General features: G+C 34.4%; 2 protein-coding genes across 2 annotated transcripts; both read right to left on the bottom strand.

The window, feature by feature from the left end:
• Positions 1-15,900: 15,900 nt before the first annotated feature.
• LOC145009021 (uncharacterized) lies at positions 15,901-18,783 on the bottom strand. The gene is made up of 3 exons (XM_078967674.1): positions 18,488-18,783; positions 16,957-17,293; positions 15,901-16,880 (listed from the first exon to the last, which is right to left on the bottom strand). The coding sequence occupies exons 1-3, from the start codon at positions 18,566-18,568 to the stop codon at positions 16,135-16,137; spliced, it is 1,164 nt and encodes a 387-aa protein (XP_078823800.1). The 5' UTR covers positions 18,569-18,783; the 3' UTR covers positions 15,901-16,134.
• A 25,563-nt stretch (positions 18,784-44,346) lies between these two features.
• LOC145008547 (putative BOI-related E3 ubiquitin-protein ligase 3) lies at positions 44,347-46,006 on the bottom strand. The gene is made up of 2 exons (XM_078967140.1): positions 45,267-46,006; positions 44,347-45,105 (listed from the first exon to the last, which is right to left on the bottom strand). Exons 1-2 carry the CDS (start codon positions 45,597-45,599, stop codon positions 44,575-44,577), a joined length of 864 nt encoding a protein of 287 aa, XP_078823266.1. The 5' UTR covers positions 45,600-46,006; the 3' UTR covers positions 44,347-44,574.
• Positions 46,007-72,089: the final 26,083 nt, after the last annotated feature.

Here is a 72,089-nt window from a genome sequence, read left to right as displayed (position 1 = left end):
GGGTTAAATAATTTTAAAGTGAATGATTTGATCCTATGGTGCAACTCTTTTTTGGGTCCAACCATTGTAGAGTTGAATCTTTTAATGAAAAAAATATTTAAGTTATGTTGCATGTGATTGTATTCATACAGTAGTTAACTGGCACCAATGGGGGTCGTTTGGCAGTTGCTGGTAAGGTGAGGTGTGGATCCTAGGAAATCCTAGGGAGTATGTAGTACTCATGAAGCACTTTTTAGCAAGTGTTGGAAGCTCAATGGAAGTTATATGTAAACAGCCGACCAGTTGAGAAATGTCTAGCCTTTCTCTAGGAGTGATAATAGGATGTATGCGTATTCTAGTGTGTGGTGTTAGGGTTTTTGTGAAAGGTAGTATGGGTCCGTACTAATGGAAACATATGACCAGTACGTACAACAGGAAAGTCACAACCCCTAAGGTTTCGTTATTTAGAATAGCAAATATGGTATGAAATGCGCTTTATCTGATATTTTTTGGTTTGTTTTCAGTATGGTGTTCACGAGGGGATACGGATCGGGAGCTTAAGCGAGTGGCCTGGATGAGCCATGGTTGACTGAGGACGATATTAGGGCATTGATATCTACTAAGGTTGTCACTGTCATCTGGTGGGAAGATACCGAAGTTGTTCGGGTCTATCAAGACTGCCATGATTGAGTACTTTCATGATCGTTATGCTGCACTTTTTGGGGCTATTGTTTCTACAGCTACCACTGTCGTTTCGGCCGCTAGGGTTCGTGGAGAGAGAGCCTTCCAGTACCGGTACTTTAACAATACAAAGTCCCTGATGTTTGATGGGGTTCAGGATCCGATCATTGTAATGAGGTGATTGTCCAATGTTGAGGTATGTTCTTTACTTGCTCCTGCCCAGCTGTACAGAAGATCAAGTGTGCCCTAAACCTTCTCCGGATGGGGGCAAAGGATTGGTGGGGGTGGTTATTAGCTCCTACACTCCAGAGCAGAGTGATGTTGTTTCATGGGAGCAGATCTCTAAGATGTTTCACACAAGATATGTTCCATTAGTTGAGAATGAAAGGTTGGCCCAGAAGTATCTGGACTTAAGGTAGGGGACTGAGTTGGTGACAAAGATCAGTACGATGTTTACTGAGAGAGCACTATTTTGTCTTAAGTTTGTTGCTTTTGAGATAGCCTAGATGACCCGGTTTTCAAGCATGCTCAAGACGAACATCCACGAGTTTGTGTCTACTCATCGTTATTGAAACATCCAAAAATATGGTCCTAAAAATTTCGTTCTTATAATAGATAAAATAGTATTTTCAAATATCATCCATACATCTCAACAAAATCAATGTATCAAAATCAGAGTAAATATTAGATGCAGAATCCCCATGGTCTGTATGATACAGTTAGCTCGAGCTCTTCCCCTTGGAATCGGAAGTACCTGAAACATAAACTGAAACCGTAAACACAAAGCTTAGTGAGTTCCCCAAGATACCACATGCCAACATATCAAATAATACTCCATGCCCAAAGAGATACAGGCCCCGCCCACACTCGCGTAACGGGCACCGTCCATTGAGATACGGACCCCACCCACACTTGCATAACTGGCCCCACTTAATGAGATACGACCCCCGCCCACACTCGTAATATGGGCCCTGCCCAATAAGCATACAATACAAGCACATACAAGTATCACACAGACAACGAGTATATCAACATAATCAACAAAGGTCGGCCTTGGCGCCATAGACCCACTAAACCCGATGATGAAAACTTATCTTGAAAAGTTGAATGAAACGAATGATCCCTGACTGCTGGTCCTACAGCTCCCCAAGCTATCAATTACCAAATAAAAGCTAGTTCCCATTGGGATATACATCATTAACCAAAAATACCTACTTGGGGTAAAAAAACTATTTTACCCCTAACATAACTTGGTCCAAGATTGAAAACCTAATTCACAATCCAAAGGCCCAAAAGTTAAACAATCCATCATGGCACGACATATGGCCCGATTTCCAATTGGGCCCAATCCCTTCGCATGTGCCTTAGCCTAAGGCCCAATAATGCTTCCCTATCCTAAATGTTCAATTACAAATGGTCCATTAAGGCCCAATACACAAAGTCCATGAATGTGGACCAATCCGAGGCCTAAATGATGCAAAGCCCAAATCCAATGAGTACACAGGGTGTATTCAACTATATGCTAAGCGTACATGTTGCATGGCTTGTACGCTACGTGTACGAGCTTGTATGCCTAGCATACTTACTCATTAAGTCATAATCCCTTAAATCACTTAATACCTAGGGTTCCAATCACAGATCTGAGTCGTATGAAGTGTCTTAAACCATAAAGTCGACAACTTGGCAGCTTGCATGCCCCCAAATGAACCCAAAAATGAAATATGACAATCAAATTCCATAAAAATGACCAATACTGACGTATGGATAATATAAAGCCTCAAATATGGCAACTTTATGACCCTATTACCCAAATATTACCAAGAGTGGGAACTCTAAGCTTCAGAAACAGCATGGACTAACCAGGTCTCATTAATGGGACCAAAAGGGTCCAAAACTCAACCAAACGAGATCTGGGATATGAAGTATCAAGTTCAAGACTTTGTACCTTGCACAAGCTTGAAATGAAGCAAACAAATCAGATCTATAAGCTTTTCCGTGAACCGCCACCTTGCTCTAAACTTCTTCATTGAAAATGCAATAAAATCACCAAAAATACACTCAAGGGACCTTCCAAGCTCAAGAACACACAACAATGGAGTTAGGGTTTTGTGGAGGCTGATAAAGGACAAGAAGGACGCTGATAAAGGAGGTCCTTAAGGCATAATGTTCTTTAAATATTGCTCAAACCCTAAAATTTGTGGTTTTGGGTCTGGACATGTACGATGCGCGTACTCCTTTTTATGTTGCGCATACGTGCATGGCACTCGCGTCCAACCTTCATTAGTACGCCCACCGTACGTAGGGTGGTATGCCCAGCGTACGAAACCCCCTAAGCCCAAAATGAAATATAAAGCCCAAAGACTTCCAAAAAAAAGACTTCAAAGCTCAAACAAAATATTTAAGTAACCAAAAATTTAAAATAAATACCTTAGGAATCGAGCGTTACAATTCTCCCCCACTTGGATCAGACTTCATTCTCGAAGTCCTCCATCTCAAACAACTCGAGATAATGCTCCCTCATATCTTCCTTAGGCTCCCACGTCCACTCAGACCCCTTGTGGTGCAACCACTGCACCTTTACTAGCTCCACAACCTTGTTCCTCAAGGTTTTTGTCTTTCGATATGAAATTGTCATCGGTCTCACAATGTAATTCAGGCGGTCATCCACCTGAATATCCTCCAAAGGTACAAATGTGGAATCATCCACTAAATACTTCCGTAGCTGAGAGACATCAAAAGTGTTGTGAATCTGACTGTGCTCGGATGGAAGATCAAGACGATAAGCTACCCGGCCCACCCGAGCCAAAACCCTGAAGGGACAAATATACATGGGGACTAACTTGCCCTGCTTCCTGAACCGGATGACATCTTTCCAAGGTGACACGTGTAGGGGAACCATATCTCCCACCTGGAATGCCAAGTCTGACCGGCGCTTATCGGCATAGCTCTTCTGCCGACTTTCAGTTGTCTGAAGCCTGCTCCGAACCTGCTGAATCAACTCAGTGATCTTGAGCACTACCTTGGTACTCCCTTAACTCGCTGACCGAACACGTACCAAAAAATCAGGTCCTACATTTCCTCCCGTAGAGCATCTCAAAAGGAGGTCGATCGATGTTGACATGATAACTGTTGTTATATGAAAATTCCGCCAACGGAGGAAACGTACCACAACTCCCACCGAAATCCAACACGCACGCTCGCAACATGTCCTCAAGAGTCTGAATAGTCCACTCACTCTAACCATCAGTCTACGGATGAAATGTCGTACTGAAATCGAGATGAGTGCCCATCTCGTCATGAAACCGCTTTCCAAAATCTGGAAGTAAAGTGAACATCCCGGTCTGAAACCACTAATACCGGCACCCCATGGGAACCCCATGACGTGCCACCACCTCCCGAAAATAAATCTCGTCTAACTTCTCTGCAGAGATACTCTCCTGGATCGGGATGAAATGTGCACTCTTGGTCAATAGATCCACGAGGATCCAAGATAAAATCCACTCCGCGCACAATCCTCGGAAGCTTTGTGATAAAATCCATGATGATGTCTTCCCATTTCCATAAAGGAATCTCCAATGGTTGCATCTTGCCATGAGGTCATTGGTGCTCGGCCTTGACTTTCCTGCAAGTCAAGCACCGCTCCACAAATGATAAGTCATAACAAACTAATCATAACAGATAGGAAATGAGTGCAATACTATGTCAATAGCCAATTCCTCGTCAAAGTTAACATTAAGCTTTAACAGACGATCCACATAACGTTGCATACGTTGCAAGTGGGTCGTGACAGACTCTCCATCCTTCATCTTGCTTGTTATAAGTGACTTGACTATTCCATACCTTTCTTGACGGGCTCGTTGATGGTACTTCTCCATCAAGTCCTTGCACATATCATAAGTTCAATAGTCCTCATAGAACCTTTGCAGCTCGGAAGTCATAGTAGCCACCATGATGCATGAGACCTTGGTAGCATCGTTGCAGTGTCTCCTATATTCAACAATTTCTTCGGGGGTAGATTTAGTTTCAACATATTCCTTGTCCTCAAACCTCAAGGTCATTCTGATGTTACTATCCAATCATTAAAGTTAGAACCATCAAAGGTGACCTTCGAGCAGATGCTCAAGAGCGAGAAGTGGTTGGAGTTGTCGTTGGAGGAGCCAGAAGCATTGTTTGAAGTTGACATCTGAAAAAGAAAAAGAATAAGATTTGATTAGATAAGAAAATCCTTAATATAACACCCAAATGAAAAATTAAGACTAGGATCCAACTAAATAATTCACAATTTATAAGAGGGATGCCTTAATCTAATTGCAAATTATTTAAATGTAGGTAAATGACGATTTACCAGTTTCACCACCACGAAAACGAAATTTTAAGTGAATTAAGTTTTAAATGAAGTTCCTAGATCTTTGAAGATTCATTGAACTATTTAATGGCATATCTAATCTTGATTATTCACTTACCATTTGTGATTGGGATACCAAGGATCACAAACAATGTGTGAATAACCATACAAATTAGCTTGGTACTCTCGATGTTATTTATCATCTAATTAATGTGTCGGTTAACCACACACGCTCAATTAATCAATGATAATTTACGAGCTTCCCATTGCCACCCTTTATTAGTCCATATTAGTGTATCGGTTAACCACACACACTCCACTAACGACTTTTATAAAGTGCAATGTGCAATTTGATGGATTAGCATCAAATTCACATTTTCTTAAAGTAACTAAGATTGGGAATTGTATAAAAAACATTTATTTACTTTATATATTCCATTATACTTATTAAAGAGATTTAAGTATCCATCAAACCCGTTCGGCTAACGACCCTCCACTAGTCAAGAGAGTGGTGGATAAGAGTGGATACCTAATGGCGGTCATTTTATATGTCACTTCCCTAAACTCCCCTTATAGATCAACATTGTGAATGAGGCCTACTAATGGTAAATCTGACTTTCTCTACTAACAACTCACCCAAGAGGTTTCACTTCCAATGGCGGCCTCCCGATGCCAATTAGGAATAGCCCCTCATGCAGCTTCCTACCTTCGCACGAGGACCAAAAGAGCTTGATTTTCTGGATATTCACTGAAGGCCTAATTTTGGGCCAATCACCTTAACGATGTCCAACGCTTTGGCCACCTCCTCCGAATCTCCAATAAGTGTGCCTCATCAATGTATCATGCATGGAGAAGAAGCTCTCAATTTTCTCTAATATTATGCAAAAGCGAGAGCAACACAAGGGCAAAGAGAAGTGGTCCCAAGGGATCTCTTTGTTGAACCCCGATAGTAGACCAAATATGAGTGTCTCTTAGATATAACCTTTGTTGTTTGACCATATATGAACTCTACCCACAAGGAGATATAAGGACACCTCAACATGACCTCATGAAGTAATGTGGATCTGTTGATAAGTTTAAAGGCATTGAATAAGTCCACGATAATCATGGAAAGAGACTCATCATCGTGACACTCACACGACACCATGTTGGAGCTATGTAATATGGCCTCAGCGCTACATTCATTATCACTAGTGATTTATATCTCCTTAATCTCTCAGTGTAATGTGACTTCATATCAACACCTGTTATATAAATAAACTGAGTGGGTCAGGTTGGGAAACTTGGTGAGTACATAGGGTTTTCAACTCAAAATAATATAATTATTATTTTTAATCTTCAAACAATTAATCAACCCAATTACCCATCCCCATTATCTTCTTTACTCTTAAGGATCTACCCTAAAAATCAGTTATTCCTCATTAATTTATTCCTAAGGATTATCCTAAGGAATTGGAACGAATTCCATCGTCACCGCGTTTAGGCACTAAGTCTACATAATCGCCAGGGTTTATACAACAGACACTAAGTCCGCATAGTTTCCAGGGTTTAGGCACTAAGTCTGCATAGTCACCAGGGTTTAGGCATCAAGTCTGCATGATCGCCAAGGTTTAGGAACTAAGTCTGCATAATCGTCAAGGTATAGAGTACACCGGGTGAACACGTCGATCACAACACCTACATGTTGTGATCCTGCTAGTGTTCCACTGGACTGTCTAGAGTAGTTTGTGGTTGTCATCCATACTCTGCTAGATGACGGGTCCATCATTTGGGTAAAAGGCTTCTCTCATTGTTCACATCTCACCCTTATCTCATGGTCTATATCACCTCTTATCTCATCATCTAACTCATATTTCATCTACCAATGTTTTACCCAACATATTTTGTAGATATAAAATACATATATAGTTTACTTCATTTAAAGCATGTATAAAATCGTTCATCCAGCATAGACAACAAGTATTCAGATAATATGCACACATATCACGTAATTTATATAAAACACTCCGTATCTATGTGTAATATGAAAGAAACTATGCACTCACCTGATAAGGTGGTGACGCGGTTCTCGGACAACACTTCGTTTACTTTAAAACAATTTCCTTCGACAAAACCTAGTACCATTACCACTAGAGTTTAGTCTAACGTTTTACCGAGACTAATTAGTAGTCTAGCTATTACTACTATTATATAAGCGTTAAACAATACTCTTCGCCCACTATGTATAGATAGAAGCCGGACATGAAACACCAGAGGGCATGATCATTTTGGCATATAGCACTTCTAAATCCAGCAACCCAAGCGGCCCTCCAAACCAGATTCCCCGTACCACGAGTGGTTAAAAAGATATTACAACAACACTTATCTAACCCATAATATAATTAACATAAGGTCCTAATAACGTTACTATAATTAATTAAAAGATATATTAAAAATAGCGTAAGCGTAGCTCACTTACAGTGGATTTTCTCAAAAACCGGGCTTCGCTTGGAGCAGCGTTTTCGAACCGAAAGACCATTTTTCTCGGGACTCCGGGAGCCTCGTGGCGTCCTTCGGGTGTTAGAGGTTTACATAGGCTTATTGGGGGTTAGGAGGGTTAGAGACAGAAATTAGAGAGAGAAAGAGATGGTGAAAGGTGTGAGAAATATGAATGATTTACCCTTTATTTATAGGGGTTTTATCGTAGAGTAATCTCTAAGCTTCGTCTGTATCTTCCGCGTACGAGCTCTGTTTTCTACGTTGTTTACATCGATGCGTTGGTATTTACAAGTACTATAACTTTCATTTAGACCTCGTTGGCCAATTCTTATTCTATCTCATATTTACAAATCTGCATCGAATTCGCCACGCTTGAAGAGTACAGACTAAGCTTCGTCCATATTTTTCGCGTACGAGCTCCGTTTTCGACTGTCTTTTTATCGTTTAACTCCTATTAACAATATCTTCATTTCTCATTTAGATTATTTTGGCTAAAAATCGACCGATCTAAAATTCGAATTTCCGGGTTGTGCACTGTTATGCTAAATCTTAGAAAAAAACGTAACTTCCTCATATGAAGACAGATTTGGATGTTCTTTTTATTCACGCTCTCAATTTAACATATACTACGACTTTTGTTTAGATCGCTAAAGCTAGAAAGTATTTTATCGTAAATTCACTTTTTACGATTTTTGGTGTCGTGCCCGTTTTGCCGTAAAACTTCGATGAGTCATAACATCTTCGTTAAAACTCGGATTTCGGCGTTATTTATATGTACGGAACCCTTGTGACATATAATATAACTTGGTTAAGATTATTTATTATAAATATTCTTCTATTAAAAAGTCATTTTTGATACTTATTGTTTCTAAATTGACTAGTATGAATCTGCAGACGTTACAAATAGGTCGTATTCCTTTTCAAGTTTTAAGAAATACATAAGAGGAGCGGAGACAACAAATTTTGTCAAACTCGATGGACATCTTCCTCCTAGCCATAGATCAACCACATAAGTAATAAGCACGTAGGAGGTCTTTGGCTATAGCTGAATAAATCATTAATTTGAAATATATTTCTAGTTTTATCGGTAACGGTATCCATTGTAACAGACCTATCATTTTTTAGTTTTTTCTCAGAGACCAACAAAAATGAACTGTAAAATATTTATACATACACAATTGTAGTTTTGTAGAAAATACATTTTTCCTTAGGAAAATATATAAGAGTGCCACATAGGTAATATATGATTATATATTTTGTATCTCCGATTGCATGAATTTGTGATATTGATTTCTTACATTATCATTAATCTGATTTTGTATAACCAAAGACAATATGTTTGAAATTACAGATTTTGAAATTATTTATACACAATTCCAACTTCATATTGATATTCATTAACTCATTTTCTAACATCATTGTACACTATAATTAAATTTGTATACATTATCCTAAAAATATATAACAACTTCGAGTCCTTATCAACAGTTGTTCATGTTTCAGTTTTGATGGGTTGTTTGGTGTCGAGTATTGTATATAAACTATTGTGAGCTCATATTAAATTATTAATAAAATACAATCCATATATACATTACTAGAACCGAATCCCAAAAGAAAGGTCCACATATCATAATATATTGTGCCCAGAATTAAATGTTCGTCACATCAATAAGCCATAAAACATAGGGGAGTATATGATGCACATATGTTTCCAAACAAATTGGAACCTAACAAGTAGCAAGCAATTAATGCATAACATATATCCTTTTTTTTAATGACAGGAAAAAAAAAATATCAAAAAATTATATGTGGTCCTATGTTTGGCTTACCCACGTTTCCGTGGGTGTCCATACATGTACCCTTGCCTACAGGTCATATATGATATATGTCGTTTAATAATTATTTTATATATAAGGTCACGTACGTAGTGTTGTAATACTTGGGTGAAAAAAGAAGTGTTAAGGTGAGATTTAAGCTTGGATAGTTGTATACATGATCGTGTAATTACCTTCTTACAAATCTATTTGTTTTATATGTATGGAAATCACACCCGTCCGAGAAGGTGAACGATAGGAACAACCGTACATGGTCATTTTTTTAAGGGGTTGGATTTTTTTATGGAAATTGATATATTTATAAGAGAGTACAAAGTAATTTTCTTTCGATTATTGAGTTATTATAAAAAACTTGATACATTTATGTATTTTAAAAGCCTAATTTTTTTTTTCGCTCTAGACATAAAATATGTTTGGAACGGTCCTGATAAGAATTCATACATAATTTCACACATAAATAATTTTAGAGGATAATAGAAGTTTATGTAAGGAATTTTTGTAATGTTTGGGAAAGAGTATAATATAAAGACCAAAAGCTTCTGTAAATAATATAATTGTTTCTGTTATTCTTATTTCTCAAGTTTTTTTTTTAAGGAAAGCAAAGAAGACGAATGAGAAGGAACAAAAAAAGGAAATATAAATTTCCTTTCCTTCTTTTTTCTTCTACTCTTTTCCCTTCAAATCATCCCAAAATAAGAAGGAAATATTTGATGAAAAATAAGTTTTTTGTCAATCCTTTGTTCCTTTTCCTTTGCTTCCTTAAATGAAACCGAAAAACATATTTCTTTTCCTCTCTTTCTTAAAGAAAACTCAAAAACACCATTTCCTCTCATTTCTTTCCCTTCCCCTAAAAAAAACTCAATAACAAACATTTCTTTCCATTTCTTCCTCTTTCCTTCCATTTTATTTCTTAAGAAAACTCGATAACAAAGTGTAAAAGATCGAAAACATTTTTCCCAAAAATAAAGTAAAAAATAATTTCATAAGTCGAATTAGTTAGTTCTACATAAATAAGCCATTTTTAGGCATTTTTTCATTCTGTTTCTAACTCCGAAAGAGGCGCTAGCCCTTGATCGAGTAGGGAGAGAGGGTTTGACACCCTCTCCCCCGTGTATCTTACTAAATATGTGCTTTGTGCCAACCGAACTTGTATTAGATTACACTTTTAATTGCTTCGATATGTATTCATATAAATTTCAATTACATTAAAACAATCATGTGATACAGGGGGCCCAAGTCAAGATGTGTGGGATTGAAAATTTGATGACATCAATACTAATTTTGTAAAAAAGATTTTCTAGTCTCGGATTCTGTCGAAATTTCGGGCCAATTGAGTTTCCTTTCCCCTCCATCTAAATAAAAACTCAAGAACAGATGCAATACTGAGTGGGTGGAGTGGTGTTTCCGGTACCGAATCAAGTCAAAAAGTGTTTCATACAAAGATTTATAAGGCAATACAGTAGATTGACCAGATGTTTTTTGATTTTTCATAATTCACTTTGTCGGAGAAAATCACGAAAATAAAAAAAAAATTAGTTATCAATTGGTTCAATTTTCCTAACTCTATAACTACATAATTAGATAAATACACTTTTATATTGTTTACTTTCTATAAAAAAAATTAAGTATTTTTCTAAAGTTTTTGTCAATTAATTACAATTATACCTAACTCTTGGTTTGTGAGTATTATTCATTATAGCTAAAGTTACATGTCCATACGCATAATGTACAAGTATATTAATGCGTTAATTTCAAATTTTAATCCCTCTAATTTGTATTATCCATCACTTGCAACCTTCTTTTTGTAAAATCATCTTTTCCATCCCATTATTTTTGTAAATATCATTTTCACCCCCTTCGCCTTGAACTTTATAAAATATCATTTTTACCCTTCCGTTTTCTAAACTTTCGTGTTTATCCTTCGTCCCGTGGTATTATGATTTTATCCCTCCACTTCGTAAAATGCATTTTTCACACCTTCTATTTTTTTAAATGTTACTTTGACCCCCCTCAAATTATAACTTTGTAAAATGTCATTGGTGTAATCAAAACATGTAAAACGCAAGCTCGGTTATTAGTTTCTATCAATGTTCTAAAAAACACGTCATGGGTCTGCCATGACACGTTATAGCTCTAAAACTTGTATTTGCCGCCAAACTTTGACAAAATGTCGTCTTAACTCACATATGAATAGGTCTGACAATGAAGCGGGTTTTGACCCTGATCCGATCCATACCCTTAACAATTATATGGGTTTAAAGCGTAGTTTTTGATCTATTTACCCATTAACGACCCGTACTCGCTAACCTTTTATTAAAAGGATCGGGTATGGATCATCACCGATCCGCTCCGTTTATAACCCGCCCCATATAAGATTTAGAAATATAAATTTATATTTTATATTGCCTAAAGTTTACATTAAATTCCAATCAGAAGTTCAAAGAGAAAAGCCCAAAGACTAAATGATTTTTACATAGGACTCGAGGACTCAACTTCTAGACTTCCAGTATTCTCCTAAGAGTCTTGATTTCATTTCATTTATATTTCATCATGTCATCACCAATTTCATTTATAAATCAATAAGGTCATTTATCAACCGGAAGAAAGTTTGTAATTGCTATTTTCTATCAATGCAATCGACGGTCAAAAACCAATCGGAAGAAACTAAAATAATTATTTTAATTCCAATAGAAAGTTCTCGAGTACATAATGTGTTTTCTAAATAAAAACTTAGTTTTATTTAATAAATGTGATTTTATGATTTAAGTAAAATGTGTTTAATTATTCAAAAAACCTACAGGTTACGGGGCGGGTTTGGATATTTGTTGATTCGGTGGATAAGGGTATGGGTTTGATTACTCAAAACCGTGCGGGTTACGAAGCGGGTTTGGATCGGATTTTGAAATTTGTTAAAAGGGTTTGGATCAAGTTCGATTCGCTCCAAACCCGCCTATTGTCAGGTCTACATATGAATATAAAAATCAATAATAATAGAAAATATATATGAAATTATTAATTATATACAAAATTGTCACTTTAAGTCATAGAGTTAGTCCGTTCATTTTGAGAACCATGTGCGAAAAATAAAAGTAGACCTACATTAATAGAAATATATATATATATATATATATATATATATATATATATATATATATATATATATATATATATTTATATGTATGAGCGAAATTTATTAATAGAAATTAAGGTGGGTTAAGATGAGATATAAGAAAAAAAGTGAGAAGAAGAAAAAGAAAAAAGTAGAAACTGATTAATATGTTAAAAATGGGGATGCTAATTGAACCTTGGTGCATTAGATGGAAAGGAGTAAGAAAATATATTAAAAATAGGGAAAATGATTTGCAAAGATAATTATCTTTTGGTTTTGTTCATGTTAGGTAACTTCATTTTTTTTACATATTTGACTATTTAACTTATTAAATGTGTTCACATATTACTATTGTCACCTGACAATGATAATATGTGAATACATTTAACAAGTTAAATGGTCAAATGTGTATAAAAAAAGTTGCCTAAATGTGAACAATTTTTTTTTCTTTTACAAATTTCTTAAATATTTTATAATTTCTTACAACATTTTTATGATATTTTTTCCTATAGGTATTTCTAATACAATTTTTTAAACTTAATTATCATTTTTTTTTTAACTTTTTTATACTTTTATATAATTTTAATACAAGTGCTTTTAAATCAAATATTTTATAAATATTAAAAAAAATCTTATAGGTTTTTAACTTTTTTTTTTACATTTTCATACAGTTTTTTTATAGCTTTCATACATTTATTTCTAAACTTTCTTTTACAACATTTTTAAAGTGTTTTAAAGATTTTGTATGACAATTTAATATTTTTCATAACATTTTAAAATACTTCAGTTAAATATTAGTTTAAAATGTTGTATTAAAAAAGTTAATAGTTCATAAACTTCTAATTAAAAAGTATCAAAAAGTTTGAATAATTTTAAAACATTTACATAATATCGATTTTTGTTTGTTTTTTATTTGATAGGTAATATTTTCTCTTAATTTTTATTAAAAGATCATCCTTACTTATTGTTATATATGCTTAAAAACAAAAGAAAATATTTGTAAGCGGCTATATAAAGTATTTCACAAAACAAAAACATATTTATTAATTAAAAAGTAAAGTTTAAAATTGATCAATATTTAATTAATATTTTATGAAATTATGGATATTTTAAAAATAATGTTTGAAAAAAATAATATAAACAAATATAATAAATAAAACCGCTATTAAAAATGAAGAAAATGACTTATCCGAGTAATTAACTTTTTGTTTTGTTCACATTTTACTAACTTTTTTTTGTACACATTTAACCATTTAACTTATTAATTTACTCACATATTATCATTGCCATTTGTTATATCCGATGATAATGACAATATGTGAACACATATAACAAGTTAAATGGTCAAATGTATACAAAAATAAAGAAGTTATCTAAATATAAACAAAACGATAAAAATAATTATACTGGTAAGGTATTTTCCCTTAAAAATAAGACTATCAGGAATTCAACCTAGATCCTTAGAAAGAAAAAAGAAAAAACCAACGGAAACAACCATTGGCCAAGCGAAGTGCGCACTAATTTTGCATATTTTTTGATAAAACAAAATCATATATAAACAAATTAATAATAAATAAATAAAATCGAGAACTTGAAAGGAATCAAACATTGGTTGTCTTGAAGGGTCTTGTAAAGGGAGGGCAACTTCTTGGCTACATAATCTTGTCATTGCTTGTAATTTGTTGTTACTTTAATTTGTTGTAATTTTCTTTTTCTAGTTTATTGTTAGGTTTTCTTTTAAAAAAAATTCTATAGTTCAAAAAAAAACTTTCTCCAGCTAACTAAAACTCAATTTTGTAATTTTTTACGTAATATATTATATATTAACAAATTAAATATATAATTGGCTCGGACCCTATTTTTTTCGGAAGCACTGTAAAGTTGCACATCTTGCACACAGACACCCTTAGGGCCGACTCTGTAATAATTCACGTATTACGTTATTTAGAATATTGGTTTCTACTAACCATAAAACATAGTCATGCAATATAACCATAGCCAGGGCCGTATCAGATGGTACGACAGCATAGACGATAGTTCAGTGCCTCCAAATTTCCGGGGCCCATTTTTATGTATCTATTTATGTTATTTGAAAATTAAAAAAGCTTTTAGTATTAAGTCGTCGCATGTAGAGGCAAACATTTTTTATTTTGTCAAATACAATGCCCAGTTCAATCTTATTATGGCAAATACAATCATGTTTAGTGTCGTGTATGAAATGTTATCTAAAATATACTGTCACTATCTTTTACAATTTTACCAATATGAAAAATATTTACAAAATGCCCAACTTATATTGAAAATATGTATTTTAGCATTATCCAGTCAACCAACCAGTTCCAAGCTAAAAGTAAAAAATTTGCAGCCAACAAAATAATTTTTCATAAAACGGTCTTATACGATAAAATATATTTCATGCTATAAAATATGTTTTTCTCATGCGAAAATACATAGCATATAGCATAAGTGCATAACCTTCACACCAACCTTAAGTAGAGCGTAGATGTGAACAAGTTGGCTTCCATTTGGTCTTATTTGAAGCCCACTAAGGGGTAAGGGTTTGGTTAAGTTCGGCTTGTTGCGATTATTTAAATACAATTCGCTCGAAATTCACAAAATTGATTTCTAATATTTTTCAGAATTTATCTTTTTGTTGCGATTATTTAAACCGAAAAACAATCCCCGAATTTCAAGAAAAAAAATTCTTTTTTAACTTAAATTTACCAAAAAGATAAAACAAATATGGAAATGCCCAAATATTTTAGATCAATTTATGGTTTAATCTCAGTTTTTATTTTTTTTAATTGAAACGTCTAAATAATTAACGAAACAGTCTTTATTTTTTTCAACATAAAATGACATATTGTTATATAAAATTAGATAATCAAGTGGTTTTTGTTTAAAAATCAATGTTAGGATTAAACCATAAATTAACCTACAATATTGGGATTTTATCCTAAATTTTCCAAACAAATATAGTAAATATAAACATATATGATATTAGTGTATAAAATCACACATTTTATTAAAAAACAGTAATTCCGAAATTTAAAAATCAAACCAAGAACGGAGCATTTTATTTAGAAAAAAAAAAAGTTTGAATTGTGAAGATTAGTCTGGAATGAAATATTTTAGAGATTGTAGTCATTTTTCAAGAACAAAAAAAATGTTCATTTTTTCTAAAAAACTCTCTTTTATATATGCTAGAATTTCCCTTCAAAGAAACACCTATTTAACTGATTTCATGTTTTTATATTCCATAACTCAAAAACAATAAAAATAAGTGCATCCAATTGTTCTTTGCAAACAATTTACAACTTTTATACAAATATTCAGAAAGTGTGAATCTTAATTTCAAGAGGGAACTTAGAAATTATACCACTTGCTCATAAATACAACATATAAATCAAGAGCACAAACTTTGTTTTACAATTTATACACACAAGATAATGCATCCAACTATATTCAACACATTTAATCTAAAAATCATATCCATCAATTATAAAAATGAAGTCAAAAACTACAAACAAATATTTCACCACAAAGCATACCTACCAAACAATAAATTACATAAAGATTACCTTTTTAACTTCTTTTCTTTTATAAAAGAGGTTTCTTCCACTTTAACAAATTACAAAAAATTTCTTTTTTTTTTTTTTGCCACTACCAAAAACTATACACAACTTCACTATAACTAATTAACTATATTAGAAAGGAACAGTATACGGCAATGCATATAAATCTGCCTCCACTAAGAACCTCGCACATGGCTGCCACGTCATCTCCCGACATGTCTCCACATCATCCTTCATCGTTGACCTGGCAACTCTTGTCTCCCTCCTCCCCAACAACCAATCATCACCACCATCATCAGCAACCACCTGAGCTTCAAGAACAGGTGGGACCCAACTCCCTATCAACTTTTCATACTTCAAATGCTTCTTCTGCAACTTCTTCTCAAATCTTGTAGTAGGGCCCACATTCAATGGAATCTCACTGATTGGATCTTTTTTCTTCTGCAATTTGATTTCATCAGTTGACATTCTTCCTGAACTAGACACCATTGATGCATCAAGCTTTCTTGAAACAGATGGAGCAGAAGGTGGAATTGGAGATGGAGATGGAGTTGGAATCACATTTTCCGATGGTTTTCTGTAACCTGGAATTGGAATTGGTTGCTGTTGTCTAGATGAATGAAGCACTGCCACGTCACCCTTTCTTGAATGTAATGAAAGGGGTGCGGATTGTTTTCTATCATAGCTTGTTGATGTAGCAGGGATTCCAGACTTTCGGTTACTTGAAACTGGAACTGGAATTGGAATTGATGTTCTTTGCCCATTAACGGAATTGGAATTAGATTGTTGATCAAATCTCCCAGAAATAGAACATGAAGTTTCTTTGATGGAATCAGGTCCTTTCTGCTTCTTGAATAATCGAATCTTGATTGGTTTCACTATTGAAAGACGCCTTTCAAGATTAGTCAAAAGAGAACACAAAAGGGTATTTTCGTCAAAGAGAATCAAACTAACCATGATTAGAGTCATCGGGAACAACAGGATCATCTCTTTTCCTTTTGTTACTGTTCTGAGTGCTGTCTGATGAGTAACTTGGCTTGTGAGAGTCAACGGGTTGACTATGTTCTTCAGTTAAATCACTCTTTTCCAACTGCTCAATTGTATCCTCTTTTCTCTTGATGTTTAATGGTGGGAACTGTTTAGAATAGGAATCTTGTTGACTTTCATTTGGGTTCTTTTGTAGCTTTGACTTCTCTGAGTCTTTTCTTTTTTCTTTTTTTTCTTTCTTCTCTTTCTTTGCCCTCTTCTCCTTCTTCCTTTCTGATTTGGCCTTATCGGTTTCCTTCTGGAGCTTTAATTAAAGCACCAGAGCAACAAGTTTAGAACCATTGCTAACAAGGGACAACATTGGAACAAAAAGAGACCTCGATAGCAACATAATATGTTGTACAAACAAAACTTGTGACGATGCTTTTCTACATACAAGACCAAAATCTTTACAAGACATACCCACAATTCGCCTAGAAACTAGAAAGAAGAAATACTTTTCATTTGTTGACATTTCAATTTCACAAACAAAATCAATCTGAATATAAATTATCTTTTAAAGCTTCTCAGAAGTCAAAGTGACTTTAACATAGAAAGCTAACCCCACTACAGTGTGTAGTAAATAAGACAATTGGTAAGAAATGAAATGCTCAGCAAACCAGATGGAGTTTTACAGACAAAAGAGAACATGCAATTATTATGTTTTCTTAGTAAAATTAACAGCATGCTTGAAACCATTTAGTTAAATGCTTCTTTGGTAAATGTTCTACAAGCTATTAACACGGGTAGTGCTACATACCACTGGAATACAGATTTTGTTTTTCAAAGTGTCCTAAAACAAACCCTTAAAGCTGTATTATAACAAATATAGCCTAAAGACCACTAGTAATTAACAATGTAATCAATGCTACTCACTCACAATTGGGGAATATAAACATCCCCAGTATCCTTAAGACTTGCAATTTCATTTCCCAGAAAGAATTCAAGGGTTGCTTACATTACTCAGTTCTAACATCTGGTATCCAATCTTTCTTAATCATAACCTTAAAGGGCGAACTCTCACTCCTATTGTAAGGCAACATCATGTCAACGCCGACAAAGGGATACTAGACTGTGTACAATACTTGGGTCAAAACCTAGTTCAATTACCAAATTCACTTACAAAATCAATAAGTACCCCGTTTTCACCGTAGGCAGAACCTTAACTCCTCTAAGAAATCACTAAAACTAACCGACAATAATCCATCAATTAAACCATGATACTATTCTATTAGATAACCTATTATCATCTTCCTCAACCGACGAAATGATTCAATCAACTTTTGATAAACACATATTCACATCCTAAAACACATACTCTTCTGGTTCCTCATAGAGTAATAACATGTACAACATACACATCGACTCAGTTCAGATGTACATAAAGAGACACGACCCTTTTTTTTCGCATGTATATCATAGAAATACAACAGATCTCAAAAGTTCATTCTGAACAAACCTTAATCGATTCGATCAAGGCCTCATATGTAGCTCCGTTCCTACTATAACCAGGAGGAGGGTACGGAAAGCACCGAGACATCCTCGATTGATTCCTCAAAGATCGAATCGAAAGGATATAAGACACAAAAATCCTCCTAAAACCAAGAATAGAGATCAAATCGATGGGTTTATTAGACGTAGTAACGATCTAAAGAACCCGAGTGGAGAGATCTCTCGCGCCCCAATTGTATTTTGAAACTAGGGTTAGGGTTTCGACGGCGAGAGCTTCCAGAGGGGATCTGGAGATTGAAAGTTTGCGTAATGGGATTGTTCTAAAGGGTGAGGCGCTATTTATATGGGCAGATCCACCGACCTTTTAGAGGCTTAGACGCGTAATTTCCACCTTGGGCCTTCTTTTGTGGGCCTGATTATTTTGAGGGCCCACTTTCTTTGTGTAATATGTACGCAATGTTAAACTTAAAATCAATTATTACCATCTTATTTTCAAGTTTAATAAAATTTGTATAATATGATGTAACTTTTAGAAATTAATAATATGTCAAAATGAATGAAAAAACATGTTTATTTATTTATTAGTGTTCAGAAATGTTATAAGTGTACTTTATGGTCTGTATGGTTGAACGAGATGAAATAATCATGAAATTGACCAAGTAATGGATTTGCAAAAAATAATGGAATGTATCATTGTCATTCCTTCGTTTTGTTTACCTTGTTGTAATGGAATGAATCATTAATCTGTGTTGTTTGGAGTGGCGGATCTAATGTAGAGCCCGGGGTATCCCGGGATACCCCTCAATTTTTATCCAGTAATGTAATTTTTTTTTGGAAAATTTTGCTTTACATGTTAAGCGATAAAATAATCTGAAAATCATGGATAAAATCGAAAGAATCATTGACAAAATCAAAACCGCATGACATTTGGAAACTAATTAAGTTAAGAAACTATCTCTTAAATTCTAAAAAGTAAACCAAAAATCTAATTAGAGATGCAAATTTCTTAACCCAAAGATGGATGAAAGCTTCAATTAAGGCTTCAATTAAGCTTATTAATCCCAAGACGGTTATTAGAGAAAAACCTATGGTTTACTGTGTCTCATCGAAGTAACGTTGCCGCCTGTCGTCCAACTGTGTCTTCCCCACCGGTCACTGTCACCAATCGCCGTATCACTCCGTGGTCGGACCGTGGTTTTTCCGCGTGACTCTGTTTTCTTCGTGTTCGCCAGCCCTTACCGATAATCTGATATCCTCTTCACCCTTCGGTCTCCACAAAAAATTAATAATAGTCTGGTATTGTTTTTCTTGTTTCGTTTCTCTCTCTTTACTATGTTTCTCTTTCTTTTTACTGTCTATCTCTTTCTTTTATGTTTGATAGAGTGTAAGATTAGATATAGTCATATAGATGCTGACAAGTTACTTTATCAATGATAACATTTGTATATATTTAAAAGTAACTTCATTTCTATGAAGAAAGAAAATGAAAAGAAAACTATTTTTTTCTAATAGATTACCAATGATATTAAAATAAAAAACAGAAATACAATTTATATTGACGATTATAAAAGTTATGATAATCTAATTGATACATTTTAACTAAATCAGAAGAAAAAAAATATTCGTATTTTACGGTTTTACTTTTTTGTTTGTAAACCATAACCCTAAAGACTAGATTGCACTTCACAACCTCCTATTGATATTATTTATTTATTTTTAGACTTGTAGTAATGTACTGTGCAATAGACATATGTAAGCAATTAAACACTAAAATAAATATACTTGTATATTAGTATATAATGGAATTATATACTGTGCATGTGAGCTTCACACTAAATGACGTGTCATATTTTGAAATGTCATAAAATATTTATTATTAGTTTAATTTTGTATCTAGGTTTTGAAGTCATAATTTTGAACCAATTTATTTAATATATATGTTTTGTTTTGAACTTTTAATTTCAGCCCCTAGTTATAATGTTTGGGTTCCGTTTTAGATATTTTAAAAAAAAATTGGGATACCCCTATGTTTTTACCCTGGCTCCGCCACTGGTTGTTTGGTTGATAATTACCAAAATGTCCTTATAACACAAATGCATATAATTTTTAATTTTTTATAGCATTATCAAAGTAAATTAAATTTTATCATAGTATAAACTAACTAAAGAAATAAAGAAAATATAATGATCACACTAAATATATTATACACTATGGTATTTGCATATATAATAACATATTATTCTTCGAGAGCAAAATTCAATTTTGGATGTAATTCACATGCAGCGTGATTAAATTGTGAACAAAAAAAGGAAATCAATTGAAAAGAAAGAAAAGGTATAGAGATGTGATTTTTTTTCATTCTAATTCTAAGATCAATAGAAGTTTAAATACTAAAAAAAAATAGGGATTAACTTTAAAAATCTTCGTCTTCAACCTTGAAAACAATATGTTGATAATAATTTACAAAAAATAGAAAAATAAATCATTTTAAGTAAAACCGAACAATCGAACAACCGGACCCTTTTGGTGAACCGTCGTTTTGGTGTTTGTAAATAAACAAAAAAATTCTATATTTTGGTGAAAACTATACTAATAATAATAAACTTGAACGTAGATTGGTATATTTTTGTTAACAAACCTAAAAACGATAGCTATCATACATTCAACGACGATCTAAGATAAACATGAGAATTATGCGTGATAATGGGCCACAAAAGCACCAAAATTTAAAATAAAATAAATGGTGGATTAATTGTTGAAAGAAACGGATAAAATATATAGGGACTATTTCTATAACATGCATGATTTGCGAATAATCAAAAGAATAATGAGGTTATTTCTGTAAATTGGATTCCAGTGCAATAAAATTAAATGTGGAATTCAAATGTAATTAAAAATACACGAAAAAATATTTATAATAAAATGTTATTCTGTTCGGCCCAAAATTACTGTTTACATTTGAATTCTGAAGTTTGTCCATGTCAATTTGACCATAAATAATTTTATTTGTGTTATATATCTTTAGATCAAACTTACAACAATGAAAATATATTTAAAACAATCTATTCTTATATATCTTGCGTAAAAAATTATATGTAACAAAAAATAAATTATTTAAGGTTAAAGTTGAATAAAAAATATTTAAAAAATCAAAGTGAACAATAATTTGAAGAGTATTTCCTATAGTAATTCAATGAGTATACAAACCTCGTTTGGTTATAAGATAAAGAAAAGGTAGTAAAGAAAAGGGCGCTGAGTAAAGTAACCAAAAAAAAAAATTGAAGATTATAACTTCTTGTTATGCATTTTAAATAATCGATATAACGGGCCTCGAACTCAGGCCAATTCACTGAGATTGAAAAGATTTTTTACCAAGGCTTCTATACAGCTTAGCCATAGAAGCATGGTGAAAGAAAATAATTTACACAGGTTATATATATATATATATATATATATATATATATATATATATATATATATATATATATATATATATATATATATATATATATATATATATATATATATATATATATATATATAATTTTGAGGTCACAAACCCTAACGAGACCGGCACCATCGTCCAAATTGCCCCTTCCATTTGGATCGGGACCGGATGTTTTATATGTCAAGATGAAGTTATAGTGATGAGCATATGTTATTTTTTAATAAAATTGTATTTTTAGTCATTTGAATAATTCTATAACAATCGCATGTTTCGTTAAAAATTGTTTGTATATTTATAAAATTATTTTTCCTCAATGTAACTTCAAGAAAAGATAATTCCATTTTCATAAAATTTAAAAATAAAAATACAAAACTATATTTATAAAAAACCGTAAAATCTTCAAAAAAAATCTCAAAAATTTGACACAATTTATAATTTAGTCCCAAATTATTACTTTTTTATAAATAAATAAAAAATACTAAAAACCAGAAAAATTTCGTATTTTTGTCATTTTTACCTTTTCAGCAGGTAACCTTCTGAGGTGTCAACTGTCATTAATGAAAATAAGATAGACTACGGATTCGAGCAATAGCACAAGGTTTCTTAAAACCACACGATATCACTAGGTTTGTAAAACAAGTATCCAAATAACTAATGTGGGTAGTCGATGAAATAACACTTCTCGGCTTTGGGTTCAAGTTTGGCATGCGTCTCTCATCTTACGAGTGCTTCACAACCTCATACATTGATATATGCGAGCGAGGGATCTTACCTTGTCCGCATCTCATGAGGTGTTTTGGCAATATTCTTTGTTAGAACAAGATTCACGAAATGGGCGGTTATCTCTAAGGCATACCCCCATAAATGAATAGAAAGAGAAGCTCGACTTATCATGGAACGAATCATATCCAGTAATGTTGATTACGCCTCTCAACCACACCATTAAGTTGTAGTGTTCTAGGAGGATTCAATTGTGAAATAATTTCACGTTCCTTAAGATAGTCGTGGAACTCAATACTAAAATATTAACCACCTCTGTCAGATTTGAGCATCTTTATCTTCCTGCCTAATTGATTCTCGACCTCGTGCTTAAACTCTCTGAACTTTTTTAAATGTTTCTGATTTATGTTTGATTAAGTAGATATCATCATATATATGCTATAATCATCTGTAAACATCACGTAGTGTCGATTAGCATCTCTTGTGGAGGATCTAAATAGGTCATACACATTCGTATGGATTAGGTCCAATGTAACGACCGAAAAATGCAACCAATTTAAATTTTTCGAAAACAACCCGATTTCATTAAATTGTTTACAAAAAGGTTTTCAATACAAATCATTTAGAGTATTCCCAGAATCACATTGCTACAAAATCATGACGAGCGGTACGATCACGCCTTCGCTTTGCCACAGTCTCCTGAAGAACCTGAAAAACATTAAACAACTGTAAGCCCGAAAGCTTAGTGAGATACCCCCAAAATACCAACCACATATACGCCCTTCCAGGCTAAGACCTTCCGGTCCCAAACATATTGTCTTCCGGCCCATAACATATAAAACATACATAACATAACAGAACATAGAACAGCCATGCATATCGGGATTACTGTGTGACTGATCCGCCGTATCCGGCCTTCAGTCCATCGAATCTATCCTCCGAATCTAATCATGTCCTTCGAGTCTACAGTGTGGTTGGTCCGCCCGCACCGGGCCTTCAACCCACCTGCTCCACTCTCTTAGTCTACAACGTGACTGGTCCACCCGCATCGGGCCTTCAGTCGGTCTGGTCCACTCTCCGAGCCTCGGCACGTCTGGTCCGCCCTTGTGGGGCCTACAGCCTATCCGGACCGCTCGCTGGGCCTACGGAATAACCGGTCCGCCCTGGGTATCTTGGCCTACAGCACACAGCAGGACCTGCCTCAACCCATCTCCAGTCCAAACAACCATGTGCACATAACATACAATCATATAACAGTCATAGTCAACAACCGAGCAAGCAGATCACATAGCATATCATCACCCTAACCAGGTTACCGACCTAACCGGTCACTAGCATAACATCACTCTACATATTGGGAAACGGACCTTAACTAGGTCTCCAACATATACCATCCTAGCTACCAGGATGCAGACATATCAAACAATAACATAATAACCATATCCGAATCTCAATCCAATAAAGGGTCGGCCTTGGTGCCTTAGACCCTGTTGATATAGTGAGGATAACTCACCTCGAAACTGCCGGCTGTAAGGATAAGATCCCGCTGCTCCGAACTTCGACACGAACTCCTCCACTGAACACCAAAACACTCAATTCAATATATACCCTTATTTACCAAAATACCCTTGGAAGACAACTGGTCAACCCTTGGACAAGGTTAAAGTCAACCCCTGACTGACTCTACTCGCCGAGTCAACCCCATGACTCGCTAAGTCCCCAAGTTCAGAACTTCCCTCAATCCGCGACCTGACTCGCCGAGTCCAACCACTCTGAGTCTACTCGCACCCAACTCACCGAGTCATCCCTTGACTTACCGATTCTCGACTCAACCAGAAATTATTGGGACTCTTCGACAAGACTCGCCGAGTCTAAGGCTATCTTCAACCTACTCGCCGAGTTGTTCATCCAACTCGTCGAGTTCCAGCTCATCTTCAAGTAACTCGTCGAGTCCACCCTTGTGACTCGCCGAGTACCACCGGTCTGAATCCATACAGAAACATCCCAGGCCATGCAATTGATCCAAAACATAGATCTAGCCTCATACAACCCATCCATCACGTAAAGTGGCAAACTTTACGTGAATCCATGAAGATCTAGGCATTATACACATTAGGGCTAAAGTTTGGGACAAGATAGCTTCACTACATACTCAATCATAGGGACTTTCAGGCATTCCAACCCTTCTCCATTCCAGATCTGAGGTAGCAACCTCAGATCTAACCTCTAGACTCCAAAACACCAAAAGATGTGATCTCAACATCCCCAAAAGTGAAGAATCTAGACAATAACAGCTCAAGAACAAGATTTTACCTTCAAAGGATGCCCCAATCTGCAAGGAACTCGAAACCAAGCAAAGCCCCTTACTCCACACCTTCAAACTCCCAAACTTTCTTCAACAATTACTTCTCCAAGCTCCAATCCACTCAACAATGGTGCTTCTCCACGATTTTAGGGTTTCTAGGACTCAAGGGGGTGATAAAGAGGCTGGGGAGTAAACATAATGCTCTTTATATAGGGCTCAACCCCGAGAATTAGGGTTTTCTCCATTCAGCACCTACTCGCCGAGTCCATCTTTGGACTCGCCGAGTAGGCCACTTGACACGCGACCAAAGTCGCGACCTGACTCGCCGAGTTGCCCTCCAAAACTTACACTTTTAGCCCTTCAACTCTACTCTTGCGATTCTGGGATGTTACAATTCAATCTTTCACCTCTTTCACATGTTCCAGTAAATGGTGATTTTGTGATCTTGCCCAAGAGACAACATTCGCATTCATCATCTGTTAAATATCAAATGATTCCAACATTGCATCCTTTTGGATTTGGGCTATGTGTTTCTTGTTTATGTGCATCCTTTGTGAATATCGTTTTATATTTTTTTAAAGAAATACGTGTCTCTCTTCTTAGGGGGAAAATGAAATCCCCAAAAATTTTAAACCCCTCTTTATTCTCCTACATTCGTTTCGATTTGTTCTCTAACATCTCCTCTCCTTCGTCTCCACCCCTCACCCACCTCCACTACCTCCAAACCACACCGACTCTTCAAGACTGCACGACGACGATGTACCGGCCTTAAGGAAACCGACTCGCTAACCCTCACAAAAAACGAAAATGAAAATGACCTATAATTAGGATTATTCGATCGATGCAGGTCCCGAAGGAGAGGTTGTACTTCTATCAGCAATGACGTCCTCCAACCCTCTCTTCTCATCACCACTCCCTCTGTCCCCACTCAGATCCCACGCACCGCTGCCCCTAACCTTCTCCTTCAAAGAAAGCAACGCTCGATCATTCTTCCTCTACCGGTGGTCCCACCTCCAAATCACCCGAGACTGAAATTTTTGAGGACCGACTCTCGCAGGTACGTCTATGTTATCAGATTGGAACAGGGAAGAAATCCGATGCACAGAAGAGCAAGAAGTCTGGGAAGAAATCCGATGGGAGTTCAGGATTTAGGGAAAACATGTACCTCCCACCGGTGAGAAGGGTTCGTTGGGGTTAACGAGTTTACAAAACTTGGGAAACACTTGTTTTATGAATAGTTCTCTCCAGTGTCTTGCTCATACCCCAGAGCTTGTTGATTTCTTCCTTGGAGATCACATGAAAGAAATAAACCATGATAATCCATTGTGCATGAATATATGTTCCTACTACTACTATCTAGTATTTAGTCTCTTTTTGAGTTTCTTGCTTTCAAGGGCTATTTTTTGATGATGCAAATGGTTTTCTGTCAAGACATAACATATCAGTTGGTGTTGGTCATGATTAATGAAATTAGCCCTAAATATCCAACATTATAAAAAAAGACCACTATATACTACTTTTCATTCCATAATTGTCTATAAAGTAGTGGATACACCGAATCCTACATTTAGCACTTATAAAAGTTGTTTGTTGAAATTCCAGAATCCAGATCCAAAGCCCTAGCAATCATGAATAAAGCACTAACTCATTACCTTATAAAAGGATTTATACAAGTGATTCTTGAAAAACTTTATATTACATTTTAAATTCTAGATTGGAACTACTAAGGGGCTTATAAAATTCTTACTTTTTGTTTTGAGTGTAGGAGCTTTAGATATGGTGAACTTTGGTGCTAAGAACACCATACCTATGAATTTTCAATAGAGGAATATATATGAACACAATGAACAAGTATCTATCTATCTATCTCAGTGGCATTTTTGTAAATAGTCGGTAGTTAATGTGAAAGCCTTGTTTTCTTGACTTTTCTTACTAAATCAAAAAGAAACAAGGATATAAAGTATGATCATTAGGTAGTGGAGTAGAAATGTAAAGCCTTTGATAAATTTCTTTGAGACAAAAATACCCTCATTTGTGTACAGGTGTCATTGATGCGAACCACGATGGAGGAATTACCAAAAACAGGCATCTCTTCTTTAGATGCCCCTGGAAAGCCTCTATATGATACAAATGCTATGGGTGCTCTTATAGAAGAATTAAATAGACTCATTGAGCCTACAGAAGATAGGAAGGTTAGTTTTGTAATTAATCAAACTATATTACCATTTATGAAACTCTTAAAGCAAAGGTGCTATTTATTCATTTACTTAATTGACTTAACATGGACATGACTAAATGGGTGATGTTGTCTAGTCTGGATAAAATGCTAAATGACCATTTTACCCTTTTAATTCACTAAACAACTTTCCTAAGTCCTAACTTCTATAAACTTTCCATGGTTTATTTCTTGCTTCCATCCACCATAAGGTAATGTTGTCTAATCTGTATAAAGTAGGTGATCAAAATCAAAGAGCGTTGAGTACAAAGCTGTCCCGGTATGTAGATTGGACGGGCATGAAGGTTCAATATTCCTTATTACATGTTCTTTGGATGGAACAAAATTGGTGTCTGTCTCGGTTGATCGCAGGTCAATTCTCATCCTAACTTTATGAGCCTCTTGACTCTTCATATTAAATCATTTGATATCTTATTAGTGCAGTTCTTGGAATTAAGATGAGTGATGCCATATATATATTGGCTTTTTGTAATTGGCCCAATAGATAATATCTTGAAAAGGAAAAGAACATATATATATATATATATATATATATATATATATATATATATATATATATATATATATATATATATCTTTGTTCTTTTCCTTTTCAAGATATTATCTATTGGGCCAATTACAAAAAGCCACTATATTTTGTCCACTTTTCTGGATGAACTCTGTGAATCTATTTATTCCAGTAAAACCATATAATTTTGATGATTTTTTATCACAAAGGTAAAATTTACAACAACATACCACCACCTACCACCAGTCACACCACGAGCGACCCTCTCCTAATAATAAATGACCTTTCATTGAGCCACCACACACCTGTTAACACTTTATTACTTTCTAAAATTTTCTAATTGAAATGGTTAACTAATTATTATTCGACTATTTTGTTCACGAAACCTTTAGCCTGTGTGGCAATAGATGTGTCCTTTTCAATAATAAGACAAAAGATCAAAAGAAGAAATTAGATCAAGTAAACAAACTTCTCTCTCTACTCAACATGGTGTTGACCAAGAACAACGGAAAGCCATATGCTGATGAGATTTCCAATGAACTAAAGGTGAAACTCATTATTCTTTTTTACAATGATATCTTTGCATTACTATAATTCTAACTCCACTTGTTAACTATATATGTATATATTTGCACTTGATAGAAAAGTACTAGGAAGCTTCATGAACAAACAGAAGAAATTCAATCTTTGCAGGGGTATAGTAAACAGGAAATATTTGAGCTCATAGAGCAAATGCATAAATCATATGAAGAACAGCTTAAGTGAATCATTGAAATGGTTTTCTTATTGCTAATTTATGTTTAATATTAATTTAAAATTGTAAATGGTGTTTTTATTTCTTTAAAGATTGAGTCAAGGCTGAAGGAAACAACTTCCAGACTTGAACAATAATTGGTAGAATAACAGATTGTAAGGTTGAAGGCTGGAGAGTTGGCTTTTGCTGCTCAAATGAAATCAAATGATGAGATCCGAAAGCTCAGAGAGAATCTAGAAAGGTCCCAAAATGAGACAGAGGAGCTTCGGAAGAGGGCTGAAAGTGGCAAATTTACCCTTGGTTTTCATGGAACTGGTGTTGGAGGGAGAGTTATGGAGGATTTGGTTAGAGGAGGATTTGTACAGGTGATTCTTGAAAACTATATATTGCAGTTTTTAATCTAATTCTTTATAAGGGACTCATAAAATTCTTACTTTTGCAAGGGTGTTTTGGACATTTTTTAATCTAATTCTTGAAAATGTTGGGATTTTTCATCGGGTGGTTTGGTTAAAGACAAGGTAAAAAGTAAAATTAATTAGTAACGATTTTTACATCCGGTGCTTTAATTTAATTGGGGTCTTCACTTCTTTTGTCAGGTTATTTCTTCGTGAGATTTATGATGGGCAGGTGTTTATAAAGCTCAAGAAGGGTTATGATTTTCCTGCCATGGATCCATGGGTAACCTCTCTTCTGCATATATTTCCTTTAGATGAAATGTTTATACATTTGCATATATATATATATATATATATATATATATATATATATATATATATATATATATATATATATATATATATATATATATATAGCACCATTTGGTCACTTTTTAGGGATTAGAAAATCCATGTTTTAAGTGTTTTCATGTGTTGCCTAGTTTCTGCTTTCAGGGAACAAGTGATCCTTATGTGGTTTTGCAATTGGATAGTCAGATTGTGAAAAGCAATGTTAAATGGGGGTGAGTATATTCAATGTGGTCTCATTCTCCTTGTATTTGGCTTGTGTTTTCTATGATGGAAGATGATGTGCACAAAAGTACCCACTAATTTTAATATTTATAACCTAACAAACTTATACTAACTATGCACCTATAGATAGTGTACCTAGTCAGACTATAGTATAGTTTGGGTAAGTCAGGTATCGATCACAGGGAATGGTGTTACTAATTAATCTACTTGCTATCAAATTAACCTAATTACTAACAAGTTAAAAAAGGGTTTTATCTGATTTTACAAGATCAGACGTACTTAACTCAAATTCAATCAATAAGTAAAAACACTCTTGTTTAGTTCGAACCACTTCGTCCTTATGGCTAGCTAATAATTATGGATTATCAAGTTGGTTATTATTATATTAGTAATTTAAGTCTAACTATACCAATAAGTAATTAATTCATGTAAAACTATGTATGGTCACACACAATAAAACACAGAACCAGTTATGATTATGAATATGCTATGTAAGATTTATCATGCAAACGCAATTATAGTCATAATCTACCTTCTTTAGCATAGCTAAATTTATTTACTTTAATTACTAACTAAGATTGGTCAATCCTAGCTTTAACAATTTGATGTTCACTAAATCAATAGGTAAACAAGTTCATGCAGTTAATGGTCACTAATGCTACACATAACATGAATTTAAGCTACTAAAGAAACAAACATAAGCAAGCTAGATAACGATAAATCAAACACAAGCAATTTACCAACTAAATAAACCCATGTAAAATTAAGTTGTTCATAAGTTAGAAGCTTCATCTAGCTAAACCAGAGTAGCTAGATTCAGTTGTTCATAATAGCAACTAACAAACAAACACAAACTAAATAGGCAAGCATGTTCATAAGTATCAAATAAGTAAACTAAATTATGAACCTCTACTCCTTTGGTGTTGAAAGCCTTTTTTCCGAAACTTCTCCTCTGCTAAAAATCATCTTCTAGAAACCCTCCAATCAGCCCAAAAGTCCTCAAGTCGTAATGGGCATGGGGAGGGACTCGACATGCAAATCGAGACTAGGAGTTAGTGGACACGTGTGGACTCGCCGAGTTGCCCAGGTGCACTCGACGAGTCGGGTCAAAGTTTGACCGTTGACTTTGGTTGACTTTTAGGGTTTGGTCAACAACGAGGGCCTCTGAGCCAAAGGAGGGGTAAAATGGTATTTTACCCTTCTGAGGGTGCCTAAAGAGGGCAAGTCTGGTTATGAGAGTTATATTTATGAGAGTATTACTTTATGTGATTAGGTGGAGGCTAGATCGTATTCCTACCGAGTCTGAGATTTACCGAGACATTTGAGGTGAGTCTTCTCACTATACTTTACCTTGAGTGGTAATTAGAGTTATGTGACAAGTTATTGTATGCTATTATGTGATGTGTTGTACTGCATTATTTCTATGTGGTTTGTGTCATGTGTATATCAGAGTGTATCAGAGTTAGAACCGGAATGTAACATCCCAAAAATATAGGCCAAAAATTTCATTTTTAAATACGTCATTATAAAACCAACAGTGTAATAAAACATTTGTGATATCATGTCATGTCAAAACCAAAGTAGAAATAATCAAACATGTTATCATAAAACAATATCAGAGTGTAATCCCAAAGATCTCATGTGCGGAAAACCATAGTGTGATGCGTTGCAATCAAGCCGACTCCTTTCATTTAAACACGAAGTACCTGAAACCAAAACTGAAAACCGTAAGCACGAAGCTTAGTGAGTTCCCCCATCATACCACGCACCATACAATCATATAACATACATATACTGTCAGGCATATCTGGGTGCCCGACCTACCCCTTCGGTCCTCTGGACCGGACACTGCCTAGCATATCTGGGTGCTAGCCTCCCCTTCGGTCCTCTCGACCGGATACTGCCTAGCATACCTGGGTGCTGGGCTCCCCTTTGGTCCTCTCGACCGGTAACCGGGGACTATTTCACCCCCTAACACTACCACATAAAAGCATAGCATAAACACATGAGTCATATATTACCTAGCATATCTGGGTGCTGGCCTACCCCTTCGGTCCTATCGACCGGTAAGTGGGGACTATTTCACCCCCTACTACTACCACATAATATCATATAGATATATATATCATAATCTGACTAGCATAGTTGGGTACTAATCTACCCCTTCGGCCCTATCGACCGGTAACCGGGGACTATTTCACCCCCTACTACCACTATCACATAACATCATATCACGCTAGCACATAAACATAATAGGTAGTAGCAAACATAGACAATTATCACAAAGACAATCATCTAACAACAACTCCTACTGGTGGGCCGGCATTGTGGCCGTAGACCCACCGCTACTAGAAGGTAACTCACCTCACACTGCTGAAGTCCCGCAGGCTGAACCCCAGCTATTGGTTGACAAATTCCCGAACTGTCAACACCAAAATAACATCCAATTAATAATTGGGTCCCAACACATAACCATAATACATACTTGGATAATTACTACATTACCCCAGGCTTGGCTTATTTAAGCCTAACAAGGCCCAATCCATAATCCCAAAGCCAACTAGGAAACAAAGCCCAACGCATGGCCCAATTTTCCAAATTGGGCCCAACCCCTTACATGGGACTTACCCTAGGCCTATTAAATTATTTTAGTCCATATAATTATTCTTGGGTGGCCCATTAATAATCCAATCATCAAGGCCCAATAGAAAGGCCCAACAATAAACCCAAGTGAAGTTAGGGTTTCACATAAAATGCCGATTAGGGTTAAGTTTCCTACTTAACCCATTAAGGAATTATTCCTTTAAGGACTTAATCCATTAAGTCCATTATTCTAAATAAGTCATATGGTGTGATTGGACTTAATCACACAATTCCATTCCAATGGCCTAAATGTGGGCCCCAACAAGTCAAAGCCCATAATCCCAAATTAGAGTTTTCACATGAAATGATGATTAAGGTTCAATGTTTCTTTCATAACCCATTAAGAACTTAATCCATTAAGTCCATTATGCCTTACGCTAGTTTGCCAATGATTATTAATTATTATTTAAGATTTAACAATTAATTCTCGTGTGTGTCCCAAACAATTTCCACAAATTAGGGTTTTATTTGCATTATGGTTTTCCCAACCAAATATTAGTCCCTTTATCAACTTTTTGGGCTTTTAGGTCCATTAGGGATTTATTGGGCCTACTAGGCCTACTAGAATGTCATTAAGCCCACTAGGGTTTTATTGGGTCAATTAGAGTCCATTAGACTCATTAGGGTTTTCACTAACCCCATTTGGATACATTGGGCCCATTAGCCTAACAAGGCCCATTAGGGTTTCAAGCACCTCAAACAAATCACACTTGACGAGGCAAGACACACCGGCACCCGACACGGCGGCCGGTGGCGGCAGCTACCACCCTAAGGTGGTGGTTTGAGTTTCTTTCACATTATTCCATTTCCAATTACATGTTACAATGCTAAAACTCGAAATAAACACAAACACTAAACAACATAAACACACACACAACCACCCTATGGTGGCCGGTGGTGGTAGAAGATAGCAGCTACCGGCAGTGATTTCTTGTGGTTTCCAAACAAGCACACACACACCAACCAGCAACCCTTGCTCAGAAAACGAACCCAACACCCACCTGTAGTGGGTGGCGACGGCGACAGCACAGGAAACGGGCGACAGCAGCGACCATACACGGCAACAACATCGTTGTCTGCGTCAGCCACCATGGCCGGCGGCCATGGAGGTTCTTCATGGGCTCCAATCGACAGAAAGTCACACACACCCACGCAACTACATCACAACCCACGATCCAACCTCTGTTTCACGGTAGTGACGACCCAAAATGCTTTCAAGAAGATGGGAGGAGGAGAATGGCGACGGCGGTGCTGTGGAACGCACAACGGCGCCAACAGGTGGCGATTAGCGGCGACGACGCATCCCAGCGTCGATCGACTCGGAAGAAGAAGTGGGCAACGATTCAAAATCAACAATAGCAGTCACGGTCTCGGTCTTCAAGCATGTCATCATCGGTAAAAGAGTAGTCGTGGTGGTTGCTCGGTGAAGGGAACGGCAGCCGGTCAAGGAAGGAATAAGGAGGGTGACGGCTGAATATTTTCTTTAGGGTTAGGGTTCCTTACACTTATATACCCGACTCCATAACCAAGTTGCCATAATGGCAGAATTGGTCCCTCCCCATAAGATTTCTTCACATTTAATCTAATATTTACCCTTTTACCCTGGATTTGAAAATCTTCTTCAATTTAATATGATAATTACCTTTTTAACCCAGTCCGTGGAAATTCCCTTACAAATTAAGTCTCATAAACTACCAAACAACCCTCAATATCTTAATTATGACATAATCAACCCTTCCACCTCATTTCCTTTTAAATTAAGTTCAAATAATTACCACGGAGCCCCTGTCTTCATAAATATTATAAAATGAGTCCCAAACTCACGTTTTTAGCCCCCAACTTCTAAAAATATGGCAATTACTCCTCGAACCCAACACCCCGCATATATAATTATTTATTTTAGGGCTACTATTTGCTCTTTTTATTTATTTATTTATTGATTTAATAAATAAACCAGGCTTTACACGGAATGTTCACAGAGTTAGGACCAGAGGGTCCACAGAGTTAGGGCCCACGGGCCCACAAAGTTATAGTCTCGAGTGGCTAGTATGTGTTATGTATGGTATTTTGGGGAACTCATTAAGCTTTATGCTTACAGTGTTATGTGTTATGTGTTTCAGGTACTAGTGATGATCGCGGGAAGGCGCCGACATGATTCGTACACACGCATGGGTTTTTATGTATTTTGATATTAGGAAATATTTTGTGAAACAAAGTTATGATACAATGGGGTTTTATTGATAAATGTGTTTAAAAATGTGAAAATTTTGTTTTAAATTTTACGGTCTTACACTCCACCCCCGAACATTTCCACCGTTCCGGGTTTAGGGTGTGACAACTTATAGTGCTGGTCATGGTCAGGACTGAATTGATGTGTTCGATTAGTAGTTCTTTGACATTACAAATCATAAATCAGGAAACAAAGTTTTGGACAATGAGAATGATTATGTTCCATGTCTCATGTCCACATGATATATTGCAGAAAGGATGATTATTTGGTCACTTATCTTAGGACACGTAACTTACTAGGTCAGAGTTCGGTAACGGCTTTGAGAGCTAAATTTGGTTATCGATTTAGAATTTATACTGACAACTATAGTTATTAGACTTATCCAAGTGGCGGACTGTTGGATTAGGTGTCTAAGCCCATAACTATAATTAGTATATACTTAAATTGATAATAACATTGTTCTTTTGGGTTACCCTCAAGACTAGCAACTAGACATAATGATTTTACTAGACATGATGATTTTGGAGAAAGAGGTTTATTTATTATTTGATTAATAAATTGAAATAAATAATTTGTTAATATATTATGAGAATACTATATTAATTAGAAATACTAATATTTAATCACGAACTGATTAGAATTAATTTTGGAATTAAAAGAATTAACTAAAAGTGTATGAATTGAATTGTAATTGTTCAATAGTTGAGCAAGAGGAAATCTAGAATCCTCAATAGGCTATGAACGATTTTTCTTGTGCCTTAGGGTTTCTAGAATGGTCTCTAATTAACCGGTTTAAGATAATCTTGGACTTGGCCTTATCTAGGGTTTCCTATCTACACTATAAATAGGGACATAAGCCTACAATTTTCGGCCACTTGTTCCCAAGAGAGATCCAGCCGAAAATATGAAGCCTCCCTCCTTCTCCATAATCTTCTTCCATTGCTAGTGTTGGGTGTGGGCCATTAGAGCAGTGACACTTGCTCTCAAAGTCTCAACAACACAAAGGATTTGCATTGTTCTTGCTATATAACAATCAAATGTATGTTTTATAACCCTAATTCTGTATTTTGATTATATACTAGTGTTTTGGGGTTTCTACATTGTTGTTCATATTGTATGTTCAATTAGAGAAAATGTAGATCAAATTTCGGGTTGCATGCATACATAAGATTTTTTGTTATGTTCAAAACTCATCACATCCTCTAATGCATTGCACTATGCCTCTAATGTGTTGATACTTATTACCAGTTCATTGTACTGTGCCTCCAATGTATTCATACTTTTTAGCAGTTTATGTATGATGGCTTTAGCCATAACAAACATAGGCGGACTCAACCCACAAACATATTCCTTCATAGGGTAACATGATTCACTGATGCCCATGATGTTTCCACAACTACAGACTTTCCACAAAAACAAATCATCATTGCATATTGTAGAGATCAAGAGGTAGAAAGAGGAGAATAATGAAATTAGGAATGATCATCACCGAGGTGATTAGGGGCAAGTATTTAAAGGATGAAGCAAGTTTTTTACTTTGCAAAAATGGTCCCCATAGAGAAAATGACATATTTGTCTTACACGGGGGGCACATAAAGGAGTTAACCATAACAAAATAATGCAAGTTAACTATGGGGACCATATTCATATAGAAAGATGATTAAAACGACCATTAATCTAAGTTTTGAAAGGTTAGGATCTGTTTTTGGAAAAAAAATATATACCACATGAACCATTTTGCAGTTCTGTCTAAAATAAGTCAAATCTTGGCTGGATCTTAAGGTTGACGATCTATTTTAAGGACCAGCTTAACCGGTTTTTTTACCATGTCTAAATATGATCACATACCATTTTTTAAAAATTGGACTATGTACAAATTTATTGCAACCACCTAATTTACTCTAAAAGATATGACAAAAAAAACTTAGTGTTATTAGTGTGAAGTGTTGGTTATTTTGATAACTAAAACATAAAACGCGGAAGCATAATCTTGGATCTTTAATCTCAAATTTGATTAAAAGAAAACTTGAACACTAAAGAACGATTACATACCTGATTTCATTATAATATTCAGATCTGAAGAACTAGGGTTGGGTTTTCCAGTTGATCTCAAGAGCTCTCTGTAAAATCCTCAGCAAACCCTAAACGAATTTATATTTGTATTTTGTGTGTTTTGATTGCTCCTATCACATGTATATATAGATGGAGATATACCCTAATGTGAGAGATGGAAGGGATTTTGTGGATCTTGAGTCAAACCGGGAACTCAACCCACAAGGTAAGTTAATATTCTATAAATCAGTCCATCAACAATTTATATTCTTACCATAATAATTGGATTTAATAATATAGCGTACATATTTATGAAGTGGTCCCATAATTATCTAACAATCTCACAATGGACCACGAATATATAAATGTACATATAATTATATAAGCGCTTTAACGAATGTTATTACAACATTGGTACCCTTAAACAATCTCGTCCACTAATCATAATAGTATAGGATCAAAGCGGCCTTCTTTACAATTTACGTAACTAAACCTATCAATGGTCACATATACATATATAACTAACGACATAGATTAAACATGTGTGGTTTTAAAATCTAAATAGATTTCCGACGAGTTCCTCTTTAGATTGAAGTGAGATCAAACTTCAAATAACTACAACTAATAATAGGGTTAACCGAATTCTAAATTTTGTACAGAAAAACATAATTGTTCTTAAACAAAACTTAAAGCACCATAAACTCCCACTAAAGCCAAATATCACACCAACGTGTGTAGTATGCTCATGAAAGACCTAAGGAGGTAATCCATTTATGAGCGGATCCGCTTTCATGGAGTCTGTTCATATGTGCTATATATATTTCCATTTTGCACTATTGTGTTAACAGAAGGAAACTTGATGTTAATATGCTTTGACTGAATAAAACTTCTGTTGTTGAAATATAATATTGCTGACTTATTATCACAACTCTAGTGGTCTTTCAATACCAATAATGTGTAGCCTCCTGATAAATTTCCACAACCATATTCCATGCTACAAATTATGATGCCATTATGGAAGAAGCTACCGAAGTCTATTCCATGAAATGGCTCATCATGCTAAAATGTAAAAGTATCCCGATATGGATCGATAACCATTTTGACATCTAATAAAATTAGATTCTTAATAAAAATGATCTCCAAAACATCTGGTTTCCTATAGTTGAGCATATATCCTTTTGTTATATATAGATATCTTAAAATCTATTTGGCTACTTTCTTATGATCCAAACTTAGTTTGCGTAGATATCTACCCAAAACCAGAAAGATAAATTTACTCCCACTTAATCTGTGATACACAAAATCATCTATTGTATTTACCTCAAAACCAAAAGAGATAATAAATTGATGAAAAATGTGGTATCACGCGTAGGATATCCAAAGTTGAGGTTGTTAAGTTTGTGTATTCAAAATAGGAGATTGAATAACATTATCTATCACTAATTCATAATCTGTATACTATCGAAAGCAATAATAGGAATCAAGATTGATTCCTCCTTAAGGATAATGTTTTAACCTTGTTTCTCCCCCAAACTCAACATCCTCAAAGAATGTTTCTTTATCCAAAATGCAAGGTCAATATTCATGCAATTGAGAACTAACATAATGCCCTCATTCCATTCCTTAAAGTTAATCTCATTGATTACATGAAACATAAATGTGATCAATGTTAGTAGATATAATACCATAATTCAAACATGAGCAAATATATTTTTATGCTCATTAATCCATAAACCGTATCAATAAATTCAATTTATGATATCTTTAAAAGGTATCAACACATCATTAATATCAATTCTTTGGACTGTAATATTAACTTGCAAGAGATATCATTGTTTTAAAAATAAATATTGACGATAAATTATGTCAATTAGCAAGTCACTCTTTTGATTGACTTATTAATCACGTGGAACCGAAAAATCGTCACATGTTTATCGGTACATATATGTTTATTCGACCAAATATCAGTCTACCTTTGGGTCGGCTAATACCCGCATTAATAAACATATAAACTATAAAATTTGATAATAAGAATTGGCAATAAATCATGTCAATTAATAAGTCTCTTTTTGGATTGACTTATTAATGACATGTAACCTAAAAATTATCATCAAACATGTATTTATCCAACCAAATATTAACCTACATTTGGGTCGATTAATATCCTAATTAATAAACACAAACCATAAAATTTAAGTTCTTTGTAAATTAATTTTCACAAATAAGATCATTTTCGTGATATATTGTGTCAGTTAATTTACCCTTAAAATAAATAAAATGTCATATCTTTAATTTATTGACAACCAAAAAATAAAAGACAACCATACATGAAATGGTGTCAAATTAATATAATAAAAGATGTTACCAAATAATTTTCTTAAATTCCCAAAAAAAAAACACTTTAGGCCAATTAGAATATGAAAATAATAACATGCTTATAATTGTATTAAAAAAAAAAGACAACAATAAAATAAAATCAAAATATATAATAATATAATCCTCATACCATTAATATAATTGTATATGCTAAAAAAATTATCCATATGAAATCCCGAAAATCAGGGGCGGACATAGGATTTTACAGTAGGGGTTGCACGGGAGAGTTAGAGGTTGCACGTTAGTAGAAAAAATAAAATTTTCTAAAATTTTTCCTCTGCCGCCTGAAAAGTTAGGGGTTACCGGTACCACTATGGATTACCCCTAGATCCGCCCCCGCCGAAAATATATATTAAATAAATAAAATGGATTGCATAAGTCCTTCAAATGTCAACGCAAAAAAAATCCCCACATTTTTTTTAAATGTACCGAATGAACTCACGAATAAAATAAAAATCACAAAGTCTATTTGATCAATTCCTTAGATAAACCAATTATAATCTCTATTAGTTTTTTTTTTAATGTGCGTAGTAACTTAAATGGTGTATTACCACACCTAGCCACTTAAACAAGCCCACATGAATCTAAAATATTGTCTTTTCAAAATTTATGGAGCAGAAAATCCACAATAGTATCCTTTTATCTATTCTATGGCAAGATCAAAAGAAATACAATATTGTCCATATAAACACATCAAGTGAAATACATAAACACAAACAATATATTATTAACATTGCATATCAAAATCCAATTTATGTAGCTATGTAATTATGTATTGTAGATTAATCGACAGACAAACTATATACACATATTGTCATAAATTAGTACACCAAAATTTGATATGAATATTCCTGAAAAATAAATATTAAATTAGATAATATTAATCATGATGGTTGAGTGGCTAAACTTCATGAAGTAATTTATTTATTTTAATTGATAATACATACTATGATACTTACGCCTTTCTTTCTTTTTCACAACACGATTAACCCAAACAATAAACAACTATATATTTTCTATGGATTGGGATTTCTTTATTAATAGAGCTAATACTTTCATGAAGTCATGAAGATAAGAAGATTGGTTGTACTTTGACAAATAATATCAATGCATACACACGGACATACGATTATGGTTGAATTTGTTTTAGTTTCAACGTAATCAAAAGAAAAGCAACCGAAATTTATCAAAATAAATTCCAAACTTGTTTATTCTGCTTCAGTAACAAACGAAAAGATCTTGAGATAGCTTATGAAAGCTTGAAAAAAACATTTAGAGATCTTGAAACTTTTAAAACAATTATCTTATAACAAACTAAAAGATTTATAATATCAGATTCGAGAAGGCTCTGATACCAATTGTTGGTTATTGTGATAACCTAAACATAAAACGCGGAAGCATAATATTTGATCTTTAATCTCGAATCTGATTAAAAGAAAACTTGAACATTAAAGAACGATTACATACCTGATTTCATTATAATCTTCGGATTTGAAGAACTAGGGTTAAGTTTTCCGGTTGATCTCAAGAGCTCTCTCTAAAATTCCTCAGCAAACCCTAAACGAATTTATATTTGTATTTGACAAAACTACAAATTTAGTCCATATGGTATTCAAAAAACTTTGGATAGAGTCCAAAAAAGTTTTCAACTTGCATGAACCATCCAAAATAAAAAATTTACTGTGATTTTGATCCAAAAAAACTTAAAAAGACGGTTTTATCCGTTTATTCTATTTTTTGTATTTTTTATAATCATTTTAATACTTTTTTATTTTAAAAAAAAAGAAAAAAAAGAATTATCCCCCACCCCCACCATTCTCTCTCTCTCTCTCTCTCTCTCTCTCTCTCTCTCTCTCTTCCTCACCTCACCTCACTTCACCTGCAATTTGAACTACACACATTGTTTACGAAACATTGAAGCTTCCATGGCACCATGAATCATCAGAATATAATTAGAATCAAAAATATCGACACCTCCTTGGTTTACCTGCATATAGGAATGGCAATGGGGCGGGTTCGGGACGGGGCATGGATTCCCAAACCCGCCCCGATAACTTTCGGGTATCTTATCGGGGCGCCCCATTGGGTTTCGGGTTTCCCCGTCGGGTTTCGGGTATCTTATCGGGTTTACAACAACTGATAACGAAATCTTTATTCTCTTTTAGGGTACCCTAATGTCTTATAAAATATACATGTTCTAGCAACTCTTTTAAATTAAAAACATGATGCATCTCTTTAATAAAATAAATTGGACGTTATATAAAAAATTATTTGATTTAAGTTTTGTTTAATACGTCAAAACACATAAAAATGATCATTAACACCAGATTGTTAATAACTAAAAAAATTGTCTACGATAAGTATTTTATATTTGAACGTGTACAATTAACAGCAAAATTTTTTGAACATATTATATATATATATATATATATATATATATATATATATATATATATATATATATATATATAATCGGGGCGGGGCGGGTCGGGGAGAGGATAACCCACTCCCTGCCCCGAACCCGATAAAAAACCCGATAACGACCCGTTACCTGACCCGAAATGATCGGGTTTCGGGTTTCCCCGTCGGGTTCGGGTTTTTTTGCCATCCCTACGGCTGCATATGAGTTTCATAAACACCACCTGTCATCTTGATTTGAGATAACTGACACGAACAAGTAGACTTTGGGGGCATCAGACTTGTTCATACCTACTGCTTATCATCACTGGTGGTGGTGAAAATGAAATTCAACATTTTATTAATATTTTCTTCATTCACCTGTCTTTTCTTCCCAGGAACATCATCTTCAGAACCAAAAAAGTAGTTAGAGGAGGATGTCGTACATGAGCAATCAACCAAGCATAAAAAGAGAAGGGAGATTCAGGAAAGGATAATATTACCTTCCACATTTAGTAATAACGGGTATGACATCGAATGTAAGGAATTAAGGTCCAATTGAGGGTTTCCAAGCCCTAATCACACCTTAAGCATCATCAGAATAATCCCGTCATCACAATCAAAGCTTCTAGTCATCCTCCCTTCTATCTCTCACGCATACTACCGTATACCTGAACACACTCATGAAGTAGTCATCGACGACCATATGCTATGGGTTCCTTCTCTCACCTATTTCTAAAGAAAACTGTCTTTGGATACAGAGCCTTCTTCACCCCTGTTGATGTAATAATCGTTCATGGGTTGCTGTAATAATCACTTTATCTTCTTCAACACATTCATACACATATAACACAATAAACACACACACACAATGATGCAAAACCCATAAATTGATGATGAAAAACTCACACCCCTGCTAATCTCGATCCAAATGCAGATTCAAATTGAAAGAAAAGCTTATAGATATGGGTTTTTGAAAAATGGTGGGGGGAAAGAAATAGGAGATGGTGAGATGCTTCATCTTGGGGGTAGGTTTCACTTTTGAACTTCTTGTTCTTCAATTTTTTTGCCCACAGACTCTAGTCCGACCCACACATTTTTCCAGAAATATCACACTTTTCACATACAACATATCACAATCGAACAAAGACATGCAATTGGGTTTGATTTTCTTACTTCTTCCAGATTTTAATAATCATTTCACAACTGGTTCTTGTTTGAAAGCTCATATTGACGTGAATCATAACAAATTGAGAAAAAGGACGAGAGAGAGAGAGAGAGAGAGAGAGAGAGAGAGAGAACGGTGGGGGTAGGTGGAGTAGAGGATATATTTTTTTTAATAAAAGAATATTAGAATGATTATAAAAAATACAAAAAAGAAAATAAAATAGCAAAACCGTATTTTTAAGTTTTTTTGGACCATAATTACAATAAATTATTGATTTTGGACGATCCATGTAAGTTGAAAACTTTTTGGATCATATCCAAAGTTTTTTAAATACCTTAATGTGAGAGATGAAATGGATTTTGAAGATCTTGAATCAAACCTGAAATTCAACCCACAAGATAAATTAATATTTTATAAATCGGTCCATCAACAATTTATATTCTTACCATAATAATTAGATTTAATAATATATAGTAGATAAACCCATACCATTTCTAAATATGATCACATACCATTTTTTAAAAATTGAACTATGTACAAATTTGTTGCAACCAACTAATTTACTCAAAAAGATACGACAAAAAAAACTTAGTGTTGTTAGTGTGAAGATGCTTTTGGATAACATGAATGAGACATGGAAAGTATGTTGAGAGGGGACTGGGGGAGTGTAAGGTGTAAGGATAAGTACAACTTTTTGGTGCAGTGAAGAGTACGAGTGATGAGTGCGGCAGAAGCAGAGGGCTAGCAATGAAAAAAATCTCAACAGAAGAAAGAAAGTAAAGTATAGAATAGTATTTGTCTTCTCATGCAGAACATTGCAATGAAAAAGAAAATTTATATTATTATAATTGTCAGTTAAAAGCCAGTATTTTGGGGACCTTTTTCCTGTACAAATCAAATCCCCATTTTCCCATACCCACAACCATCAAATCAAATATCAACTTCTCTTTAAAAAAACACCATCAAAACCATTTCAGGAAAAACTATTCAAATCTACGCTACCCCCATTTTACACACACCCTATCTTTTCCTCTCACGTAATTTAAAAAAAAAAACACACACACACAAATTACCTTTTTGATCCAATGGGTTAGTTCTCCCTTTTACGATTTAACTTTTGACCAAACTAAGATCGAAACTTTGCTGTTATAATCCAGCACAATCAAAAATATTTATATTTAATCATAACAAGTTTTAGATATAAAGTTATAAAATCACTTTTGTATAAAATACATTCCAAATAACTTCTCAATTCTGTTTGAGGAAACGAAGATAACATTTTTTTTTCTCGGTTTACATATATTTTATCTTATTATGTTATTAAAAAGATTGTTTTATAAAATTATGAGATTTCTTTCCTTTTGTTTTTTTGTCATTTAATATCATTATATGAAATCAACACCTTTCCTTATGACTCATTTTTTTTTTTTTTTTTTTTTTTATTAAGGATTGTATATGTATATATTTCCCAATAATCATGTCTTTTATGCATAACATTTTGCTTCATTATCATATTATAACTAAATCTATATTTTTACTTAATACCAGGAAGGTCTGCTAGAAAGATTTTTTAACTTCAAACTTTTTACAAATACCTTTTCATCTTTTTTATATAATTAAATCGTGTAATGTATTAGAAAGTTCAATTTTTTTTGGTGTTTCTTAAGATTTTTTATCATAGAAATCAGATGTAGCTAGAGTAAACCAATTAGAAAGCTTTTTTATTCAAATAAATAATACATAGTAAAAAAAACTATTATAAAAGGCTTTTCATTTCAAAACTTTTTGCTCTCTACTAGAAATTTCTGGTCATATTAATTACACTTTATTAATTTATCTTATTAGATAAAAATAAATAATCATTACGAATATTTTTGTTTGAATTTTTTTTATCCTTTTGTGAATGCTTTAAACATGCCAAAAAAAAAAAAAAAAAAAAACTTATCTTCAGTTTTTTTGACAAAGACCTTACACTAAATTATACAATAATTGTTGCCACATAACATTTTGTTCTAATACCGATATAAACATAAAAACATACTAGTATAAGTTAAAACACAATGGACTTAAATGTAAATATCATAAAAGTAAAGGGGGTGAAACTGAAACAATAAAGATTCTTTACAAAGGCCACCTTTTTTTACGTTTCCCATCATACCCACAACACTTTTTGGATCTTTGCCACTAATACTACTACCAAAAAAATCTTTTTCATAACAAAGACCCCATAAAAAGAAACACACCCAACCCTATTTTTTTAACTTTTTTTTTCTGACCATTTTACCCCCCTCAATTTAGACCAAAGTAAACCTCCAATCTTCCATTTTTAACAGTTTCACAAACAGGACAAAACATCAGTAGACCTTCACAACCCCTGCAACAACACAGATGCCTGCAAGGTAACAATAGGATGCACGAGCTTCTCACGTGACACACCTTGCATATCATTTTCCTCTCTCTTGTTTCTCTCTCATCGTCGTCATCATCATCTTCATCATCGTGATCGTGATCGTGATCATGATCATCACCTCCATTACAGACTGATTCTGCATCTTCATAGTTTCTTTCTCTAGCTTGGTATAGCTTTCTGTTGAGGTCTGTAACCATGGCTTCGTTTTCAATGGCTTTTTTCTCCCAATCTTTCGCTTCTTTTTCCGCCATTAGTAAACAGTTTTGAAGCTCTATTGTTCTGTTTGTTGCAGTGTTTAAAATTTGTTCTTTCGCCTCCATTATCGCCTTCATCTTTGATTCGTAACCCTGCATCATGATCACCTCTCTTCTTCTTGTCTCCTCGTTCAACACGGCTTTTAATTTCTCATTCTGCTTGAAGAAATCACCAAAAAGACAAAGTTAAAAACGCATATCATTTATTTCGAAAAGAACAACATTAAAAACTTTCAACAAAACCAACAACAAAACGAAATGCTCCGAAAATGAAGAGATAACAAAAAAAAAAAGAGAGAGAGAGAAAGGAATTTCACCTGAAAATGAAGAAAACAGTCCATCTCTAACCTTTGTCTCTCAAGCTCAGAAGACAAATTTTGAAACCCAATCATCCCGTTTCTTCTCGAATTTGATGAAGATAGAACATGATTATGATAATCAGAAGCGGAAACGGAAGCGGAATTCATAATTTTTTGAGGCTCAAGAAACCTTTGATCTTGTTGTTGTTCGTAAGAAGAGAAAGCTCTGTTTTCATCCCCAATTCCAAAAACAGAGGAACCAGTCATGAGAACCCAATCCTGGGGTAAATTAGCGAACCCCATGTTATTATTCTGATAAAGATCAGAGTAGCACTGTGCATGGACAGCCATAATTACAAAAAACCTCCAAAAAAGATCCAATCTTTGACTGTTTGAATCTGGTGTTTCTTTAATTTTTCTGAGGGAATGGAAGAGAGAAAAAAAAAGGTAGGTTAGAAAAGCTACGAAGGTAGAAGGGTCACGCTCTTTTGTTTGTTTGTAACATCAGAACAGAAGCATGACTTTCTCTCTCTAGAATCCTCTTTTTTCTGTCTCTCTCTCTCTAAAAAGGCTTTCTAAGTGGCAGTGGTTTAGTTCCCTCTTAAATGGGCAATTAAGTTTCTTTCTTCTTGCATTGGTAGATGTGGTTTAAAAGTTGAAAACCGAAAGAGGATGAATGAGAGAGTAATAAGTTGAAAGGATCTTTTGTGTGATGAGAGAGAAAAAAAAGAAGGTGAAAGGTATAGTTACAAGACATGTGTATGTATATAATGTGTGTATATATATAGATAGATGGATAAAAAGGGGTCAAAAGGAGATTTGGTGAAGAGTGGATTATGCTTAGGTAATCAAATGGACTAAAAATAGTGGGGTTGAGGGTAGGGTGGGGGGGGGGGGGGGGGGGGGAAGAGAGAGAGTCTTTTGTTGTTAATGGTTCAATTGTCAAGGAGAGAAAAAGTCTGAGGGGGGAAAGGGGAAGGGGGGAGAAGTCATGCAGATTTTGTGACAGAAAGAAAGGAAAAATTAGTTTCATTCAATCAACTTGGGAAATGTGAAGTGGTCATAATCAATAGCTTAACTTAACTTCTTATTCAATTCAAGAGATCTTTCGGGTATCATTTAGTTACACACCATCTATTCTTGTTAGGTTTCTTGTTAAATAAATTTTTAGTTATGAATTTAATCTAGTAATTGTACACAAAACTTCAAAAGTATTCAATTGATTAATATAGGAGAATTGTAAAACATTTACTAGTTGTTTGATTCAATCAAGTTTTAAATGAATTTGATTAGATTTGATTCACTCATCAACTATTAAACAAATTTTTAATTGCAATATTAGGTTTTATTTAGGGGACTAAAAAGAATATTTGTTGTTTTGTGCATACGTATATATGACATAAAACAAAATGTTTTTGGTTTTTTGTGCTAAGTGTGAGGTTGTAAAAGGTAAACCCGTGACTATTTGCAAAAGAATTCACATTGTTCATGTTTGTAAAATGCATCCTTAATATACATTACGTTATTTGAAATTCACATTGTTCATGTTGCAATATCCATTTATATACATCCTTAAAATATACATTCCTTTTGTTTAAAAATATATGTTTTAAAAGTAATATGATCTGTTAACATTTGACATAATTTATAGGAAAGGAAGAATATTTTTCGGGTATCATTCAGTTAGATACCATCCATTCATGTTACGTTTTCTTGTTATTATGATTTTATATTATTGTTATTATTATCTATCTTAATTTAATATAGTAATAATAAATAATAATTATGCATTTGCTTAATAGATGACTAGTCAATACTCATGTGAAATGCATCTTTACTTTAATATTATATTTTTAAACAAATGATGTATAATAAATAAATTCAAAATATAGGAAAATTATGAATATTTTAGATGAATTATTAGGTTTAGATTACAAAATTGTTGATATTATTTTTTTTATTATTTTTTTATCATATATACTTCAAAATTAACCAAATAAATGACTTTTTTTTCAAAGTTCCATATCATCTTTGGTTCTTGGGGCAACCTATTTTTGTATGTAAAGTAGGCTTCATATCAACTTTGGTCTTGTTTCAAATTTTACAAGGATCAACATTGGACTATATTTCATAAATTGGACTAAACACAGTAACTTAAAATTTTACAAGGACCATTTTGTAACTATCCTTGGCCTGTATTGGAAACTATAAAGAGTATCAATTGTTTGTGTATAATAATAGTATACGTGCATATGACATAAAACAAAACGATTTATTATTATTATTATTATTATTATTATTATTATTATTATTATTATTATTATTAAATCTAGGTGTATGGTTGTATAAACCTATGAGGCCGTACGGTATATTTATCTTTTACTGTGGTTTATTGATTAGGATAAGAAATTGTATATAAGAATACCATTCTTTCGATACTATTTACGTGAAAGATTTCTCCATGAGAAGTAGCTTTTTCTCACTCTTTTTTTTTCTGTGATTGTTTAACAATTTGTTTTCTTTACTTTTTTTTTTAATTTTTTATTAAATTATATACTAAAAATTTATCAAAATATATTAGGATTTATAGTTTTGAAATTCCCTAATAAAAATATAATATTTGTATAACATATAGTATTTTAAATATAAAATAAAGAAGTGAGATGAAATAAAAGGTAGCAATTTTTTGGATTTTTTAAAAATGAAATGAGAGTGCATGAAAAATAAAGTGGCCTTGATAAAATAGAAAAAATGAAAGGTAAAAAATGGGTACACCCATTTGAGAATTCACGTTGTTCATCTTTGCGATATGCATTCAAAATGCATCCATCAAATAAGCATTCCCTTTATGTTACAAATACGATCTGTTGACATATCACATAATTTAATAAAAATATTTAATAATTTGTCAAATTTTAAAACGACAAATGATACTTGATTGAGCATTACCAAAACATTGTTGTGTAGAACCATTGAAACATTCATTTATTTGTTTATAAAGTTTTTGAGTAAATTACACGAATGGTCCCTATGGTTTAGGGTAAATTACGTGTTTGGTCTCTAACTTATTTTTTTAACTCGGAAGGTTCCTACTGTTTGTTTTTGTTACATGTTTGGTCCCTGTCTTACCTAAAAAGACTATTTTGGCCTTGAGTTCTTAATTTATTTAAATAAACACACCCTCAACCTCATCCATCTCACCTTACCTTACATACCCCATTATTTTTTCCTATTTAAATAATAGTATTTTTAGGTAAGCTAGGGACCAAACGCGTAACAAAAACAAATAGTAGGGACCAAGCGCATGACAAAAACAAACAATAGGGATCTTCCAAGTTAAAAAAATAAGTTAGGGACCAAACACGCAAATTACCTCAAACCATAAGGACCATTCGTGTAATTTACTCAAAGTTTTTTATCCATTTATATATAGATTACAACCATGATATCAAATAGTCTTTTCAATTTATTATTTATATAAAAATTGCTGACGTATTTTTTAGTATTTTGTTCTATTTTAGGTAAACACCGAAATAAAATTGTCAATATGTGTGTTGTTGAGCATCAATGTGCATTTTGATTTATGACCCATGAATTTATTGTAATTTAGTGAATATAAAAAGAACCCAGTCTTATAAAGAAAATAAAATGAAACCGAAAGACTTTCAACCGTGTTGAATACGCAAGCTATTAAATTTGCTTACGTGGTATTTTATATGTAAATAAAAACATGTTCATCCTCATTCTATTTATAGATTTTACTCGTAAAACATAAAATTGTTGTCAACAAAAAAAAAAAAAAAACAAATAGACTTCTAACAACATTATGTAGATATCGCTATATATTCTAAAATGACTATAATCTTATATTTTAAATTAGGTATGTGACACATGTATTACATAAGTTTATTTAAAAAAAAAAAAAAAAAAAAAACTAAATATAAAATTGTAACATTTGAGAATTTAAATTTATTAGAAAAATGACAAAAATATTAAATTATAAAAATTAAAGTGTTTTTCACTTTAAGTTTGAACAAATAATTTAGATAAATAAATAAAGGAAATTAACAAAACTTTAATATAGTAATTTTGAAATTAAAATGAAAGTTTATTAAAGAAATTAATATGGATTTATTATTGTATTTAAATACTATATGGATTAATAAAATAGAAAAAAAAAATCATAAAATGACATGTGAAATAAAAATTAATTCAAAATAACCACAAAATTACATTTGACAAATTGAATGAGAGTATGACAAGTGACAAAAAAATCTTCATTTATTAGAGTAATTTATTAGAGTAGATTCATAAAATAACTTAAAGATGATGTCAATTTATATATTTTTCTTATCAAAAAAAGTTAATTATGTATTTATTTACTGCTTAATTATATATATGTTAATTGTTTCTATTGTTTGTGTATATATTGTTATATAGTATTAGCAGTTGATGTGTATAGATTAATTGTTTTTTAAAAATAAAAATTACTGGTTAACTCTTATAGAAAATTGATTTTTTTGCTTAAAGTATGTTTATTCTTTTGTATTAAGAGGGTGTTTCGGAATACATTTTAAATGATTTTTGTCTTTTAACTTTTTTAAAAAGCTATAAAGATGTTTGGAAGATGCAAAAGTTCTTTTCAAAATAATTTTTTGTAAAGAAGAATATAGTGGATTTTCAAAAGTCAAGAAAGTGTGATTTTTTGTAACTTTTGGACTTTTAAAACAAAATCACACTCAAAAGTCAAAAAAATACTACCCAAACACTCTTTAAAAGGGATAATGACTTGAAATGGTAACGAACATTTAACTTTGTTCACATTTAGTCACTAAACTTTTTTTCGTTATCTATTTGCCACTGAACTATTGAAATTGTTCAGATTTTACCCTTATGACCGGTTGTTCCCGGTCATAAGGGTAAAACGTGAACAATTTCAATAGTTCAGTGGCAAATAGATAATAAAAACAAGTTTAGTGACTAAATGTCAACAAAATCGAAAGTTTGTTTCCCTTTAAAAAAGTTCAATGACTAAATGCGAACAAACTTCCTCTTGTATTATGTTTTAGCAAATTATTTATTTTTGTTAAATTCTAGCAATATTTGTTGATGAAGAAATCTATGAAATAAAAAAAAAAAAAAAAAAAAACCCCAAAAAATGTATTAAAAAAAACTGAAACCGAAATAAAAAACAAATGGTTTGGTATTTTCCAAAATAAAAATCAACAATTTCAATCTGATTTTTGTTTTATAAAAATTCAACTTTGGAATTTTAATATCTAAATCTCTCCCCCTTTTTATAATCGAAAAATGATTATAAAACTAAAAAGGGAATGAGAAAGCACTGAGTTCGGAAATTTTCTACCCAAAACTCCCCTTTAACACATGGCATAACCATTTTGTTTCAATCCGAAAATTCCAAAAAATCCTCAATTTTTAGCTTCGTTTACGGACCACTTTTGACAAAAATTTGGGTAGAAGTTGTTAATTTCAATTTTTTGTCAAAGGTGGTCCCTTTCGAAGCTAAAAATTGAAGATTTTTTTGGATTTTCCGGATTGAAGCAAAATGTTTATGCCATGTGTTAAAGAGGGATTTTGGATAGAAAAATTATGAATTGGACGTTTTTCCATTCCTTTTTTGGTTTTATAATCATTTTCGATTATAAAAAGGGAGAGAGATTTAGATATGAAAATTTGAAAGTTGAATTTTTCATATTATGCGGACTTGAAGACCAAAGTGACCCCGAGTATTTGAAGTTTATGAAATGATTTGGTTGGAGATTCGTAAGTGATTTCGGTTCATGATGGGTTTGGACTTATTGAAGATTTTTTGGAGTTTGCATGAATGCTTAAATTTTGGAGAATGAGAGTATGTAGATGTAGATCAAGATCTAGATCTTTTTTTGTAAACACCTTTCATAATCGAATGCATATCTTAAACATTCAAATCACCATGTTCTTTCTATGTTATTTAATTCTGCATGTCAATGAGAATGGTTTATTTTATTGTAAAACCAAAATCAAATTGAAAATTTAGATTTTTTTATTTTAGAAAATACCAAACCATTTGTTTTTTTTTTTCATTTTCGGTTTTTCATTTTTTTTAATATATTTTTCAGGTTTTTTATTTTATATTTTTATTTCATAGATTTTCTTCATCAACAAATGTTGCAAGAATTTAAAAAAAAAAAAATAATTTACTAAAACATAATACAATAGGAAGTTTGTTCACATTTAGTCATTGAACTTTTTTAGAGGGAACGAACTTTCGACTTTGTTCAAATTTAGTCACTAAACTTTTTTTCGTTATGTATTTGTCACTGAATTATTGAAATTGTTCACATTTTACACTTATAACCGGTAACAACCGCTCATAAGGGTAAATATATGAACAGTTTCAATAGTTCACTGACAAATTAGATAATGAAAAAAAAAATTAGTGACTAAATGTGAACCAAAATCTAAAATTCGTTACCCTTTCAAGTTATTATCCGAAATACCCACTTTTGGCTTTTGTTTTACTCAAAAAAAAAAAAAAAACCTTTGATAAAAGTAATCTCAAACACCCCCGAAAATTAATATAATAATTGGCTTTTATAATATTATTGATAATCTAACCCAATAATCAAACTTTTTAAATGGATTAATTTTGTAATATCAGTTAAGTTGGATACACTTAATTTTGAATCACAGATTCATTGTTGTTGTTTTCCGACTTTACTTTAATTTTTACATCAAATATAGAATTATGGATATTCAAATTTAAATTTGGAGTTACAATATTAAAATGTTGTAATTAAAGTTGAAATATCACTTGTCATATATATATATATATATATATATATATATATATATATATATATATATATATATATATATATATATATATATATGTAACGATGTAAATTTTAAAACCAATTTTTCATTTTTGCAAACATCAAAACCTCGATTAATATTTTAAATTCAAACGTAAACAATATTGTCACAACCGAATACATCACAAAGATCATAAAAATAGTTTTCCCCGATAATATGTACGATCACGCCGGCGCCTTCCCACGGTCCTCGATATTACCTGAAACACATAACACAACAACTGTAAACATAATTGCTTAGTGAGTTCCCCAAAATACAACCTACACACATATGCCTTTCCAGGCCCTGACCTTCCGGTCCATGTGTCTTAGGGGACTTCCGTCCCGGCTGGGTAAACCTTCCGGTCCTACCCACGTTGACCTTACGGTCCACATTGCAACGCCTTCCGGCCCATAACATATTCGCCTTCCGGCCCATATCGAGCATATCATAAATGGCTCATATAACGATTAACTTATCACACATAATGCATATATCTCATATCATATTCGACCTTACGGTCACACAGTCAAACCCCTCCGGGTACACTATAGTGAGAAGACTCACCTCGTATATCTCGATAACTCGCGAATCCTGGAAATCACTCGTGCTCGATCCCCCTAGCTATAATCCTCCTATAACATCATATATCTCTAATTAATACTTTTACCATTAAGGTTGACTACCTCTATCAAGTCAACACTGGTAAACTCTGGTCAACGGTCAACTTGACCGGACTCGGCGAGTGCACTAGAGCGACTCAACGAGTCTAAACGTTTTTACCAACCCTTTAGGATTCTCTTTTGACACGTCGAGTACTCCCCTGACTCGACGAGTTCCACCTGGCATGAATCGCGGGGCCACCACGACTCAACTCGCCGAGTCACAAGCACAACTCGGTGAGTTCCAACTCGACCCAGTCCACCTGTCAACCCTCTCTAACTCTCCATGACTCATTGAGTCAGCCATAACTCGGCAGGACCACTCACTGAGTGGTTAAGGACAATCTTCATGCTACTCGCTGAGTCTGTTCTTCAGACTCGGCGAGTCCATGCCATGCATCAACTCAATCTCGCTTCTGAGGTCAGATCCGCTCCATCCACTCATAGATCTGGCCCTCCTAAGCTCATTCATCACGTAAAGTCACAGTCTTGGCTACCATGCAACACCTACAAGGCTCTTTTTGGAGAAATGATCTCTAAGATGGCAACCCTAGTCTCCAACCCAAAAGGAAGGACATAAAGCATAGCATTAGGGACTTTCTGGACCTACTAAGGTCCAGATCTAGGTACCATATCCCCTTGGGACCTCTCATACTTCAATTACAAAGCAAACAAGGCAAGAAGAAACCCTAGATTTGACCATATCAACAAAAATACGGAAATAAGCTCTGAATGATACCTCAAGAAGGTTCCCCTGGCGAAATGGAAGTAGATCCAAGCTCCCCAACTCTTCTAGCTTCACTATCCCCTTCCTTTCTTGCAAATACACACAAATTTGGTGAACAATGACCTCTTATCTCACTCACAGGAACCCTGCTTTGGTGCTCTCAAGGTCAAGGTAGCCGCAATGAAGGGCCATAAGGTCCTTTAAATAGGGCTTAGGACCGGGAAATTAGGGTTTCATTAAACAGCGCGGACTCGCCGAGTCCATTCCTTGGACTCGCCGAGTCCAGGTGCGAACCCGCGTCCAAAACCGCGATCCTACTCGGCGAGTTTGAGCTCCAACTCGCCGAGTCCCCTCACAAAACACCAAAAATATATGAATAAAAGATACCTGGAAATCTGGGCTGTTACAATATATATATATATATATATATATATATATATATATATATATATATATATATATATATATATATATATATATAAATCTAACTTGTTATAATTTTAAATATAGTTTTTTTGATACTTATTATTGTTACATTTTAAATGTGATAAAATTTTCAAATATATTTAAAATTTAAACACTTTTTAATAATTTATAATATGATTACATCTTTTATATATAAAAAAAAATTGACATACACACATGCATATATTTCTAAAAATGAGTGTATAATTATTTTATTGTGTGATGAATGAAATAATTTATTTAATAAAATGTTTGTTTTACTAATATTACAATTGATTTAAATTATTTCATGGGAATTGTATGTTTGATTATATTTATCTAATTAAAGTTATTAAAATAAAAAGATTTTAGAAGGATTATAAAACCTGATAAATTAAAGAGGTATTAACGAAAATATATAAAAAGTTGAGGAAATCAAACATATTTGGTATATTATTTTGGTGTAAAAACTAATATAAAAACACAGAACATATTTGAAGATTAATCACTATTATCATTACTTTTCCTTGTAAAACTGAAGCAAATAAGACGATATAGTGTTGGAGATGATCTACACTGTATTGTAATATATTTATTATAATATATTGAATTTTATATAGTTTAATAGATTCTCATATTATCATAACTTTTTTTAAGCAACCTTATTATAGTTTTCTCAATATTCCGCATTTTTCACTATAAAAGTTAAATTGAACATATTTAAACAAATAGTTTTTCATTTCTTATTATTTTCCCACAAGTTCAATAGCCATTGACTCTATATACATTATAAATGAATTTAATTTATCAAATATTAATTAGACTCACTTCATTTGTAGTTGATGATTAATCACTATTATTGTCACTTGTTACTATAAAAATAAAGTGAAAAATATAGTATTGAAGATGGTCTCAATTGCATTACAACATATTGAATTTTATATGGTTTAATAGATTTTTATATTATTGATTATTCTAACTTTTTTCATGCAACCTTATTATAGTTTTCTCTATATTGCATTTGAATACTACAAAAGTTAAATTGAACATATTTAATATATATATATATATATATATATATATATATATATATATATATATATATATATATATATATGTTAATTTTTTTCCAACAAGTTCAATATTGACCTTTATGTTATAGTCATTGAACCCTATGTCCATTACATAAATGAATTTCATATATGAAAATATTAATTAGACTCACTTTCTATTAAACTATAAATCATGAATGCCCTATATAAACATATTGATATATGTAACACTATAATTTGTAAATAATAATATGCCCTCTTTCAATCTCCAATTCACCATTATCTTCGTCACCCATGTTCCAATTTTTTTTCCATCTTACTATTAATAGCTCATTTGATTTAAAATATGGGCTTCAATCGACCCTTCAAACTTTATAGGGGTCCTTTGTGCCAAATTTAAGCATTCACCTTACGGATTGACCCTTCAACTTGTTTTGTTTATCCAATTTCGTGTTTCAACTTGTTACTATTTTTGTTTAATAACACATGTATAGTCATCTGTCATTAATAATGCATCCTCGTTTTTCAAACATGATTTCGGTCGATGGCGTATGTAGCATAAATTTTCGTAGCTACAATCTTCTACTTTAAACCACGTGTATTCCATATGTGTGTTTCGTTTGTCTTTCATATGTATTTTGGTCCAACATGGTTATGCTTTTCTTGTTATTGTTGTCACAGTTTACTATAAAAACAACATTTATGTAATTTGGTTTTTCTCTATTTTGATTCTTTTCGAGTTTTTTAAATGTATGTTTCTTTAATACGTAATATCTCTTCTTTCTAGCCACGTGCATCCAAACTCCATGCATTCTATTAATATACATTGTCTTAATTTATACATGTTGTATCTAAAACGATTACTATAAACTTCACAAGTATTTAATATATATTTCTTAATTTATGATCAAATATCCCACATATATTTAATTAAGAGAAGATTTAAAAAACTTACGGAGTACAACTAATCTCGTTTTGAATATAATTGTTAACGACTAAAATATATCATTTTGCATAAGAATCTATTCATGAAAAAGAAAATTTATATTAATATTTATGTTTCTATTCTAAACTATGTTTGCTCTCCTCATTGACAAAAATGGTTTTGCATGTTTAGGTGTAAAACGTTGTTTTTATCACAAATATATATTTTTTGTAGCTTCATATAAATATTAGTCTTCAATAGGATACTTTGTCTGTTTCTGTAAATATTGTAACAATTTCTAGTTCCGTCGTATAGAAACCGCAATATATTTTGAGAAAAGTTGAATAAAAAATCACGCGTTTTCCCTTTGCCATCTTTTCAATAGCCAAACATGTTTTGACATTATTAAAATTTAAAATTTTATACATATTGTAAAAAGCATTGTTAATCAAGACAATACATGTTAGTGAAGATTAACACCCAAAAATGGATACGGGCATAGTGAATTAAAGATTTTGCAGAACCATATAGATAAATGGGAGCATGAAGTATGGATGAAAAAAAAAAAAAAAACAATTAGTGTCATTTTTTACGGACTAGAACTAAAAAGTACTTTTAGATATAAAACTAGCTTACAACTTAAAAGTTAGATGCAAGTTGATTAAACATGATATTTCTTATAACTTATAACATATTGATAAACTATTTTTGAGGTACCAAACATAGTTTTAAAAAGAACATGATCGTTGAACCATCAAAAGTTTGGAGACATGTTTTATATCACCAAAAAATTCTTTTCGAGTGGAACTCCTAAAAATTTTCATAAAACGTCTTGCCAACCTGCCGACAACAAAAACGACCATTTAGATCCTCAAATCTAGTGTTCTCACATTTTCGCTTACTGGTTTATATTAGACAATTTTGTTTGTAAAATCAAGTGGTTACTTTGATTTACGTAAATTGTGTGACTAATTATCCTATTTAACTTTAGTTATATACACCCATTTTAATTTCCAAAATTTTGGCAATATTTGTCGAATTTTGACCACTCCTATAAAGAAGTTGAATGTAATAGTTAGAAGCTCCTTGAAATTAACAAAAAAAAAATCTTTATCTTTTAGATTTCTTGAACAGTTTTTTGTTTTTATTTCGTTATATGTCGGTTGGTATAAAATCGTGTTTGCATCCCGATGAAGAATGACATTGAAGATACTCCATAATTGAACCCGAATGATATGGGTCATACGGTTAAGGATGTATGACGTTGTAACGATCTAAATTCCCCTTACATTAACTTGGTTAGTCTTTCGTTATGTTACTTTTCTTGTTTCAATCTTTCATGATCTTCAAATGTAACTTTTAGGGGCCAAAGTGTGAAATCATGAACCTTGAACCTATTAATGGGTGAACGCGACGCTTTGGCCAGTCTAGAGGTCTAAAATGAAAAATTAGTCTATATATTGAACCCCAAGCCAAAGTGATGGATTTTATTTGATTTTTCAGCTTTCCTTCGTCACGATAACTCTTTTTCTAAACTAGGTTTTCTATTCTTGAAAGCTGGTTGGTTGTGATTTTTTATGATCGGTGGTTTGAAGTATCTGATTCCTACTCTTTCTATCTTGTATCATTGTGCTTTATGAATTCCTAAAATGTTAGTAGTTCCTCTCTAACCTCATTCTTTGTTCTTGACTCGATAGAAGTGAATAGATCGTAAACTTGTGCAATCTATGATGCTTTAGTGATGGAAAGATCCACACTTTATGTATGTTGGGCCTAGGTAGTAAAGACATGCCTCTTGTGCTTAGAAACACCCCAAAATGGATATGGAAGAGATCTAGATCGATTAAGGTTTGAAACCCCAACCCTCAAGTAGTTATTGAGAATTAAAATGTATGCCCTAAAAATGTGACATGTTGGGTTGCTAAAAGGCGACTGGATTTATACACCCAACTCAGGAATGTTATGTGTATTCCCTTGTCCAAGTCATGTTTGTTTTTTGGTGTTCATTTCCTCATAGGGTCTTTGTTTGGTGTTTAGGGTGGTTAGTAGCTTTGGTGTGAACTTGGTTTTTTTTCTCATTGCTCTATTGTTTGGGACATGATGTCACACCCAACAAATTAGGGTTGAGATTTATACTTCTTGTACAAAACCATTCCTTTTATGTAACCCTATTTCATCAAGATAATGAAATCCAAACTACAATGCTATTTAATTTCATATATTCATACATTGTGATTCAAGTCGAAACAGCCTCAACAAGTCCAAAAATCGATCCAATAGCTAAGTCCGATCAATTTTGGGCCTTAGCCCAAGAATTCTCAGCCCAAAACCCCTGTTGGACCAAGACTTCTTCATTAGGCCCTATTGGGCTGATAACTTCTTCAATTGGTCTCATTGGACCGAAAACCTTTCTTTAGGCCCTATTGGGCCGAAAACACCTATTGGGTTTTCCATTGGGCCGAAAACCCTTCCTTAGGCCTTAATGGGCCGAGAACCCCTATCCTTGGGCTCTTTGGACCGAAAACCTTTTCCTTAGGCTTTAATGAACCGAAAACCACTATTAACCCTCCCATTGGGCCGGACACACTCCAATGGTCCCTGTTAGGCCGAAAACCTCTATTGGACCGAAAACTCCTATTAGGCCAAGTCAAAACCGAACACCACTCTTGTTGGGCTACCCTTTTGGGCCGAGGACCCTAGGGTTCGGTTAAGTTTAAATAAAAGGTGGATAATAAGGGTGCCACCTCCTTATTACCCCCCATGCACCTAAGTATAACCCTCCGTATATCCGTGCAACCCTCACATCATCTAGCAACAAGGTCAACTTCTTTCTCCCTCTTCCCTCTTATCTCTCAGCCGAAACATACACACACATACACTTCACAACTTCAATTTCCTCACAATACTCTCAAGAAAATCCTCCATTGTTCTCTAAAAAAAAATTCGAGTTCACCACAAAAACCGGATTTTAGGCTTCTTGGTAAGTTCTATGTTAAACTCAAAGTATTTTACTTCATGTTTACGCTAAGATCCTTCCACTTACACCCTCATTTTCGTGTATATGTGTCACACCCCAAAACCGAGAACGGCGGAAATGTTCTGGGGCGGAGGATGTCATGTAATGTATCACAACAATGCAAAGTAGTAAACAAGCAACAATCATCCATTGCATTAATAGTATAATTTTAAGTACATGTGAGTTCTTTCATAGTATAAATCTACATAATGAATATTCAAAATAAAAGACGAGTCTTGACTGCTCCGTCTTCACAAAACCTGGTCGTCGTACCTGTCTTATTTGTGACATGAGAATACAAGTTATTTTGAAGGCGAGTATCAGCAATAAAGCTGGTGAATTCATAAGTATTTATGTGACTTTGATTTGTAAAAACTGTAAAGAAAGACCTGTAAATGTTTGAAGGAAAGTTTGTATCAATGAACATGTTTGTAAGTAATTGTAAGCGTTTGAAAACCCTAGAAAATACCATATTTCCTACTAGTATAAAAAGTAGACTTCTACCAAGACCCGACTGTTTTGAATCTTTGCTTTTAGAAATCCAATATTTGTCTATAAGTGGGTGGTAGTCTAAAAGTCCTAAAACTAAAACGCAATAGTATTTTCATGCCTAAAATAGTAGATTTGTATATGTAATAAATCGTTAAGGCAATTGATAACCTTGTAAATCAACGTGTTCTTAATACTCCATGTGAGTTTTATAACCATACTAATGACCCAGACTGCCTGTAACAACGTTCTTCAGGCGTTGAAATGTTATGACATTTGTCACCCCAGACCTGCCAGTCTAACTGTACCTAACAGTATAGGTGCGGGATTGTCAATCCCGTATAGATCTATACACAAGTATCACACTCTCCCTACAAGAGATTATGGTATATAATACAGGACTTTAACTACATACTCGAAAGTACGTGAAGCTGAAATGTCTCACAATTCTTAGTATTAAATAGATTTAAGTATGAAAGTCCATCTTTTTTTGTATATGAAAGTATTTTCTTGATATAGTACTTGTAGTATGTAAAATTTCATGAATATCTAGTAAACTATCTTATGTAATCGTATCTCTTGTAATTGTATGTCTTGAAATTGTATGCCTTGTAATTGTATGCAATTGTATCTCTTCATATACTATGTAATGTATTAGTATAGACTCATGAATAAACTGACTCTTGTGTGATTCTTTGTACTTGGAATGGTAAGTAGTATCTCCTAACTATACCTATTATAGTTACTAGTATTGTACGTGTATAACCGAAGTATGTCTTTGCTACTCAAAGGTACTGAACCAACTTATGGAAACTCTTATGTCTATATATGTATACATGATATATATATATATATATATATATAACTAATTTTTAGATGACATTCGGACGAATAACCGATGACCTAAGGCCATATCCCAACGAGGAAAAGGAAATAAAGCGAGCTAGCCGTCCTAAGTCCTTTAAACATTACTTATATAACTATACATATATATATATATATATATATATATATATATATATATATATATATACATGCATTTGACAATATAAAAATATATAATTTTTTTTTTGTAAAACCTTTGAAAACTTTAATAAATAAGAAATGATGACTTGATGTCAGTTTATAAAACGATTTGAAAGCAGTTTGTTTGATAAGCACAGTCTTAAGTATAAGAAGACCTTTGTTTGAAACACAATCCTAACAACGTTTGAAAGGAAACAGACAATATGTAAGACAGTTTGATAAAGAGTTTTAACATGTATAAATGCTTGAGAAAGTCATTTGAAGTAATATGTTTGGTAAAACAACTAAACGTGTAGTAAATCCATTTGTACACTAGTTATAAATCCCATATGATTGATTAATTAACAGCAAGTATAGCAAAAGATTGATGTTTTTCGCACGAGGATAATCGTATGTTTACTTGTATTCCCCCCTTAAAAGTGTATAAAATCATTTATAAAGTATTTGAAAATATAGTTGTAGGTGTATGAACTCACTTGATAGATTGAAGAAAGCGAGACAAAAACCGAGCAGAACTTCTACTCGAGAAAGCGGATTTCTCAGGATTCTTGGGAATCTTAGGAGCTTAAAACTTCCTTCCAAACTTGGATATGAAAACCGGGACTTCGGGATTTCTCCGAGGGTTTAAACATAGAGCTTCGGCACGAGAAAGAGAAGAAATGAGCAAATAACCCCGGAACCCTCGCACCCTTTATATAGGGTCATCCTCGGATTACGCTGGGCGTACCGAGGTATTACGCAGGGCGTAATCCGGATCAGACCGGTGACTCCACCTCCAACGGATAATATCGGGTATTTATAATTAAATTTAATAAACTTCAAAAATTTATATCTTCCTCATACGAACTCTGTTTTCGATGTTCTTTATATCCACGCGTAGGTGAGACTACGTTCTACAACTTTCGTTTAGACTCCGTCGGCTAAATTTGAATTTATTTTTAATATTATATTTTTAATAGGTCGGGACAGGAAAAGTCCGTTAAAAATCCATAACTCCTTCATCCGATGTCCGTTTTCGCCAGACTTTTTACCGTTGTAATACCATTGATGAGATCTTCGATTCTCGTTTAGGTCATGTTGGCAAAAAGCCGCTCGATCTCGATTTCAAGTTTGTAGCTATCTACTGCTATGTCTGAAACTTCGAAAAATCATAACTTCCTCATATGAAGTCAGATTTGGGCATTCTTTTTATGTATGCTTACGGTTTTGGGGTATCTAAAACTTTCATTTAGATACCTAAGGCTAAACCTATTGTATTGAAACTTCACGTTTTACGTCTATCAGTGTTGCCGGTTTTTGCTGCGAATTTTAGATTGGTCATAACTTCTTCGTTATAACTTGAATTTTAGTGCTCTTTATGTGCACGAAAACCTTGATTCGATTCCTACCACTTTATTTAACCCAAATAAGATTTTAGGAAAGTTAAATTTTTACCTATATTTGACTGGTGTTACATTTCATTGTCTCGAAATATCTAGTCAACACTGTTCGTCTTTATCATCTAACTGATAACCAAAACTTTGAAAGGTCTCGCAATGATGCCATACAGGTGGAACTCAATGTCTGTATCTGAAGCTAGGGATCTTCGTCAGAACCAAGTGGCACTGCAAAGGCGTGTGTGGGAAGTAGAATAATAGTTGGTTGAGTCCAGGGCTGAATCAAGTACCAACTAAAACAACCCTCATCGCGAGTAGAGTCTACTCTACTCCCTCTTTTGGATAAATTAGGTCTATGTATAGACTATAGTATTAATTTCCTACTTATGTTAAGACCTTGAACTTTCAGTCTGTTAGGACATTGCGTTGTCAAAATTTTCTCATTTCTGGTATGATGTAAGACCTACTCCAAGGTCAATTTTCCCGAACTTATTGCATCTCTAATACCAATGATATTGGCAAGCATCTAATCCCCTGGGGAAATCTTTGTCCAATTGCTTTCGTCTATCTATTGTTAGATCTCTATTACAAACACGTTCTTATTTACTTGTTGAACTATGGCGATCTTGTTCATGGATCACTCTCATTATTCTCACTATTGAACTCTACTATTATCTTCACCTTTGTAAACTTACAGTTAAAGGATGCCTCCATGTAGAATAACAAGGCACAACCCTCCGATAACTCCAACTCAACCATCACCTCCTAAATATGATCTTGCAGTCTTCTAAGTTGCGGTGACTGCGGCTGTAATGGCATCCTTAACTCAAATAAATGTTAGCGGTACTAGCGGAGGTGGGTCTGGTGTTAACTCAACCCAAGGTGACGGTCATGGACACCCTAGGGAGAGTTCGTACAAAGACTTCACCAACTGCAAACCCATAACCTTTATCGGGACTGGAGGAATCATTTCCCTATCGCAATGGCTTGAGAAAAATGAGTCGATCTTTAAGATCTGCTCCTGCCTGGAAGGAAGCAAAGTAAAATTTGATGCATGCACCTTCTCGGACAGAGCCCTCACATGGTGGAATAGCCGTGTTGAGTCACTTACTCTCGTAGTGGCTAATGCGATGGGCTGAGAAACTCTGAAGGAGTTGATGATTGAGGAATACTGCCCAAGGGGTGAAGTTCAGAAACTTGAACAGGAACTTTGGAGCCTAACCATGAAGGGCTCTGACATAGTAGCCTACACTTCCAAATTCAACGATCTGTTGGCTCTATGTCCAGGGATGGTCCCCGTTAAGGGGAAGAAGATCGAGAGGTATATTTGGGGGTTGGTACCTCCATTTTAGGGGAATGTGCTAGCTTCGAACCCCACTACCTTCGATAGTGCCAAACGATTGGCACAACGACTCATTGATCACAGAGTCTGCACACCAACAACAACCCCTGTTGTCCCATAACAAGCCAAAACCGCTAAAAACAAACGTAAGTTTTGGGACAAGAAGAAGAACAACGTGGCGCAGAACTCTGCCATAAAGCATCAGATCGTGGTTGTTCATTCCGCAACAACACCTGTTGCCACTACGCAGACAAAACAATATGCTGAGAATTTGCTAAAGTGCAACAAGTGCAACTTCCACCACAATGGACCATGTCGGGTAATGCAGTGTGTGAACTGCAACAGGAAAGGGCATACCGCTCGTTTCTATAAAGCTCCGGCTACACCAATCACCCAAGTCCCTGGCGTTGGAGTGGGTCAGGCCTGTTATGGGTTTGGTGAGGTTGGTCACTACAAGAGAAACTGCTCGAAAGCAGGGAATGTCAGTGGGGTGGGAAGAGTCTTGGCGATAGGCCATGAGGAAGAAGTGGCAGCCCCTATAGTGGTCACTTGTACGTTTCTCCATGATAACTCTTATGCATGCATACTATTTGATTGTGGAGCTAAGTGGAGTTTTGTGAACCAAAAATTTGCACCCAAGACATAGAGCTTTGAAAAGGACTTCGTACATAAAATTTACTTCTGTACGTAAGATGTACTCCACCGATCATCAATCTCACAACACACGTACTCTTAATAAGAGGCTACCCAATGTCCAAACTTAACGGAACTAAACATCCCTATTTAATTCTTAACCCATCACTAGGCAAGCCTACAATGCCTATAATCAATTTTCGATACTATCTCCGTTTGGAAACGCTAACTATGAGTATACTTAACACAAAGTTTTTAAGTAATAATATCATATATACACATCTTAACACATATTGGACCGTAACTGGTTCGTACGTTGTATATCATCAATTATATATATAACATACGTTTTGAGCAATAGCGAATAATTCACACACACACACATATATATATATATATCATACTTTAATCAATACTCGTATTAAAATCAAGTTCCTAAAGGGACTATACACATGATACCTTATCGAATGAACACATAGTTCAAAAGTACATAATCCGTACTCCCGGATCTTAAATTTTCCTCACTACCTAATCCATAATCTCGGATCTAAAACTAGCCTCTTGATCTTACCCAAACTCTTGGATCTAAAACTAACCTCTTGATCTGATCCATACTCTCGGATCTAAAACTAACCTCTTGATCTGATCCATACTCTCGGATCTAAACCTAACCTCTTCACCCTTTTATCTCATTGTCCAACTCATCTTTTATCACCTACCAACAACCTCATCTACCCATGTTCTACCCAACATATTCATAGATACAAAAACACATACACAGTTTAACTCATTAAAACTCATATAATTCATCCATTCCACAACCATCTCAAATAAGCAACAATATATTATACACATAACACGTATTTCATACCAAATACTTAATATTTATGTGTTAGAAGAAAGTAACTACACACTCACTTGATCAGAAGATGATCGGGCAGCGCCTCGTCTCTTAAAATAATCATTTGCGACGAAACCGGGATGTTTTCCTCCAAAATCGGGCTTCACGTGGGCAGAGATTCGGCTCGGGAATCTCTCTTATCGGGATCTTCGGAACTTCGGGACTTACTTTGGGTCTTGGGATGATACCGGGGCTTCTGGGGTTAAAAGAGGGCCTAAAGAGGGTATCGGGATTGGGAGAGTAAGAGATGAGCAACCAAACTCGGTTGCCCCTTGAATTATATTTATAGGGTGAATTTTCTGGATTCACGTCGTGAATCTCAAATATTCACATCGTGAATTCAGTCGTCACTGCATGCGTCATCGCAAGTTGCGTCTATCAGGATTTGGAAGTCATAAATACTGAGTTCACGTCGTGAACATTGTATTCACGTCGTGAACTCTGACAGTTTTGGGGTTTCGTGGCCCGGACTTCAGAAATTCATAACTTTCGCATACAAACTCCGTTTCTGATGTTCTTTATATCCACGCGTAGGTAAAAACAAGATCTACGAATTTCATTTAGACGTTGTCGGCTAATTTTGACTTTATTTTTAATATATTAATAATATATTATTTTTAGTAGGTTGGGATAGGAAAACTCCGTTAGAAATTCATAACCCCTTCATCTGCCGTCTGTTTTCGACTGTCTTTTCACCGTTGCACTACTAATAACAAGATCTTCAATTCTCATTTAGATTGTTTCGACCAAAAATCACTCGATCTCAAATTCGGGTTTCGGACTGCATACTGCTAAGCTGAAACTTAGAAAAATCATAGCTTCCTCAAACGAAGTCAGATTTAGGTGTTCTTTTTATGCATGCTCTCAGTTTAACGAACTCTACAAATTTCGTTTAGATCACTAAGGATAAAAAGCACTTTATCGTAAATTCATTATTTACGTCACGCTGTGTCGTGCTGGTTTGTCGCAAAACTTCGACATGTCATAACTTCTTCGTTATAACTCGGATTTCAACGTTCTTTATATGTACGGAATCCTTGTAACATCTACTACAAATTAGTTAAGATTATTCATTCTAAATAATCTTCTATCAAAAAGTCATATTTGATGCTTAACGTCTCTAAATTGACTAGCCCGGATCTACGGGTGTTACATTATCCGATAACACTTGGATACGTTTATTTTGGTACTTATGTTTATGTTCAAAATATAAAAAATAAGTATACAATTGGTAAAAACCACGACGTTACATGCATCCAATTGATATTAAAACTACATAAGTTCAAGACCCCTTATTGTTAATAAAATGTCGGTACATGATGATACCTTTTCTAACGACAATGAGGAGTGGCTTAATGATAGACGTAGTAAATTCGTACAAGAAGACTAACGAGATGGAAAACATATCAAGGCTAAGATCCCCAATTTCAACATGAATATGGACCTTAAAGGTATTTTTGAATGACTATATGAGGTTGAGATGTTTTTTTTAACATTTTAGACATTCCATGAGATCATTAGTTAAAAATTGTTTCCTAAAAACTTCATGTTGGAGCATGAGATTGGTGGAATCACGTCTAAGAGGGACAAACACGACAATAGAAGCATCTGCAAAGGAATGATATCGCATGGAGTTGTTGATCAATGGGAGATTCTTACCATTAACTTTGAGCAAATCCTTTACCAAAAACACCATAATTATACCCAATATGTTCAAATTATACATCATGATTTATATGACTTCAATGTAGGTGTGATTTGAATTATATAGATGACTAATAAGCGACATGTTACATCTATGGTATGAAAGTACAACATTTATGATCGTATGGGTTTACAACTTATTTGTTCTGTTGATCATTGATATGTTTTAAACTCATTAAAGTTTTAAATTTACAACCCTAACCAATTTTACTAATTAAAATATGCTATGTAGTGTACCGAGTTGTGTAATAGTATAGTAGAGTAAGTAAGGGGTCGATCACTGGGAACAATGATTTTTAAACAAGAAACTAATTGCTAGTAATTAAACTAAAAGAAATAACTTTAAATGGGGTTTTTATTTGATTTTGAAGCTCAGGAAAACTTAAATTAAAAGACTTAACTAATCATTTCAAACAAAAGCAAACAACTAGAAAACAGTTTTTAATAAAAATTGAAAGATACTTTTGTGTAGCTTCGAATCCCCTTTTTTCCTATGGCCGATTTCAAGTTAATGGATTTATTTTGTTGTTTATCAATTATAGTTTAATAGTTATCATGATCTGAATACCTAACATATACCAATTTACGGACTTTAATTACAATGATCAAGCAATTTAAGAACACCAAATTGATTTTAAGTTATTTATTGTGTAACACCCCCATTCCTAGATATGGGACTTGAGGATTTTGTGCAACTTAAAGGGCCTACTCAACGAGTTGGTTGGCCCAACTCGTTATGTAAGAGTTGATGAAAGTGTGTGGAATGTGGAAGATGAAGTAAAGATTTTAGCCTTGATCACCCTTATGTGCTGGAGATAGAGGGTGAAAGGACAAATGATTGACCGAATAGTGACTGGACATGGCTATGGAGTAGGTGTGGGGGATTGCTTGTGTCATAACTTAAAGGTAAAGTCAACACTCCACCTCAATATCTTATCGACTAGATTTTATTCTCAAATAAATATTTCCCTAAAAATGTGTTTAAATTATGAATATTTAGGGTCTTATATGTCAAAATATGAATTTGGGTGAAAATCCCGCGTTAAAATAATGAAAAACGGGCTTAAAATGCGAAAGTGGTCGAAAACCAAGTAAAAGTTGCGAATCTGCGAAAATATGGATGAAGGACCGAGGTTCGCTCCTTTAGAAGGTGAGGACCGAAAGTGGGGAGGAAGAACTGAAAGTGAGGCTCGCATGCGAACTCAGGAAGGAAGCGAGGCTCGGATCCGAAAGTAGGAGGAAGTGAAATGGACCGAGGCTCGGTCCTGAAGGAAGTTTCAGCCTTGGCAGGTTTGGTCCATATGGCTCGGTTCTTATCCTAGTTTCGGTTCCTATAGTGGGCTTCGTACACCCCGTTAAGCTTTGTTATGATGGTTACATGCCCCGAGGGGTATGGAATAATGTTTTATCGAATGGTTTCATCACTTACCCCGATTACGGTTTATAATTTCTAAACAAATGAACTTTCCAAGTGATGACTTCTCATTAAAATAGTGAGTTGTACAATAGTAACATAACGTAAACCCTAATATACAAGGGTTAGATGAGTTGACCGGTTTGACCTGCTAACTTTATTTGACTTTGACTTGATCGAAATTTGACGATTGTCACATCATCCTCTCATTAGAAGGAATTTCGTCACGAAATTAGCGTTTTGAATGGGACTTCAAGAATTTGGGAAAAGATGTGGATACTTTTGTTTCATTTAATCCTCGCGTTCCCAAGTGAATTCGGGTCCTCGTTTAGCGTTCCAACGGACCTTTACGATAGGAATATGACTTTTCTTGGTTCTTTTGATATCCAGATCCATGATTTCAATCGGTTCCACCATGAAGTGGAGACTCTCATTAACATCAATTTCATCGAGTGGTATTACGAGGGTCTCGTCGGATAGGAACTTCTTTAAGTTTGATACCTGGAAGGTAGGGTGTACATTATTAAGTTCCTGTGGTAGTCGGAGTTTGTACGCTACTGGGCCAATCCTGGCAAGGATTTCGAATGGCCCGATGTACCTAGGGTTTAGTTTCCCACATTTACCAATACGTACCATACCCTTCCAGGATGAGACCTTCAAGAGCACATGGTCTCCAACCTGGAAATCCAAAGGTTTGCATCATTTATCGGCGTAACTCTTTTATCGGTCACGAGATGCTTTTAGCCTTTCTCATATTTGAACGATCTTCTCTGTGGTTTCCCTTATGATTTCAGGACCAGTGAGGGTGCTATATGGGACTTGTCTCTTTTCTAATTGAGTGTCCCCCACTTCAGTCCAACACAAGGGTGATCTACATTTACGACCATATAGAGCTTCGAACGGATCGACTTTGATGCTGGTAGGATAGCTATTATTGTAAGATAATTAGATGAGTGGTAAGTGGGTATCCCATGCTTTACCAAAGTCTATTACACAAACTCTCAGCATGTCCTCAAGTGTCTGAATGGGTCTTTCGCTCTGTCCGTCGGTTTGTGGGTGGTAAGCTGTACTCATGTCTAGCCTAGTCCCCTGAGATTTTTGTAAAGTCTGCCAAAATCATGAAGTGAATCTACTACCTCTATTGGAGATAATGGATATTGGCACTCCATGCAGTCATACAATCTCTTTAATGTAAGTCCTGGTCAGTTTCTCCATCTTGCCGGTCTCCTTGATTGGCAGGAAGTACGCAGATTTGGTTAGTTTGTCAACGATTACCGAAATGGTATCCAATCTGCCCGTAGTCTTGGGTAACTTGGTTATGAAATCCATGGTTATCCATTCCCACTTCCACTCGGGCACTTCTGGTTGTGGCAGTAAGCCTGACGGTTTTTAGTATTCTATTTTTACCTTGGCGCAAGTCTGACACTTGCCCACGTAAGTAGCAATCTCCGCTTTCATGTTCGGCCACTAGTATAATTTCTTAAGATCCAGATACATCTTATCTGAACCAGGATGTATGGAGTATCGAGTTTTTTGGGCTTCGTTCATGACAACGTCTCGGACCCACCATACTTCGGGGACCAAATCTAGTTCATGAGATAACGAGCTCCATCTTTTTTTACTTCAAGGTCCTTATCCATTCCCCGCAATGCCTCAGTCGTCACATTTTTTGGTTTCAAGGCCTCTAGTTGGGCCTCTTTGATTTGTGATAACGAGCTCCAAATCCGGTTTGTGACTTTACTCAGCGTCCTGAGTATTCCTTTCTGCTTAAGGCATCTGCTACTACATTGTCCTTGCCTGGATGATAGCGAATCTCGCACTCATAGTCGTTTAGTAGTTCTACCCATCGTCTCTGTCTCATGTTGATTTCTTTTTGATTGAGGATATGTTGGAGACTCTTATGATAAATGTAGATAGTGCAGTGCGTGCCATAAAGGTAGTGTCTCCTGGTCTTTAGGGCAAACACTACCGCTCCTAACTCGAGATCATTGGTAGTGTAGTTAACTTTGTGCGTTTTAAGTTGTCTTGAGGCATAGGTGATGACATTTCCTCTTTGCATGAGCACACATCCAAGCAATGTTTTAAAACCTGGGTAGACCCAACCGGTTCAACAGGTTGGATCGTGACCCGGGATAGAAAGCAGGTCAATTGAGAGCGGTTTTTTTGTAAAAATATGGACCGGATCGAACCGGACGGGTTTCTCCTAAACCGCGGTTCAACCGCTTATGTTGAACCGGTTAAAACCGGATTGACCCGTTTTAATAAGGATTTGATAGTTGGATACAAGTAGCGAACGCAAAAAGAAGGAGTCTTTTGCGGTTTTTTCAATGTTTTTCATTGTTTAAACTTTGTGGATATCAAATTATTGGTTGTATATGTTTATGAATTATGAAGGAAAGTAAAAATATATAAAATAGAAAAAGACCATAAATCGGGTTGATCCGGCGGTTCAACCGGTTGACCTGTGAACCGGTCATCACACCGGGTCAACTAAAAACCCAGGTTTTAAAACATTGCATCCAAGGCCTTGATTCAAAGAATCACAATAGACCATGAAATCTTCGGTCCCTTCTGGGAGAGGCAAGATTGGTGCACTACACAGGGCTTGCTTCAATGTTTGGAAGGCAGCTTCTTGTTTAGTCTCCCAATTAAACGTCACACCCTTATGAGTCAGGGTGGCGAGTGGTTTTGCGATCTTGGAGAAGTTGTGAATGAATCTCCGGTAATATCCCGCAAGCCCTAGGAATTTTCGAATTTCCGTTGGTGTTGTCGGTGTAGCCCAACTTTCGATTGCCTTAATTTTTGAGGGATCTACGTGTATCCCTTTCTCGATAACCACATGGCCAAGAAATCCTACTTCTCTGAGCCAAAATTCACACTTAGAGCGTTTAGCATAAAGCTTCTCAGTTCTTAGAGTCTCTAATACTAGTCTTAGATGTTGGATGTACTTTTCTTCGCTTCGTGAATAGACGAAGATATCGTCGATGAATACAATTACGAATTTGTCTAAGAAAGGTCGGCACACTTAGTTCATTAGGTCCAAGAACACCGCAGGTGCGTTTGTTAGCCCGAAGGGAATCACCAGAAATTCATAATGACCGTAGCGCGTTCTGAAAGTTGTCTTGGGAATATCATCCTCTTGTACTCGCAGTTGATGGTAACCCGACCTCAAGTCAAATTTTGAAAAGTAAGTTGCTCCTTGTAGTTGGTCGAAGAGGTCGTTGATTCGGGGTAGAGGATATCAATTTTTGATGGTAAGTTTGTTTAATTCTTGATAGCTGATGCACATGCGAAAGGAGCCATCCTTCTCCTTCATAAAGAGGACTAGATCTCTCCAAGGTGAAAAGCTCGGTCTGATAAACCCTTTGCTCAACAGCTCATTCAGTTGACTTGACAGTTCTTGCATTTACGCCGGTGTTAGACGGTATAGAGCTTTGGCTACGGGGTAGCTCCTAGGACCAAATCGATTCGGAATTCGACTTGTCGTGCAAGTGGTACACCTAAAAGGTCTTATGGTAACACGTCGGGAAAGTTGCAGACCTCCGGAATGTCTTTAATGTCCTTCGTTTCTTGTTTATTATCTACCAAATTGGCTAAAAAGGCGTGGTACTCCTTTCGGAGATACTTTTGAGCCTTGAGGCAAGAAATGATTTGTAAGTTAGCACCGGGTTTACCGCCGTAGATGAGAAGGGTTTCACCATTTGGCAGATTAAGGCGAACGACCCTTTCGTAACATAAAATGTCGGCACGATTAGAACTTAACCAATCCATACCAATGATGACGTCGAAACTTTTTATTGTGACCGACATTAGGTCGATTTTGAACGAATGGTTGTCTAGAGGGAGAGTATACCCTGAGTATATATCACTAGTGCGCTCTGCTTTCCCATTTTCCATTTCTACGACGTATGAATATTTTAGTGATTTGGGATTTTATTTAAGTATATGTTTGTATTGGTGGCTCATGAAACTCCTCTCTGCCTCACTATCTAAAAGTATACATGCACATGAGTTATTAAGGAGGAACGTACCGGTAACCACCGTTGGATCCTTGACTGCTTCTCTATGTCCTATAGCTAGGACTCTTCCTACACCCCCAGCATTGGCATTTCGCACCATTGAGGAATCTAGTTTGAAGTGCCCCGTTTATCCACAGCCATAGCAGGCTCGACTTGCGTCGGTGTTGGTGACTTGAGTGATGTGTTGGGCTGGCGCTTTACAGAATCGAGCAGTATTACCCTTCTTGTTGCAGTTGTTGCAGCGCATTTCTCGACA

The sequence above is a fragment of the Lactuca saligna genome, chromosome 8, assembly GCF_052625555.1.
Source record: "Lactuca saligna cultivar CGN05327 chromosome 8, ASM5262555v1, whole genome shotgun sequence".
NCBI classification, from domain to species: domain Eukaryota; kingdom Viridiplantae; phylum Streptophyta; class Magnoliopsida; order Asterales; family Asteraceae; genus Lactuca; species Lactuca saligna.
Note: the sequence above shows the minus strand (reverse complement) of the source record. Positions and strands in the feature narration are given on the sequence as shown.

Coding starts and splice junctions, on each gene's coding strand:
- LOC145009021 (XM_078967674.1), bottom strand. CDS start 18,568: ATGTCTCGGTGCTTTCCGTACCCTCCTCCTGGTTATAGTAGGAACGGA. Junction 17,294..18,487: donor CCTTGATCGAATCGATTAAG/GTTTGTTCAGAA, acceptor CTTTAATTAAAG/CTCCAGAAGGAAACCGATAA. Junction 16,881..16,956: donor TCCCGATGACTCTAATCATG/GTTAGTTTGATT, acceptor GTCTTTCAATAG/TGAAACCAATCAAGATTCGA.
- LOC145008547 (XM_078967140.1), bottom strand. CDS start 45,599: ATGGCTGTCCATGCACAGTGCTACTCTGATCTTTATCAGAATAATAAC. Junction 45,106..45,266: donor ACTGTTTTCTTCATTTTCAG/GTGAAATTCCTT, acceptor TTCTTCAAGCAG/AATGAGAAATTAAAAGCCGT.